This window comes from Diceros bicornis (genome assembly GCF_020826845.1).
Source record: "Diceros bicornis minor isolate mBicDic1 chromosome 13 unlocalized genomic scaffold, mDicBic1.mat.cur SUPER_13_unloc_1, whole genome shotgun sequence".
Taxonomy (NCBI): domain Eukaryota; kingdom Metazoa; phylum Chordata; class Mammalia; order Perissodactyla; family Rhinocerotidae; genus Diceros; species Diceros bicornis.
In genome coordinates, this window is record NW_026690866.1 from 18,567,720 (window position 1) to 18,639,808 (window position 72,089).

Below are 72,089 nucleotides of genomic sequence, written 5' to 3' on the forward strand. Positions count from 1 at the left end.
GCCCACGGCCCAGGCCCCTCCCTGGACTGCGACTGGAGCCGGGACAGCCCGCCGCTCACCGAGCCCCGCCTCTGAGGTCGAACGTCCACGGGAATTCCGTCCGCACAGAGAAGACGGAACACACCGCGCAGAACGCCCGCTCCATCCACGGCGCCACCCGCGCTTCCGGTTCCGGTCTCGGGCGGGCGTTCGTGGAGGACAAACGTTTGGGGGCTGCTGGTTGAGGCGGCGGGCGGGGCGAGGCCACGCACCTCAGTCTCGGGGGAGGTGTCTAGTTTCTAGAGTGAGTGAGAAGCTGGAAAGCGGGCTGGGTCAGCATTAGGGACAGGGACAAAATCTAGGGGCAGAGCAGTGTGCGGGAACCAGTTCTAGGGGCGGGCTGTGGGTGGGGAAAAGGCTGTGAGTGACAGCAGGCCGGGAAGGCAGTTCTATGGGCGGGAATAATGGTGCAGGCAGGGCAATAAGCCTGGACCAGGCTGTGGGCGGGGGCAGGCCCGAACGTTGTGGGCTGAGACCAGTTCCAGGGGCGGGAAGAGGCGGGGGTGTGGCTGGAATAATTAAGGCAGACTTCACAGGGGGAGGAAATCAGCTACAGGGGCGTGGCTGGAGGCGAGGCTTTCCGTGGACCCCTACACTGTACAGGTAGCTGGATGTTGAACAGCTGTTCTTCATTCCTTTCCCCACCTTGACACAGCCTCATAGAATGATGTGCCCATATTTAGAATTCTAAATTTTTTGTGCGTTTGCTGTTCTTAATTTCGTTAAAAAATTTGATCATATATTCACATTTCTCTACAACTTGCTGTCCCAAGCCGGTGGATAAGGATATAACGCTATTTTAATTTTAAAAATCTGGGGGGAGGGAGGCCTACGTCGTAGGTGCACGTATAAGAAAACTTCAAATATTCTCACTCTACCACTGTCTCCTGGTACTTTTGCACAGAGATAAACATCCTTTCCTCCTCTATCCTTCCAGACATACTGTGTATATGTGGGACTGTGTATATGTTCAAGCCCAAGAGGGATGTCCCCAAGCAAAACCTGAAGCCCATGAATTGTCTCATGCATCAGAAGTTAATGAGAAGAGATTTAATTTTCTGGTGGAAGGAGATGAACCAGTGATGAATCCATAGGAAGACAACAAAGAAACAAGAGAATTTTACCATTTAAAAAGTCAAAGGAAAATGAGAAAGAAAATGTATTCATACTATCTGACGTAGCACATTTCTGGATAAGATTCGTATGCTATAAAATGGTAAACACTGATGTCATAAAACAGTAGACATTGAATTTTGATTTATCTTAATTCATTAAATAGTTATATTGGGCAAGGGGAGTTATGTTTTTAACCTATGTAAGAACACTTTCTGCTGATTTTTTTCAGAGAAGAAATAAACTATAAATAGTCAAAAGCTGAAAAATGAAAAAGCTGTATGAGTAGCTAATTTAGAAATATAGATTTTCAACCAGAAAATTAAAGAAGTTGTTTTTGGAACCCGAGTCAAGAGTGGGGAAAGTAGCTTTTCATTATAAGCCTTGGAGTATTATTTGAGAGATGTGCGTATACATACACACACACGCACACACACGGAAGCCTCAATTTGTATTCCAAAGGGATCATCTAACTCTACAAAGAATTTGTAAAAAGGATTCACTTTACAAGAGTAGAACGTATTTTGAAAACTACAGACTTCAAGCATTAAAAAAGCTGTCACCATCCCTGTGGAAAAATGAATGGGGCATCACTTTCCAACCCACATGTTGATAAGCATTTTACATACATTACTCTTGAGTATTTTCACAGCAACCCATAAGGAAGATGGTATTATCTATCTCCATTTTGCAGATGAGGAAATTGGTGACAGCATATTGCTAAAATTTTCATATAAGTTCTCAATAGATATTGTTTTATGTTAAAATTGTTTATTGAATTTTCTTTTCATTAATAAAATGATATGTGTCACTCTTACAAATAAGCAAAGGCTGTGTAAAAACAATTTAGCAAAACTACAGTTTTCTTTTGATATAATTAAATATAACAATCATTTTATTATTTTTCTGCTGTCTGCCTCACATCTACGAAGATGCTTCCTATCCCAAAGGCTTACTAGAAAACTCTACTAAAAATCAAGAATCAGGGAAAACCCATATTATGCAAGGTTCCTGAATACATACAAAAAAAACATTATAACAATGTTTTGTACAAAAATCTTAGATCATTCATGAACTGATAACGACACAAATCATGATTAGGCAAGGTATTTCTGTAGAATGACAAATATTTAAACTTTAGACATTTAGAAAGGTAATTCATTACAGTAACTAATGTGTATAAGAATTTGTTCAAACTCACTAAGTGCCAGGAAATCATTTGACAAAATGCACTGCAATATTATTCACAATAACCAAGAGATGGAAACTGCCTAATTGTGCACCCATGGGTGAAAGGATGAAGAAAATCTGCGGCATCTATACAATGGAATATTATTCAGCCTTAAAAAGGAAGGAAATCCTGTATTCAGAATTGCTTGCCTGGATCATTTCAGTAGCCATGTGCTTTCTTCCTTAGTCCCTTCTGATACATTCACCAACCAGGAACCAAGGTGATCCTTTTACAATGTAAGCCCCACAACCTCTAATGGATCCCTAAAATAGATTTTGGAGGTAAACTGCCGGGTACTAGCTGTGTGATCTTGGTCAATTATATAACCTCTAATGTTCCTCAACCATACAATAGTGGTTAATAGTATTGTCTCCATGGCATTGTTGTGAGGATTAAATGAATGAATACATGTCAGATGCCTAGAAAGTGCCTGGCCCATGATAAGGCATCATGAAAAATTTCACTGTAATTATAACCAAATTAAATATTGTGATGGCCTATTAATTAAGTTGAACCATATGAAATTTCTAATATTCAACCATTTTGACCCATTATTATTGTTGAATAAATGATAAAAGTCTAGGCAGGTTTGTTAGAGTCAAAAAGGATTGGATAAGTGAAAATATTATTAGAAAAAATGAGCTGAAATAGATTGCTTTGCAATTTACAAAGCAGTTTCTCATACTTTGTTTCATTTAATCTCTATAGAATGCTTTTCAGGGTATTATTACCACTGTCTCTGAAGGAGTAACTGACTTTCCCCAAATCACACCACATTAAAAACACAATTAGAGTGGAAACATCATTTCAAGTATAAATCCCATATGATATGTTTTTTCCCCTTCATAATATCATTGGTCCTCTCAAGAAAGTGATGAAATAATGCTGATTCATAGGAACTTAGTCTTAAAGAGACATACTGTCAGATGATAAACACTATGTCTTTGAAACAGGGGTGTTGTGAGAAGAAACTTGGGACCCATGCTTTCTGGGTTTTCAAGTCCATGATTAGACTTCTGGTAAACAGTCAAAGAAGAGAAAGGGTGAATAATAGTCCAGAATGAAAAAAGTTTGATGTATATGTAACTTTATTGATCACCTCCAGATTCTCTTTTTGTTTATGGTCTGTGTCACTCTACTAGAATATAAATGCTCTTAGGGTAGATCACTGTTATCGTGCAGCAAGTGAAAGGCACTGAGTAAATATTTATTAAAAGAATGAAAGTGGCCTTGAATACATCTGCTCTTTACTCACCAGAGAACAGCCCCATAGCAGGCAAATGGCATCATTAACAAAATTTTAAAAATCATATCATTATTAGCTCATAACCATGGATACAAGGCTCCCTTTTATTTCATACTTTCTAAGTACTTAAGCATTCTGGTGTATTAGGGAGTGTTTCCACAGCCTTGCTGTAACATAAAGCAAGACTTTTTGGCCCATTGATTGCTGTTTCCAGCAGGACCCATCTCTATACTTACCTCTAAACAATTAACTATTGATTTGTTATCCCAATGAACAGCGATTTAGTATGGAACCTGTTTTATCAGTGTCATGCGAAAGTAGACATTTGATATGTCTTTAAGGGGTGATATGGATAATAATGTTGATGCAGAAGAAGACAACTAAAAGTTCTCTCTGGTCTTTGTCAAGTGCATCTTGGTGAAGGGTATCTTAGAGTCACTGGATTTCAGAACTCAAAAAGACTCGTCCAACTCTTCATGTTACAGGTGAAGAAAATGAGGTCTAAAGAGGTTGAGAGATTTGACCAAGACTAATTCCTGGGAATAGAGAAAGATCCTCTGATTCTCAGTTGGCCACATTGTCATCAGATCTCCAGTTCCAAACAGCCAAGAGAAGCAAGTCTGTTGATTTCCAGACAGAAATGATTCCCCTTCACGTTTTTACTTTTTCTCCCTTAGATGCCTGCTCTGCCCTAACACGGAATTTATCTGATGTTTACGCTAAACTTAAGAAGAGGAAAATGCTCCTGGCAAAACTTGTGAATCAGTGTGGCATTGGAGAGCACAGTCATGAGAAAATGAGAATCAAAAGAATAAGAGGTAAATAATATTAGAGAAGAATAGAAAATCTATTATTTTAGTGGGACATAACATAAAATTTAGAACTGGTAAATAAGTACAGTAATGTATAAGGAAGCTAGATTCCTATATGAAACATCGAAAATACTGTTACATGAGCAAGAATTAGTTTAAACATGTAAACAATTATTCCATTCCTAAGAGCAATGAATTATTTAAGGTAAGTAGTTAAAATAATTGGAACTACACATTAGTTATATGAAGAAGATTATAAAGAGATACAAAGTGTGTAAAAGCTCTGATTAAATGGAGAGATATACTATACATGTGATTGAAAACAGTGATTCAAAGATATCAATTTTCCAAACATTATTCAGATTCCATGTGCTTCAAATCATCTTTTAAAATGATGTAGTGTTTGTTTTATAGACTAAAAGATATCCATTTTTAAAATAAAACAATGGACCATCAACTAACATTATTCATAAGTAAATCATTCCAAATGGATTATAGGGCTAAAATTAAAAGTAAAAATCCCCCGTGTATAACAGTGGTGGATGACAATATAGAAGAATATCCATAATTTTAAAATTAGTGAAGATATTCTTAATATATATGCTTAAAGATGTCTGGTTGAAAAGTGGAAGGAGAAAAAGTAAAATGGAACGTGATATGGTCTCTGATTTTCTTTCAGAGACTTAATCTAGAGAAAAATATTCTAGTCTACGATATTGGATAAAGAAATAGAAATCTGTGATAATTACACAAATAATGAGAGAACATATATAAATGGTAGCATAATGTATCAGTTAGCTTCTGCTGTATAACAAACCAACATAAAATTTGGTGGCTTCAAATAAGAATAGTTTATTTTTTCTCAAGATTCTGTGGGCTAACTGGGCAGTTATTTTGATCTGGACCTATTGGTGGCTCAGCTGGGATTGGCTGGTCTAGGACGGCCTTACTAACATATCTGATTGTTGACTTGAAGTCACCTGGAGTAATGGAGATGTGCAGTCTATCTAGACTCATTCACATATTGATGGCCTCAGGCATCCCAAGGGCAGCCAGAGAAGGACAAGTACAAACAATGAGCAAGTGGTTTTCATGCCTTTGCTTATGTCATTTGTTAATGTCTCATTGGCCAAAGCAAGTTACAAGGCCAAGTCTACCCAGAGTCAACGTGGGATGCTACAACCAAACAGACAGTGGGAGAAGACTAATGTGTCGCCATTTTCGCAATCTTTCACACATAATTTTAGAGGAGAATTAGTATGAATGCTTTTGTATTTGTTCATTTGAATGCCCGAGGAAAATTGTACAAAGCCAAAACAAACGTAAAGCAAAAAATTAAGTGGAGATGTAAAGTAAGTTTAGTTGGTACTTAAAGTGGATCTGCAAAAATGTGGTAGTTTATTTTTCAAGTGTATGCAAGTTCTTGTGACCTATGAAAATAACTTACATTTCAATTATTTTCTCGCTGAATGTGTTTTATTAGTTAACACATTTGATGTGTTTCTCTCTGGCATTAGGAAAATAACGTAGCACTTGGGAGCAAAGTAACAGCCTAATAGCCCCACACTGGAGGCCAAGATGGAGCAGACATCCACGGCCACCATGACCTTGCCCTTGGCGCTGTGGTAGATGGGGAGGAAGGTGACCCAGACACTGCAGAACACCAGCATGCTGAACGTCAGGATCTTGGCTTCATTAAAGGTGTCAGGCAGGTTCCGGGCCAGGAAAGCCACAGTGAAGCTGCCCAGGGCCAAGGAGCCCAGGTATCCCAGGACACAGTAGAAAGCAGTGACCAAGCCCTTGTTGCACACGACGAAGATGTGGCGGTGTTCAGAGTGTGCATCTGTGTCAATGAAGGGAGGAGAGGTTCCCAGCCAGATTCCACAGAGACTCAGCTGGATAAAGGAGCAGATGGGAATGATGAAGTTAGGTTCCTCTGACATCAACCACTGCCTCATCCTTCTCCCTGGTGCAGTGACCTTGAAGGCCACAGCCACAGTCATAGTTTTGGCCAAGACAGTGGAAACAGCCACAGTAAATACAACTCCAAATGTGATTTGATGAAGACTGCAGGTGGCTGTCTTGGGACGACCAATGAAGATTAAGGAGCAGAGGAAGCAGAGGGTGAGGGAGATGAGCAGGATGTAGCTGAGAGTCCGATTATTGGCCTTGACTATGGGAGTGTCTTGGTGCTTCAGAAAGACTCCCAGCACCACAGCTGTGAGGACAGAAAAGTACAGAGCTGTGCAGGCCAGGGCCATCCCTAAGGGGTCCTCATAAGCCAGAAAGGTCACAACTTTTTTGAGGCAGCAATCACACCCTCTGTTGGCATACTGATGATCTGCACACTTCACACACTGATCCATGACTGGGGAGAGATGCAAAGTGTCCTCAGCCCAGGTTCAGTCATTCTATCTCATTCGCATGCCCCCAAAGAAGGCATTGGGTAAGTTTAGCCAATTGTCTTCCTTTGTTGCTCCAGGCACCAAATAACAGAATGCTCTGCAGAGAACCATTCCTAGTTAATACTGCCCATCTTCTTTCTGGTTAAGTAAACAAAGCTATTATCCTTCTCAGTATTTATCTTGCATATTCATGAAAACACTTTTTTCTCAGCAGAAAACCAAATGTCCTCCCTGTTGTTCTTAGCTATACCCCTGTAAGCTATGGCCTAGATTTACTCATTCAATGAGCAAGCAGTTATTGGAAAACCTCCATGAGCCAGATAATATGCTACATTCTACGGAAACAGAGATGACCAAGTCATAGACCTCACTCCATGGGAGTTTCAAAATGAGACCCTTTCTACCATCTAAAATGATCTCCAAAACATTTCATCTTGATTTCACTTCCACCACTTTTGTTAACATTTTAGTCACTTCTCTCCTATGTTATCATAAGATCCTTTTACTCTGGTTCACTGCCCTTGTCCAGCATCACAAGTGATACTTCTACATGTAAGTGGGATCATGTTTATCCTCCATTAAAAAATCCGACAAACTCTTGGGAAGACCAAAAAGACTGTATAACCTTGGTCTTGCCTACCTCTACTACCTCTGCTCTGATTTTTAAGATTCCCAAATCTTCACGTGGTTCTGAAAGTGTTCCGTGCCCACTCATCCCTGCAGGTATCAATACATGCTTTTTCCTTCTACAGGGGCATTGCTCCTTTCTCTTTAGGTCCCTTTAAATTCTCTCACTTATCACGTTTAGAACTACAATATGCCTGATAACGTTTTCTGTGGATGGTGTGAGTTAGGGTTGGCGAGTCATTGTCTTCTTCATGAAGACAGCCAATTTACCCAACATGGTTTATTGAAAAGTCTTTCATTTTCCCACTCCTCTTCAGTGTTTCCTTGTAAATCAGACGTCTATACGTGAGTCCCTATATGAGCAGATTGTATCTGAACTTGCCATTTGGTTCCGTTGATTTTCTTGTTTATCCTCTTGATGAACCTCCTCTATTGTGATGCTATAATACTTGATGTCAGGTAGAGTAAGTCCTCCCACTCTATTCATTGTATTCAAGATTTTCTTAGCTAAGTTTTTCCTTTATCATTTCCATAAGAATTGTATCAACTGTAATTTCCACAGAACGGGTCATCATTTTAGCTGCAATTTTGTGGAAGCTGTAGATTAATTTGGACAATTTTGATATCTGTAGAATTTTGAGTCTGTTCAGTCACAAGTTTGATTTATCCCTCCACTTCTTTCAGTCTTCCTCCATTTTTCTAAATGCTGTTCTATAAATTTATGGACAGCAATCTTTTGAAAGTCTCATTAAAGTTATTTCTAGGTACTTCATACTTTAAGATGTTGTAAATGTCATTTTTTAAAATTTAAATTTTGAATGCTTATGATGGGTAGATGGAAGCAAAACTTTCTATATTAACCTTGTATTGAGACACCAATAAATTCAGTTAATACCTTAATTTATATAGTTTTTACATTTATATCATAATATCATCTGAAGATAACATCAATTTTACTTCTTCCTTTGAAGTAAATTATTCCTTTATTTATTTTCCTGCCAATATTGTATCAGGCAAGACCTCCAGCCTAACAGCTTATAGAGGCAGTGATGTTGAACATTTTACTCTTATCCTTGCTTTCAACAGTGCACCATAAATTTCCATTCTGTGAATACTGTGTATGGGAATAAGAGAGTTTCCTTCTGTTCCTGATTTGGTGATTGTTGTTTCTGTTGTTGTTGTTTGTTTTAAAATATGAATTGGTGTTTAATTTTACTAGTTTTTCTTACAGTTATTGAGATTTTTATTTCTCTTTTTTTCAGAGATTAGTGTACTGAATTACATTGAATGAACCTAATTTGGTCATGATATGTCCTTCTTATAAAATATGGCTAGATTTGGAACCTTGATTTGATTTGATTTTTTTTTAGTATAAATGAATTTAATCCAAGAAAGAGAGTGGCCTTTAACTTCCTTTCCTGCAATGATTTTGTTAGATTTTGGTACCAATGTTAATCTCGTCTCTCAAAGTGATTCAAAAAGTTTTCTGTTTTTCCTATTCTCTGGAAGAGTTTGAGTAGATGTATATATTTTTTTCTTGAATATTTGGGCAGATTCATCAACTTTGTACCAAATAAATAGCTTACAATAAAAATTTGTAGAAATGTTTTAAAGGATGGTCTCAATTTCTGTAATAGGTATGGCAATATTCAGATTTTTCATTTTTTCTTTAGGCAGTTTGGTAACTTTTATTTGCCTAGAAATTTGTGAATTTCCTCTAAATTTTCATTGTATCAACATGATGTTATTTATGTTTTCTTCATGTTAAAAATTTTCCATATGATCTGCACAGATTACTCCCTTTTCAGCCTTGGTATTATTTTGTTGCAATTTTTCTCTTTTTTTGAACACTAGTAATAGGATTTTGTTGAGCATATTTGTCATTTATTAGAATCTAATTTAGTTTTATTTATCCTTTTGATGTTTGTCTTTTATTTTGTTAACATTTCCTCTAATATTTATCATTTTGTGTTTTCTCTTTTCCTTGTGTTTACTTTTCTGCTCTTTTTATAGTTTGTGATGAATGCTTAGAACTTAGAAATTCAACCTTTCTTTATTTAAATATACACAGTAATATATAAATATATATAATCTAGGATTATACATTTCTCTTTAAGGATAGATTTAATTCCACCCCATAAGATTTGATGAATAGTATTTTTAATTGGAAATACATTTATCCAAATTGACGATATGCTAGACTATATCATCAGTCTCAGTACATTTCAAATAAATTGAAATTATACAAAAGATGTTGTGAAATTAAGCTTCATATCAATCACAAAAATAAAATTAGATAATGCCACCATTGGGGGGATTCCAGCATTGCACCATTTAATATCATAAATCTGAGTAATTCCAAGATGTTAATTATTGTATGGAAAGTCTTCAGTGTTGGTTTTCTGTCCCTCTTTTACTTCATGACCCAACTCCCAAACCCACAGTGTCTGTGTTCTAGTCATGTTGAACCTTTTCTCAGCTCCCTAGAATATTAAATGCAGGGCTAATTTGCCAGTTTCTGCCATTTCTAAGAATTCTACCAAGAATTTAATCCGCCTTCATTTGTCTGATATAATACTAATGCTACTGCCTCTATGAATAAGTCCATGACACTTCCCTCCCCACAAACAGATATACTATCACTTATTTCATCCCATGGGTCTCTGCGTACCTATATTGCAGCCCTATGTCACCCCCTTGAATTCACATCACTGCATGTTGTCTCCCCTACTCACCTGTGAACTCGAGGAGATCAGAAACCAAGCTGTACCATAAGCTCATTGTACACCATGGAAATACTTACTTCTTAAATCAAACACAACCTTTCTGAGCTCCTGCTCTGTGCCAAGAACAGCACCAGACACTGGAAAAATAAGGATTTGTTCAACGTGATCTAAATGTAGCTTTAAAGAAGATGAAAAGTAAGGACTTACAATACCTTGTGTTAGATTCCATGAGAGAGATTTAAGTTAGTTACTGTGGAGTGGTAGTAAAGGGTTTCCTTGAGATCATAATGCCTGCAATGATGCTAAAATGAGATAAGCAAGCTAGTTCAAGGTAGAGAGAGAGAGTATCATTTTGGGAGGAAATATTATTGGCTATAAAAGTTAAATTACTAAATGGAGGAAAGCAACATTTTGACCCTGCAGTCCACATCAGAGCTTTTCTGTTTCTTTGGGAGAACGGTGCATAAAAAAGAGAGGTGGAGAGCCAGCCCTCATAGCCTAGTGGTGAAAGTTCAGTGCTCACCACTTCGGTGGCCCATGTTGGTTTCCTGGTCATGGAACCACACCATCTCTCTGTGAATTGCCATGCTGTGGTGGTGGCTCACATAGAAGAACTAGAATGATTTACAACTAGGATATATAGCTATGTACTACAGTTTTGAGGACAATAATAAAAGAGGAAGATTGGCAACAGATTTTAATTAGCTCAGGACAAATGTTTCCCTTCAAAAAAAAACAGAAGTGGAGAATGTCGCTGCAAGGCATATACTCACCCATCTCATTGGAAATCACATTCTCTGGGCTGAGAATGCAAGCAAAACAATAGACAGCATTGCTCTCTTGAGTGCTCTTCCTGAATCCCGGACTGCAACTCTCACTGCATGCAGAGTGTGGAGTTTGGAGAAAATCAGATAACACTTGGTAATAGCTGTGACTTTTACCTAATTTTCAAGTAACTAGAGTGTTTTAAAGTATTGGGCCTTAACAAACTTATTCTTGAAATACCTAAATCCAATTCATTGGTTGGACGCCATGCTTATTGTATGATATAAAACACTGGTACACCTCAGAAATACTGTGGGTTTGTTTCCAGAGCACTGCGATAAATCAAATATTGCAATAAAGTGAGTCACACCAATTTTTGATTTCCTAGTGCATAAAGAAGTTATGTTTACACTGTATTGTAGTGTACTAAGTGTGCAATAACATTATCTCTAGAAAACATGTACACAACTTAATTTTTTTAAAAAAAATTATTCCTGAATATTACTAACCACTTTCTGAACCTTCAGCAAATTGCAATCTTTTGCTTATGAAGGTCTTGCTTCCATCTTGGATTGTTGGTAAATGAAAAAATTACTTCAGTTGGAAGTGAATTGTTAAATTTCCATGTGTGGCCCTTTATGAAGATCTGATAGGACACAAAACCCCAACAAGATTTTGGTTATTCATGTGTGGAGTAAGGAATTGTGATTGGATTCAACACACCTCAGTAATTCCTGTGTCCCACTCAATCACCTCGTCAGATAAAGACAATTCTTGACCATGTGGAGCATGTTGGGAATATTCTCCTACTTTCACCTTAAGTCCAAGACCTTCGGGAAATTTCCAAAAGTTGAGAATAGTTTACTCTGAATCTGATTTTCCTTCATCAGCCAAATTCACTGAGTCACCAGCAGGATTGTTAAATTCTATGTTCCTCAGAAAGGGGTGCAGCTAAAAGAGACACATCATCCTGTGGTGAAGTGGGCCCGGGTGTTAAAGAGAAAAACCCTGAATTGGGGACAGCCTTTCATTGTCTGTAATCCTTGCTTCATAATGTACCTTTATTACAAGTATCCAATGAAATAAAGCAAATGAAATCATATGGAGAACTACAATATCATAATGTTTCTAAAATATCAGTTAGTTTCAAGAGAAAATGCCTAAAGACAAAAATATCAAGATGATCAGTGGTGATAGGATTCAGACAAATCTCGAGTACAAAGTCCAATCTAGCCACACTCATGCACTCTCTGAATTTTCCCAGACCATCAATCTGCAAAATAATGTTAGCAATACCTAAAGTTGTTGCAGAATTAAATGAGATCATTTATGTAAAGAATTCACTGTGATGTTCAGCACCAGATAGGCACATAAAGGACAAGTTCTCTTCTTCTTGTCATTGAGGAGCTTCATGGGAGAAGACAGGATATTCCCTATTGAAACGTTAGGCAGGCAGGATATTGGGATCCTTTGTAACACAAAGCATTGATATTGACTCATAGCTCAATTTCTCGTTGCCACTAGAACCTTCTTGTAGATGACTTACTACCCAGGACTAGATATACCTCTTAGAGAGTGAAACAAGTATAGAAACTCTTGTGCTTTTCTTGGAGAAAGAATCCTAACTTCTTGGATTGAGCACCTGTGGAACCATAAGAAAGTCACTTTTATGAGTGTACATTCTGTTAAGTCGAAGAGACTTTACCCGCCAGGGACAAAACACCAGACTTTCCCCACTTCGCATTGGCTGCATTTCTGCATGTTGAAGAAGCATCTTGTGAAGCTTCCAGGCCACAGCATACACAGCATTTTACATACTGTAACACCATTTAGTCATGTTTGTGTCAAAAATCTGCCAAGGCAGCCATCCTAAGGAGGCATTAGGTGGACAATTCTCCAGTGTTTTACAGTAAGACTCAGAAATCGTGCAAGGAATAAAGGGAAACCACAGCATAGTGAGGTAAATGTCTTCTGGATATTTGGAAGGGTTAACTGTCTGGATAAAATTTTCAAAGCCAGGGACCTCACTACGGTGGTGTGAAAAAATGAAAGTCCCATGCAAGGAGTCAAGGATGAAATCTCTCTCACTGTGGATAAAATCCCACTCTGATGTCGTGACCCAGACTTTCCACATCACTAAATACTCCCAAGTAGAAAAGCTCAAGCTTATCAGAGAGTTGGCATCACCATAAATGATAACCACATTCCCTTCTGTTTCCTATACTTGGAAATCGTATCGCCATGTCCTTGAGCAATATGACCTTTCAGTCACAGGAATCATTTCCACAAAGGCTGCACAGATTCCATTCCGGTCCATCTCTCCTCTGAAGTCTGAGAGAAACTCAACACCTTTCTTTTCTTCTGAGATGACCAGCCCCACCCAGATCCAACTGAAATGAAGCAGCAAAGAGTCCATGCCACTGGCTAGAGATGTGACCCTGGGGGCCATCTAATAGAGAGATGGAAACTGCTCATCATCATTCAGGGTAAGATCAAAAGGACCATAGGTAAGCTAAAAGGAAAAAACAATTGGAAGCAATATGAGGAAGGGGATTGGCAAAAATCACACTCTCAGTCCTGAAGGCTGTTCAGCAACACCTGGAGTGGTAGAAGGGGACGATTACTCATTTCATTTTCTAATCATTTTGCACTCCCTGAAAGCTTTCTATAAAATAAGATCAGTCAGAGTTCCAGGAAACTGCTTTGTCTCCTTCCCCTTCAACCTTCTCTCTACTCCAAAGAAAGGAAATGTCATACTCCATCGAGGTCCTGTAGACGGAGCCTTTGAGATCATATCCTTTGAGAGATGCACAAACCCAGTCTCCTCCTCTCTTCCTTTTTAAGCCCCTGAGAATGGCACCAAAGGAGACGTGGTTTCATCTCTCCCCATCCCACACAGTCTTACCTGTGGAAATTTGTACAGTTCCAGCAGTGTTCCAATCTGGCCAGAAATTGCCAGGTGGTTCCTGTAAGGATCGCTAGAGACTTACTCTCTCTCCTGCAGTCGTAATTAGGGTTGTCCTTGCCCAACCCTGAGAACCAAATCAGGGAACTCTCCAATGTCCTCTTTTCACTGGGCAGGGCATTATAGAGATCAAATCCCAGTGTTGATTTCCTCAATGGCAAAAATCAAGGACAGAACATACTGGTAGTTCTTGTACTGAAACCTGCATAGAGGGATAAGGATCCTTAGGGAAAATACTCAAAATGATTTCCTTCAAATGCAATACAAGGACTTTATTAAGATAAATTTGCTATTGACTCGAATGTCTGTGGCAACAGATGGCACTCCTGAAGCCTTAGAATTTATAACTAAAGAAAATAACATGACTCCAGCTGTGGAATGTCCTTACTGAATTACACACTCATGAATGAAACTGGTTAAATACACAGAAGAAAGTACAATGAATGGAAAAACAGATCACATTCAGAGTAGACTTGTAAATGGCTCTTTGGTTCAGGATCCAAAATGCTTGTGTATATGAGCACACCATTAAATCCTTCCTAGAAGAGCAACAATATTAGCATGAGATTGGAGAAACCCGTGGGGAGGAAGAGTAATTGCAACTGAAAGATACATGACAAGCATAGACGCATGACATGTGCACGATGAGAATGGTGCAACAGAAGGCTGTCAATCAAATTGCCTAACCTCTGTCCCCTCAAACCTGTGTGTCTCCCACCATCAAAACCAGGAAACTAAGGTGAACTTCAGAGATCCAATGAAGGAGGAATCATCAACAGGCAGGAACAATTGAAAGAATCAAGAAGGACTGAAAGGACTAGCGACAATTAGGAATCTAAGAGAGAGAGCATTGTAAAGTTTAAAAAGCTTCTCATCCATTTCTTATTTTAAAAATATAAAATTAAAAGTAATCATTAACATCTTTAACGGTATCTATTCCTGATAGCCCATATTGTCTTCATCTTTTCTACAGACGTTCTAAACACAAATAACACCTAAGCCAAAGAAATTTCTCTGCATTTCTATTTCCTGGGATTTGTAATAGCATCAAGAATAAAATAGAGCAGTCACTTCTACTTATTTCAAGTGTTCTGTTATTTAAGGATTGATTAGTACCCTAGTTCATGCTCACTGCTTGTTAATGCTCCCCGTGTCCCTGTGAAGAATAGGTGTTCTTCACTTTTTGGGTATAGGGTTCGATGTGTATCCATTAAATGCAACTTGCTAATTTGTTTTTCAAATACTCTATTATTAGATATATGATATTCTCTGTCTCAGAGGAAAGTTGAAATTCTTCACTATGATGATATATTATGTCTACCTCTCCTCTTCCTCTGTCTCCTTCTCCTGTACTTCCTCCTCCTCCTCCGACTTTTTCTTCTTATCTTCTCCTTCTTCTCCTCTTCCTTCTCCTCCTTCCTTTCCTAGTTGCGGCTATATTATCTTCACATGATATCGTGTGTAGTATAACGACTATATCTTCATGCTAAGTTGAATTTATATACCATTGGGGATTAACCACTTAATTCCTAATGATGCTTTTCTCCTCATCTGTTTTATCTCATATTATTATAGCTACCTTGGGTTGATTTTTGATTGATATTTTCCTAGCATATCTTTATATCTTCTATTCTGTTTTGAATTTCTAGTTTTCCATGTATTTTAGTTTTCACAAGTCTTGTAAACAAGATACAACTAAATTTATCATTGTCACATCAAATTTAACAATCTGTATTTAACTCGAGAATTTATTCCATTTACATTTGTTGTGATTATTTATGTCCTTCTTTTGCTCCCACTATCTATATGTTTTCCTTCTATATTTTCCACAAGTTTTATTATGTTATTTCCCTTTAAAATTTATTGATTTATACTTCTTTTCCATATTCTATTGTATCTCCTCTATTTGGGTGAGAGTTATATTCTCTACTTCTATTTTACCACCAGCCCACATTGCCTGAAGTGGATATAGTTTCTCATCTCCTGAGAAATTTATAGACCCTTTAACTTTCAGTTTTACCCTCATGGCTCACTTGTTTTTGTTGTACAGTACTTTATTTCTCCTTTTTCTTTATTCTCTCTCATCATCTCCATATCTAAATTATCTTTCATATTTTTTAGTTCCTTGTCTTTCTATGCTGCATTCTATTTCCTTCAGAATGCAAATTTGGTTTTCTATTCTCTCTTCTGTTGTAGAACCCATCTATGAAGTTTTAAAACTCAACACTTATGTATTTTTCATCTCTTAAAGTTCTATATGGTCCTCTGCCAAATATGTGATATCATTTCTAAAATCTCCTCTTTGATTTTGTCATTCCATTTTTTGTTGTTCCATTTTTTCTACACAGTTATTTTGTATCTTGAAGTTGTTAAGTCTAATAGTGAAGGGTTTAGTGTTTAAATCTATGGTTTTATTTTTAATTTTCTTATGTCTTATGACTCTTATCGACAATGGCATGTATTCCTTATTTGTTTGGAGAACTTTGATTATGAGCTCATATTTGTCTGATTTTAATGTGTACAGAATGTCAGGCTTTTGCTTAGATTCTTTCTTCCAGAGATGAATGTCACTGGTTTCTGCTCACAGTCATGTGAGATGACACCAAGCTAAATGCCACTTTTGTGTGACTCACAACTAATCTGTGAGGCCCAGATTCATTCCCTCAAGTCACTGGTGACTCAAAGACAAATCCTTTCATTAGAGGATCATGCTGTCCTTTGACCACTGGGTGAATCCAAATTTGTCTAGTGCTTACAATTTCCTTCTTCTGTCCTTTGAGTCTTGGCTTACATCATGTGAACTCAAGAATGCAATAACATTATATTTTATGGAAGATAGTATTATGTGGAGGGAAACCCCTTTGTGGTATCTAGTCCTCCATACTCCTAGTATTTCATTCTTTTGGATACTTCTTTGCATTTCTTTCTTTTAATAAAAATTCTTTCTTTAACTTGAAAAGAAAATAAATTGTAAAATCAAACGTGTGAGCTTGGGAGTATAGAAATAATTTACACGCTATTCAACAATATAAGTTTAAGATATAGAAAATTTTACAGTAATGTATGTATGGATTAGGTACATTTAACTGAAACTAAGAACCTCTATTTAGAACATATTTAATCAAATTTTAGGAGAAGAATCATTGAAATGCACACTCCAGGAACATTCTGTATCTGTGAGGTGCACACATACTACACATATACCTGATTGTCATGTGACAAGCCATGATATGACCAACTTTAGTTCAACTTAGTTCAGGTGTGATATGATCAATTAAACTTGAAGAAGGGAGAGTGTCCAGAATATCCAGAAGCCCCATGTGTTTCCAATGTTAGAGTATTAAATACTGAGATCAAGGAAGAATGGTGCAGGTGTTGTATAAGTAAATTGCAATGTCTAAAGAGCAGAGAACAGCATCCACATTAAACTTATTGCAGACTGTGTCACATTTCTGAAAATAAACCACTCCTTTCAGAAGAAAAATGAAGAACGTTTTTGTGTCAGTTGGGGCCTCCAAATGCTGAGGTGGAGTTAGGAGTACAAGAAGATTATTGTGGCATAACACCTGTGAAAAATCAAATGATTGGGTAGGGACAGCCTGCACACTCAGATACGGGTTTTACTGCCTCTGAAATGAAAAAATAAGGAATGTTAGGCAGAGGAGCTTTGAATCACAATGTGGAGATGCTAGTCTGCACCTGAGACCTACTGAATCAGAATGTTTGGGGTGGGGTTCAGCAAACCTTTTGTGTTTTAACAAGCTTTCCAGATAATTCAGATCCATAATCAAGTTTGAGGTTGACGGGGTTCAAAAAAAAAGCACCGTACCAAAGAAGTGAACACAGAAAAATTAAAACAATTGTCTCAGTACTTTGTGTTAATGCGATTTTTAAAAAATGCAAACCACAAACTACTTTAAAGAATGTGCATAAAATTTAAAACCATCTTGAACCAAGAGCTTAATCTATACTGGATTAGGAGAAAAGAGACACTGGATTTGGAGAAAAAGAAAAGAAGTAATATACTAATTAATTTTTCATCTAACATTGAGGAGGCAGTGAGGCAAGACTTCAGATTCTGGGTTCTTCTTATTTCTCAAATTAAAAATATTGTAAAATAGGGGCCACCCTGGTGGCATAGTGGTTAAGTTTGCACGCTCTGCTTTGGTGGTCTAAGGTTCATGGCTTCGGATCCCGGGTGCAGACCTCTGCACCGCTCATCAAGCCAGGCTGTGGTGGTGTCACATATAAAGTAGAGGAAGATGGTCATGGATGTTAGCCCAGGGCCAATTTTCCTCAACAGAAAAAAAAATTCTAAAATATAATGTGAAAAAGATGTATATATCCAACATCGTGGAGAAAAGTTTACTAAGGAAAATTACTTTAAATGGAGCAAAATAAGGAAAAAAGAAAAAAAAGCAAAGTACAAAATTTAAAAATAGAACCACAGAGATAATGCTACATAGAGCAGTTATACTATACTGAAATTACTTAAATCACTTTTTCAATATTGAATGTTACTCTACATTCCACGAAGACATAGGAAACTAACACTGAACGTAGATGCTGAAAGAAAGGGGATTGTCAGTGATATTCCATACACGTGCTCACAAAAGTAAAGCCACAACTAATATGCAACTTTTATATATGAATGTGTATAATGGTACACATATCTGAAGGCAAAATATTTATGGACTAAAAGGTGGTTAGCAGGCAAAATGTATATGTTCAATTATAGTATCATATATTTGAAAAAGGATTTTAAAAATATGAAATAAAGTGAACCTAACTACAACCAAAGTAAGAGTATTCAATTAACTTCTCAGTATTTGTCCAAAAAATGTCAATATAGGAATCATATATATTGTTAATCTTGATTTATCATTAAATATGTTTGGAGCATACACACACATGTGCCCACATATAAATATCAAACTTCCTACTCCAAAGCAAAGAAAGCATATTATTATAAAATTAGGTCCTATCCTTGTCCAGCAAGCAATTTCAACATAGCAATCAATTCCTGAAGCCGCCAGAAGTGAGATAGATGGCCAACCACAGAAATTCTGACTCAGTAGCTCATCAGAGGAACGGGCAGATTTGAAATCCAGTTCCTTAACCAACTTGCATGCAAAAATGTTCATTAACTGCCAACATATCTTAAACAAATCAGACAATTTATAAGCCAATAAACACTCTCATGAATAACTGTTTGGTCAAGCAGGAAATCAAATCAATGATTAGAAAGGAGTGGTGATGGTTTGTAATTGGTATTTGAGTGGTGAACACGATGTAATCTATGCAGAAATAGAAGCATAATGATATACACCCAAAATTTATACAATGTTGTAAACCAATGTTACTGCAATAAACAAAAATTAAAAATAAATAAATAAATAAATGAAGGATTAGCAAGGAGCCCTGGAGAGTGAGGAGAGAGAAAGGAAGAAGATAAGAAAGAGGTCTGCTCTGTGAGAAAATATCTGAGCAAGGTAGGGGGAGAGAGAGGGGGAGGAAAGGGGGAGAGAGAATCCCCTGACGCGCTTTCCCTGCAGGTTCTTAGGGCTGGCCAAATCCTTAACAAGACATGTTGGCTGGAGAAAATCAGACATATCTGAAGAACATGTGTCCATGGGAGAAACCCGGCAAACTGAGTCAATCCACACAATAGCAGAGATTCTCAACTTGCATCCTCTCCTGAGCTAATGACAAAGGTGGATGTCGTGGGTGGGCCTGTGGGATGGGAGAGGGGATGAAGATGATTATTATGCAGAGACAAAGATAAAGGTTTGTCCAACCCGTTTCCCCTGCACTGGGGTCAGGTCCGGAAGGGAAGGCATGGAGGTGACCAGGACCTGACATCTCTGTGGTGGGGCTGGCCCGAGGGCGGGCGTGGGGCTGATGGCTGGAAGAAGGATGGCTTGTGAGTTGGCACCAGCCAGCGGTGGAGCCAGAGACTCAGAGGTCAGGGATCGCTCTCTCTCTCCCTCTCTCTCTCTCTCTTTCCCACTCTCGGGAACCTGAGGAGAGTTAGGAGGCGCCACCTGCACACCTCGCCTACATCTCCCATGGGCCCTTCTTTGTCTGGTAGCTCGGGGAACCCTGCGGGCTTGGGTTCAACCCCCCACACCCCCGCACAAGCCAAGTGCTCATGATCGAATGCCAGGGCCTAGGGCTGGCCTCAGGGGTCCTCAGTGAAGGCCCCGCCCTCCCTCCAGGATCTGATCAGCTGGCGCCACCCAGCTGCAGCAGTTCCATCACTGCCCTACTTGACTTGGATTCAGCTGTTGTCTCCCTCCTCTCCCCCACTCCCACTCAGCTTGAAGGCGGCTTCTCTGCCTTGGAAGCATTGCTCTGGCCCTGATGGCCACAGGTATACTTGGCTTCAAGCTCAAGGCTCTGCCTGGGCCAGCTGCTACGTGCAGGGACTCATTTCTTCCTGGAAAGACAAAGCCATGGCCTCACCCCACGCCTGCACTTTGCGACTGCAGCCAGGCTAGGTGTAGGAAAGGCTCTGTGGAGTCAGAAGTGCCGAGACAGGCAGATGGCACCACAGGGCTTGGGGGCCAGGGCCTAACTGGACAAACCCTTCCGGCCACAGGTCCCAGCCTCCTCCCTGGAGTCAGGAAGGCCTGGTCTTCCTAGTGCCCAGGCCATGGCTCTGGGAAGAAATCTGCCATGGAGGACACGCAGGAGGCTCGCTGCCTGAGGTCGCAGGTGTCTCGCCAGGGCCACTTCAAGCCTGGCTTTCTCCAAAGGAGGCTGGCCAACCAGCCGAACCTGGCATCTGGGCCAGGCCCCTTCCAAGGGGACGAGTTCTGGATGATATAGACCTGGGGACGGCTGCCAAGTCTCCTGGGGCGTGTGCTGGGCCCCCGTCAGAGGAGGAAGCAGCCTGGGAAGCGGTGTGCCAGACTTGAGATCTGGAGGCCTCCCACCCCCAGGTCCCTGTCCTGCCCAGGCCTCCCCAGGGAGGACGATGGTCATGGCAGTAGCTAGCGGGGTGGGGCTGGTGCCAAGCCTGGCCTTGGATGCCCCGGGAGAGGGCACTGTGGGATGGGCTGCCTCTGGCCAGGTCTGAGGGACTGACCGAGCTCGGGGCTGTTGGGGGCAGACAGAGAATCACCCTCCGCACTTTCCCTTCAGCTTCTTATGGCTGGCCAAATACTTAACAAGACAGGTTGTCTGGAGAAAATCAGACCCAGCTGAAGAACATGTGTCCATGGGGGAAACCCAGGAAACTGAGTCTCCCCACACAATAGCAGAGATTCTCATCTTGCATCCTCTCCCGAGCTAATGACAAAGGTGGGTGTCATGGGTGGGCCTGCAGAATGGGAGAGGGGAGGAAGTCTATAGTCATGCAGAGGGACATGTAAACGCTTCTCTGAACCTTTCCCCAGCACTGGGGTCAGGTCCGGAAGGGATGGAACAGAGGTGACCAGGAACCGGCCTCTCTGTGGTGTGGCTGGCCCTGGGGTGGGCGTGGGGGTTGTGGGTGGAAGTGGGATGGCGTGTGAGTTGGCACCAGCCAGTGGTGGAGGCAGCAACTCAGAGGTCAAGGATCTCTCTCTCTCTCCTTCTCTCTTTCTCTGCCTTTCTCTATCTCTGTCTCTGTCTCTCTCTCTCTCTATCCCTCTCCCTTGGGGACCTGAGGCATGGACCACCTCTGACATCCTGCTCTGAGCCTCCCAGACCACCCCTCTACCAGCCTGGTGACGTCTCCCGGCCCCTCTGAACAGGGCCTGCTTCAGGCCGCTGCCCTGCAGATATGTCTCACTGTGGTCCTCGTGGGTGCCATCCAGAATGGTCTGTATTTTCTCAGTAGAGCCAGGGAGAGGGCCCTGGACAGGCTGTGGGGACCCCAAGTCCTCAGTTAGAAAGTGACTTGGCCAAGCCCTCAGGGGACCCAAGAGTGCCCCATCTTCTGCCTCAGAGATTGGGCACTGTTCTCCTTGACACCTCCTGGAACTTACAGTTTCTCCTCTCCTGGTTCTGTCCTCTTCTCTATCCTTGTCTCAGCTCACGCCCTCCAGCTGCATGTCCTGGGTGACAGAGATCTGGACACAGGCCGGGGCTGGGCTGGCATTCCCTGGGGAACACGTCCGGTGAAAGGGAGCTGTTAGTGTGCGTGCATGTGTGTGTGTGCATGTGCGCACATGTAAGTCACTTATAAGCATGCCTAAGCCAGCAGTGGCACACAACACACACACATGCTCATTCTGAGGGTGGGCCCAGTCCCCCTCACTATGCCCAGCGTTTCCGACCGCCTTGACTGTGTCTGCTAGTTTCAGACAAGTGCAGTCAACCTTCAAGAAGGAGAGAAAACTTGGGTCCCATAGCTGCTCTCGAGGGGACCAGGATGCAGACAGTTGGAGCAGAGGCTCTGCACGCATGTTCCAGGAGCGTCCGAGTGTGGCCAGTCTGGCTGCTCCCCACTCAAGAGCCACATGGCCGGACCAAGTTCTTGAGCGGCTCCAGTCACGGTGTCGCATCTGTATGGGGGGCAAGCACCCCCACGAAGCTCGTGTCCGGGCCCTGAGTCCCAGCTGTGGCGTGGCCAGCAGAGCCAGCAGCAACCCCCTCATCTCCTCCCACCGTGTCACCCTGTCAGCTCACCAGGACCATCAGACAACCCCATAGGGTCTACAGGGTCACAGTACTGTCAACCCTTTGTTGGAGACGGGGAAGCTGACCCTCTGAGGTCAGGGATGGCGGAGGTGGCTCTGCATCTAGGCTTCCCGTGGGCCCCATGTGTTCATCTCAAGCTGCACCCTGATGGCTGCCCCGCACCAAAAACGGAGAGGAATCCCCACTTCCAGGAGGTGGTCAGAAGGGGAGGTGGTGCAGGTGAAGCACGGCAGAAGCGTGCTCTCGATGCACGGTGGCTGCTGTTACAAGATTTACTGTCTTAACAACAGTGTGTCAGGGTTCTGGGGCCCTGCCACCCCATCCACAGGAACTGAGTGTGCAGGTGAGAGCTCCAGCCCTTAGACCATCACCTGAACACCGAGCCCCCCAAGACCATGAGCTGCACCCGCTTTCCTGTCCTGGTAATGTCTCTGGCTGGGCTCCCCGTCAATTCCCTGCTTACCCCTGCCCTCCCATGCTGGAACTCTCCACCTCCTCTCAGCTCCAAAACCAAGCCCACAGCCCTTCCCCTGGCACTCGGTGGGGAAATACTGCTGCCAGGATCCTTCTGGCTCGCGTCTGCCCCTCTCTGGAGACGCACTGGGCATGCCAAGGGCCGAGGCTGGATGGGAGCTTGTTAATGTTGAGTGAAATGCAGTCGGATCACAACGCTCCTGGCACAACACTCCTCGGTGCCCTAGCTCCTGCTGCCTGCAGAGTGAGGACCACCCTCCTTCCGTGGCACAAGGGGGCCCCCCAACTTCCCTCAGGTGTAACCTCCTCTGTCTTGACCCTCAGCCATCTCCCTCTCACCTGGCGTCTGTTAGCACGACTATCTCTGCTGAGCTGTGAGGCAGAGACCAGACTGCTCAGTGGTGTTTCCTTGGATCCTGGGCCCACTCTGACCAGTGGACATGGTGTCAGGCTGACACTGAATGACTGGCGGGTTGGTGGGGATGATGGGGGAGAAAAGGAGGTTGGCTTTATTTTTCCCTAATGACATAGAAAGAAGGAAGGGAGGTGGCTTCTGGGCAGGAGCAGACAGCTGTGCTGAGATGGGGACTCTAAAACAGAATAGGCTCCAGCGTCCTCTCCTCTTCCCTCCTGTGGTAGCCGGCCCCAACCCTCGTCTAGTGCACCCGTGGCTATTCAGTGCTTCCGTTCACTATGCTGCACTCATGTCCTCTGGAAGATGGTAATCTGTTCCTCAAGTCCCCTGCAGTGAAGCTATCTCGACCTTTGAAACAGATGAAACGTACGCTTTTTCCAACTGGGACGCAAAGGATGTGAGGTTCGTGCACAAGGCAGTTCTAAAAGTGGATGGGTAATTGCTGGTTCTGCTTCCTGTAATGATTTTGTAAGATCACGCCACACTGCCTCCCCCACAGAGAACAACTAGAAAATCTGTACATAATGCAACCAGGAGCCGCTTGACGGCATTGGGGAGTGAACAGCAGCAGACAGATTCCGGGGGAGTAGTTTGAAGTGAATTCCTGTGGCTTTCAGTCTGGGTCCATGTGCAGTCAGAGGAGGGCATGGGAGGCAGTGGCTCTGGGAAAACCACAGTCTTCACAGCCCAAGAACAAGAAAAATGAAACTGGGGGGCTGTGGTTGTTACCGAACCAAGTGGGCTTGTTACCAAACCAAGTGGGCTCACCTCCTGGTGAGTTAAATAAGACTATACCAGTGGAAGTTGTCTCACAAAGTAAACTGTATTTGCAGAAAATAGGAGGCCATGAAGAATCATTTCCAAAGTCATGGCGTCCCAGAACTAAGGGAAGCAGGAACTTTTATTTCAGTTGGGGAATAATATTCAAAAGGGAGAGGTGGGTATTCACTTAGACAGGCTCAGTTCGAGAACATGCTTCCACATAATGAGGCCTAAGCTCCTCCTGGAGAGATCTTTGCATTAAAAATAAAGCAAAGGTCATGGGCATAGCTCTTGTGGTGTGGCTTGGTCAGTTTCAGGATGGCTGGTGCTTACATCTCCTTAACCTACAAAAGGAAAAGAAACAGCTTGGAAAAACAGTTAATTGCTTCCAAACCCACCTTTGAGTTTCTCCAGCCACCTAGTCCTGGACATGGTCACTGAAGAGGGAGGGGGATTGCAGAAGAGGAAGAAATGTGCAAGGGAAACTTCAGACTCTGCCCCCACCTTTCTGATGGACTGAACCACACATGCGCAAGCCACCCGCTAACAACAGAAGATCTGAACTGAGGCTGGAGCTGCAGCTAGGAGCCAGTTTGGGGTTCAAGACCAGCTGAGATCACTACCTGCTGAACCAAGAGACACAGTCATTGGTGGAAAATAACAGAATCCAGAGTTTCCACCACACCACATTCATAATGTCCAGGACACAGTGCAAAATCACCCAACATCCAAAAATCAAGTAAATGGGACACATTATTAAGAGAAAAGAGCATCAACTGAGATAGATCCCAAGATGACCCAGGTGTTGGAACTGGCAGATAAGGATTTTTCTTCATGTGCCGTGAAGCTCGGTTATTAGGTGCATAAACAGTCTGTATTATGTCTTCTTGATAATGGACCCTTTTGGATTTCACAACGACCTCCTTTATTCCTGGTCATATTCATTGTGCTTGAAATCTGCTTTATCTAGGATTAGTATAGCTTCTCCAGCTTTCTTTCAACTAGTGTTAGCATGGCATGTTTTTTCAATCTCTTTATTTTAAATTTATTTGTGTTTTTATATTTAAAGTGGGTTTGGGGTACGCAGCATATAGTTGAGTTTGCTTTCTTATTCAATATGACAAATTATGCCTTTTAAATGGGGTTTTTAGACCACTGTCATCTAATGATACTGCTGATAATAGTTAGATTTGAATATATCCTGCGACTTGTTTCTTATTTGACCAATCTCTTTTTTGTTTCCTTTTTCCTCTTAGACTGCTATTTTTTTGGATAATTTAACTATTTTTTATGATTCCATTTAATCATTTTTTTTGGCTTATTCTGGATAAGTCTTTGCTGTGTGTGTGCGTGTGTGTGCATGCATTAGGGTTTACAGTACACATCTTTAACTTATCACATTTTATCTTCAAATAATATCAGACCACTTCATGACGCCTGAACAACATCACAACAGTGCTCTCCCACCCCCACTGCAGCCTCCGTGTCCATGTTGTCACACATTTTATTCGACGTGTTACATACCCCACAGAAAGTGCTCTCTATACCTTTCTTCACATAAGGTTTCCATATTGTGTCATTTTCCTTCAGCATCTCTCAGCGCTGATCCGCTGGTGACCGTGAATTATCTCAGCTCTTGTGTGCCTGAGAAAGTTGATATTTTATCTTATTTGTACCCTTTGCTACCAGGCATAGAATCATAAATTAGCAGCTTTTTCTCTCAATACTCTGAAGACCTTGCTCCAGTCTGCTCTGGCCTCAGTTCCAGTAAGAGATCTGCCTTCATCCTAACCTTTGTTCCTCTGCACTCAGCAGGACTTTTTATCTCCTGTCTGATTTCATGATTATCTTGTTATCACCCTATTTAAGCAATTTAATTATGATGTGCCGTCTTCATACTTCTTAGACTTGGGGTCCATTAAGTGTCTTGGATATGTGGGTTTATAGTATTTTTTTTAATATAATATGGAAAATTTTCAGTCATTATTTCCTCAAATGTTTTTTTCTGTTTTCTTCTCTTTCTCTTCCTAATTACACATATTTTAGGTCATTTGAAGTTGTCCTGCAGTTAACTTTCTGCTCATTTTCTTTGGTCTATTTTCTCTCTGTATTTTATTTTGAATGGTTTCTATTATATGTCTTCAAGTTCATTAATCTTTTGACTAATTTGCTCTTAATCTCATCTAGTAAGTTTTTCATTACAGATGTTTAGTTACAGACATTTCATCTCTAAATGTTTTTGGGTCATTTTCATATCTTCCATATTTCTACTTAACATCATCAGCCTTTTCTTTTTTTTACTGAAGTATTGACATACAATATTATGATAGTTTCAGGTGCACAACATAGTGATTTGACATTTATATACATTGTAAAGTGATCACCATGATAAATCTAGTTCCATCTGTCATCATACAAAGTTATGACAATATTGTTGACTATGTTCCCCATGATGTAATTCCATCCCCATGCCTTATTCATTTTATGACTGGAAGTGTGTACCTCTTATCCCCTCACCTATTTCACCCACTCCCGACCCCCTACATTGTCAGTCTTCTCTCTAACTTCTTGAACATGTGGAATATGATAACAGTAATAACATCTCATCTTTGTCTATGAATTACATCATCTGTGCTATTTGTGGTCAGTATCAATTGACTGACTTGTCCCCTCATTACATGATGTGTTTTCCTGCTTTTTTGCGTACCAGGTAATTTTTGGTTGGCTGGTAGACATTATGTATTTTTCCTTGTTGGAAACTGGATAGTTTGAACGCCTAAAAATATTCTTGAGCTGTTTCCTGGGACAAAGTTGTGTTAATTTGAAACAATTTGAAACATTCAGGCTGATTCTAAGCTTTGTTAGGTGGGATCTGAGTAAAATTTAGTCCAAGGCTGACTGTGTTCCACCACTGAGGACACTCTGAATACTGGACACAATCTCCAGTGAGTTATGGGGCTTTCCTAAGCTATGTGTGGACTGGTTGAACCCAAACCATTCCTGTCTGTGTGAGCTCCAAGAATTATTTCCTTTAATTTTTTGGTGTTTGATTCTGTAGTGTTGGGTAGTTTCCTCACATGGGTGCACTGGTCAGTACTCAGTGGAAGATGCAGTGGGCCCACTGAGAATCTGTGATGTTCTCTCTTGCTGCAGTTCTCTCTTCTTGGGTGGTCTTCTGTATGTGCTCTAGTCACCTCAGCCTCCCAGGACACCCAGTGCCATCTCTTCAACTCAGAGAGAGCTCAGGGGTCCACCTGGGTTCTCCTTCTCTGTGGTGGAGCCTGGAATTCTCTCTCCAGGCAGCAGGGCCATCTCAGGGCCTACCTTGTCGGTTCCAGGTCTCTCAGGGATCACTGAACTCTGCTGCCTGAGACCCACTGTGTGAAAACTACTGTTTCATATATGTTCCCCAAGATTTTCAGTTGTTGTGGGAATAAAGGTAAATTTGTTCCCTGTTATTTCACCTTGGCCGAAAGCATAAGTATTAAACAAAGATTTTAAAGTGATTGTCAAAACTATCCTCCGTGAAGGTAAACAAATATGCTTGCAACAAATGAAAGAGTAGGAAATCTCAGCAGAAAAATTTAAAAAAGAAAATTTTAGAATTGGAAAATACAATATTAGAAATAACAAATTATTTACATGGAATTTAAGTAGCGCAATAGAAATTAACATGGAAAACAGAATGAAAAAAGGGTGGAAAAATAACAGAGCCTCAGTCATTCTTAGGTAAGATCAAACTTTAATATACATGTGGTCGGCTTCAAAGAAGGAATGGAGAGAGAGAATGTGCAGACAAAAATACTTGAAGAAATAGTGGCTGGAATTATCCAAGTGATGGAAGATAGACATTTGCAAATATGATGCTCAACTAACACCAAGCAGAATGAAAACAGTCCCACATAGAGACACATCAGATCTAGCAGCTGGATACCAAGGCTGAAAAGTAAATGTTGGAAGCAGCAGAGAAAAATGACACTTCACACAGAGTGGAGTAATGATTTGATTAATAGGTGACTTCTCATCAGAAACTATGGGGACCAGAAGAGAATGAGAAAAGAGATTTAAAGTGTTGAGAGAGAGAAAAAAAGACCTGTCAATCCAGAATCTTATATCCAGCAAAGATATCCTTCGAAAATCACTGTTGAAAGACAACATTTTCAGATTTAGAAAAACTAAAAGAAATTATTACCAGCAAATCTCTACAATAGAAGATGCTAAAGGAAATTCTTTAGGAGAAGGGAAATTATACCAGAAAAGGAATCTCAGATCCTCAGAATGGAATAAGTAGCTTCAGAAATGGTAAATATCTAGGTAAATGTCAAAGGCTACTCATTTTTTCTGCTTTCTCCTTCTAACTTTTGTATAATACACACAACTTAAAGTAAAAACTGTAATATTATGGGGAGGGTAGAAGGATGAATAGGTGAGCATAGAGGGATTTTAGGGCAGTGAAACTATTCTGTATGACACAATAATGGTGGATAAATGTCATTAGACATCTGTCCAAACCCACAGAATGCACAACAGCGAGAGTGAACCTGGTGTAAACTGTGGACTTTGGGTGATGATGACATGTCAGTGCAGGTTGGTCATCTGTAACAAGTACACCATCTGATGGGCAATGTTGATAGTGGGGGGGCTGTGCATATGTGAGCAGGGCATATATGTACCAAACGCTCAATTTTGTTGTGAAACAAAAACTGCTCTAAAAAAATAAAGTCTTTAAAAAATGATAATATTTTCATCTGAGGTTCATAAGATATGTAGATGCAGTACATACAGTTACTACAGCATAAAGGATGGGCGGGGTGGCCCAATATGGCTGCAATATTTCCATATTTTACCTGAAGTACTAAAATGTTCATTGTAAGTGGAACAGGAAAAGTTAGAGATGGAGATTGTGAACTCTGGATAAATAACTGAAAAAAAAATAACCAATAGGACAAAATTAAAACAATGTAATCCACCACATGACCAGATCAAAGAAGAAAATCATGTGACATGCAGAAAATACATTTGAAGAAATTCTACATCCATTTATAAAAGTCCAGGAAAGTAGAAGTAGAGGGAACTTCTCTAACTTGATACAAGGCATCCATGAGAACCTACAGTTATCACAGACATTAAGACTAAAGGCTTCCCCTGTAAGTCAGGATCAAGGCAGAGACATCCACTCTCATTGTCTCCAGTCAACACCACACTGGATTCTTAGTTGGTGTGAAATAGCAAGAAAATCAAATAAAGGGCATACAGATTGGAAAGGAAGAAGTAAAACTTTCTTTTTTCACAGATGACATGACTGTCTGCGTAAAAAATCCTTAAGAATATAACAAAAAAAAGGCTACTGGAATTCATAAATGAGTGTAACAAGGTCATAGGATACAAAGTCAACATACGAACATCATTTGTATTTCTATACAGTGGCAATAAATGATTGGAAATTGACATGTTTTTTCTTTTGCTTGAGGAAGATGGTCCCTGAGCTCACACCTGTGCCAATCTTCTTCTACTTTGTATGGGATGCTGTCACAGCATGGCTCGATGAGCAGTGTGTGGATCCATGCCCAGGATCCGAACCCGAGGACACAGGGCCGTGGAAGTGAAGTATGCGAACTTAACAACTGTGCCACCAGGCCGGTCCCCAGAAATTGACATTTTTAAAGTGCAACTTACAATAGCAACAAAAATCATAACATATTTAGGAATAAATCCTATAATATGCCTGTAGAATCTCTATGCTGAAAACTACAAAACACTGATGGAAGAAGTAAAAGAAAACTTCAATAAGCAGGGAAATGATCTTAGTCTATTCGGGCTGCTATAACAAAAGCCACAGACTGGATAGCTTATAAACAACAGACATTTATTTCCCACAGTTCTGGAGGCTGAGAGTCCAAGATCAAGGCGCCAGCATGGTCACATTCTGGTGACATCCCTCTTCCTAGTTCATAGCCGGTGCCTTCTTGCTGTGTCCTCACACGGTGGAGGGGACAAGGGCTCTCTCTGGAGCCTCTTTTGTTATAAAGGCACTAATCTTGTTCATGAGGGCTCGACCCACATGACACAAGCACCTCCCAGAGGCCCCACCTTCTAACACTCTCAACCTTGGGGGTTAGGATTTCAACATGTGACTTTTGGGAGGACATAAGCATTCAGACACCAGCAGAAATATACTGTGTTTGTGGATTGGAAGACTCGGTATTTTAAATATTAATTCTCCTTAAGTTGATCTATACCAATTACAATTCCAGCGTATTTTTGGTAGAAACTATGAAGTTGATTCTACAATTTATTTGAGTAGGCAAAGTAATTAGAATAGCCAAAACAATTTTGAAAAAGAAGAACAAAGTTGGAGGCCTTAAACTACCTGCTTTCCAGGCATATTATAACATTACGATAATCAATAGTGTGCTGGTGAACGAATAAACACACAGATCAGTGGAACAGAAGAGAGAATCCAGAAACAGAACCACACGTGTATGAGCAATTGATATTTGACAAAGTTGCAAAAATAACTTAATGGAGAAGGAATGGTATTTTCAAAAAGTGGCACTGGAAAAATTGAATATTCACACGCAAAAATATCCACCATAATATATAACTCAAAACAAAACAAAACCCCAAAATCCTTGGACCCATGTCTCACACCACATACAAAAATTAACTCAAAGTGAATCATAGCAGTAAGTGTAAAATCTAAAACTATAAATCTTCTAGGAGAAAATATTCATGACCTTGGATTAGGCAAAGATTTCTCAGGTGTGAAACCAAAAGCACACCCATAACAAATTTTGTTTAGTTAAACTTTATCAAAACTAAGAACTTCTTCTCTTCAAAAGACACTGTTGAGAGAAGGAAAACAAGTCAAAAGCTGGGAGAAACCATTTCTGAAACACATATCTGTGAAGGCTTTTTATTCAGTATATATGAAGAACTCTTAAATCTGAATAACAAAACAAACAACCTCGTAAAAAATTGGCAAAAGATTTGAAGAGGCACTTCAGCAAAAATGATACACAAATGGAATGAAAGTACAGGAAAAAATGCTCAACATCATCAGTCAACAAAGTTGGAGGCATCACACTTCCTGACTTCAAAATATACTACAAAGCTATGGGGGCCGCCCCGGTAGCATAGTGGTTAAGTTCGCCTGTTCCACTTCGGAGGCCCAGGGTACACAGGTTCAGATCCTGGGTGCAGACCTACACACTGCTCATCAAGCCATGCTGTGGTGGTGCCCCACATACCAAAAAGAGAGGAATATGGGAATAGATGTTAGCTTAGGGCTAATCTTCCTCACCAATATATATATATATATATATATATATATATATATATATATATATATATATGGTGAAAGGATAGTCTCTTCAACAAATAGCTTTTAGGTCAATCTGTCTTAATTATTCCATTAACTGTTTTAGACTAGCAATTTCAATAATTGATTTAGCATAATACTTGGCAGTGTAATTGCTTTTTGGATTCTGTTCATTGTGATGTCAGAGTCAGATCCTGGGCTCCCTCCCTGTGCCCGAGTTGTATGTGTGTGTGTGTGTGTGTGTGTGTGCATGTACCACCATGTGGGGGGTGCTTCCTCTGATTATTAATGAATGCATTTTCAGGAGGCTTATAGATATCAGGGAGCACTGCCTTTATTTTTAAAAAATTGTTAAATAAAATTTTAATGTTAGAATAGTTTTAGATTTACAGAAAATTGTGATGATAATACAGAGTTCCCAAGTACTTCACACACAATTTTCCCTGTGATTAGCACCTTACATTAGTATGGTCCCTTTGTCACCATTAAAAATCAGTAGAAAAGATCAATGAAGCAATGAGCTGGTTCTTTGAGAAGATAAACAAAATTGACAAACCTTTAGCCAGACTTACTAAGGAAAAAGGAGACAAGGCTCAAATAAACAAAATTAGAAATGAAAGAGGAGAAATTACAATGGACACCACAAAAATACAAAGGATTATAAGAATACTATGAAAAACCATATGCCAACAATTTGGACATCTAGAACAAATAGATAAACTCTTAGACTCATACAACCTTCCAAAACTGAATCAAGAAACAATAGAGAATCTGAACAGACCAATCACATGTGAAGGCTAAATTTCATTGGGGCAACAAAAACCCCAAATAGCTAAAGCAATACTGAGAAAAAAGAACAAAGCAGGAAGCATCACAATCCCTAACTTCAAAATATACAGCAAAGGTATAATAATCAAAACAGCATGATACTGGTACAAAAACAGACGTACAGATCAATGGAACAAAATTCAATGTCCAGAAAAAAAAAACACACATATATGGACAGCTAATCATCAACAAAGGAGCTAAGAACATAGAATGGAGAAAGGAAAGTCTCTGCAACAAATGGTGCTGGGAAAATTGGACAGCCACATGCCAAAGAATGAAAGTAGACCATTATCTTTTGCCATACACAAAAATTAACTCAAAATGGATCAAACACTTAAAAGAAAGACCTGAAACTATAAAAACTCCTAGAAGAAAATATAGGCAGAACACTCTTTGAGATCGGTTTTGGAGGGATCTTTTCAAATTCCATGCCTACTCAGACAAGGGAAACAAAAGTAAAAATAAACAAGTGGGATTTCATCAGACTAAAGGGCTTCTGCAAGGCAAAGGAAATGAGGATCAAAATGAAAAGACAACTGAGTGATGTCAGCATCATGGTGGAGTGAGCTTCCCCCACTGAACTCTCCCCCTCTAAGACACAACAAAAAGGGCATTCATATTCCAACAGAAGCTATTCACACAACACAGGCGACATCTGAGGCACTCAGGCAGCCATACACCCGAGGATGGAGGTGCTGGAATCCCCAGAGGAATTGGAAGGAGGTTAGAGGAGTTCCTTTCCTTCCCCAAGGACTGCGTCACAGAGACTGAGACCACGCAGTTCTCAGAGGAGGGGGAGGGGCAGCTCACCACGTGAAAACCTGGAGCTCTCCAAGACCCCGCACGGCCTGAGGGGGTCCCCCTATGGAGGGAGCTGAATTGTTGCGAGGGTAGTTTCAACCAGCTAGCCCCTCAGGAGAGCAGAGAGTGACAGCGAGGTGAGAAACCTCTGAGACAGTGGAGGAGAAAGTAAGCGCCCCTCCCCCACCCGGCCCACCCGACTGACGCATCTGGAAACCTTAAACATCAGAGCCGACAATATAGAGGAAAGAATTAACAATATTGAGGACAGCAATGCAGAAATGCTCCAGATGGAGTAGGAAAGAGAACTAAGACTAAAAAGAAATGAAGAATCTCTCCGAGAAATATCCAACTCTAGGAAATCCAACATAAGGATTATAGGTATTCCAAGGGAGAAGAGAGGGAAAAAGGAGCAGAGAACTTGTTCAAAGAAATAATATCTGAGAACTTCCCAAACCTGGGGAAGGAGCTGGAAATACCAGTGAATGAAATCAATAGATCTCCTAAATATATCAACACAAAAATACCCTCTCCAAGGCATATAGTAGTAAAGGTGGCAAAAGTCAATGACAAAGAAAAAGTATTAAGGGCAGCCTGACCAAAAAAAAAATAAATAAAAAAATAACATAAAAAGGATTTCCTATCAGGAGCTCAGCTGATTTCTTGACAGAAACTTTACAGGCTAGGAGAGAGTGGAACGATATATTCAAAATTCTTAAGGACAAAAACTTTCAGCCAAGAATACTCTATCCATCAAAAATATCCTTCAGATATGATGGAGAAATAATAACTATCCCAGATAAACAAAGGCTAAGGGAGTTCATTGCCACAAGACCCCCACTACAAGAAGTGTTCAAGAAGGCCTGCATACCTGAGGAAAAAAAGAGAAAGGGGATTCAAAGTTTTGAACAAGGAGGAAAATAGGTCAACAAAACCAGAAAAATTGCAGTCCTCTATCAAAATAGATTAGCAAACACTTCAATATAAAACCAAAGATCAGGGGCTGGCCCAGTGGCGCAAGTGGTTAAATGCACGTGCTCCACTGCAGTGACTCGGGGCTTGCCAGTTCGGATCCCGGGCACACACCCACGCACCGCTTGTCAGGCCATGTGGCCTGTGGCAGGCGTCCCATGTAAAGTGGAGGAAGATGGGCATGGATGTTAGCCCAGGGCCAGTCTTCCTCAACAAAAAAAAAAAAAAGAGGAAGATTGGCAGATGCTAGCTCAGGGCCTATCTTCCTCACACACACACAAAAACGATCAAGGGAAGGTAAGCACCAAGCATAAATATAACCTCATCATGTTAAACACAAACTCACAACACAAGAAGGAATAAGATATGACAGCAATAACTTAGAAGGGGAAGAGGAAAGGGATCGAATCAACTTAGTCTAAGGAAATAAGAGTCTATCAAAAAATGGACTCTCACATACAAGATATTTTTTATACGAACCTCATGGTAACCACTGATCAAATAATCAGAACAGAATCACACATGATAAAGCAAGAGAAAACTAAGGGAACTCCCATACAGAACTACCAAACTAAATTGGTAGTCTGAAACACATGGGACAAGAAAGAAAAGAAATGCAAAAGAACCAGAAAAAGAGAGATAAAATAACAACAAGCCCCCATATATCAATAAGTACCCTAAATGTAAATGGACTGAACTCTCCAATCAAAAGACACAAAGTGGTGGGATGGATTAAAAAACAAGACCCAATAATATGCTGCTTCCAGGAAACACATCTGAGCTCTAAAGACAAACACAGGCTCAGAGTGAAAGGATGGAAGACAATACTCCAAGCTAATGGCAAACAAAAGAAAGCAGGTGTTGCCATACTCATATCAGACGGAGTTGACTTCATGATAAAACAGGTAATGAGAGACAAAGAGGGGCAATATATAACGATAAAAGGACACTCCACCAAGAAGATGTATCACTTTTAAATATATATGCACCCAATACAGGAACACCAAGGTCCATAAAGCAACTATTGACAAACCTAAAAGGAGATATTAACAACAACACAATAGTAGCAGGTGATCATAACACCCCACTCTCATCAATGGACAGATAACCCAGACAGAAAATAAATAAGGAAATAATGGACCTAAACAAAATCTAAATGAGATGGGCTTAATAGACATATACAGAGCACTCCATCCAAACACAGCAGATTACACATTCTTCTCAAGCGTGCATGGAACATTCACAAGAATAGACTATATGTTGGGAAACAAGGCATGCTTATACAAATTTAAGAAGATTGAAATCATAACAAGCATCTTTTTAGACCATAATGCCATAAAGTTAGAAATCAACTACAAGGAAAAAACTGGGAAAGTGACAAAGCTGTAGAGACTCAACAACATGCTACTAAACCACCAATGGATCATTGATGAAATTAAAGGAGAAATCAAAGCATAGCTGGAGATAAATGAAAATGGAAATACACCGTACCAACTCATATGGGATGCAGCAAAAGCAGTCCTGAGAGGGAAACTCAAAGCAATACAGGCCCACCTTAACAAACAAGGAAAAGCCCAAATAAGCAACCCCAAACTATTCCTAACAGAATTAGAAAAATAAGAAGAAACAAAGCCTAAAGTCAGCAGAAGGAAGGAAATAATAAATATCAGAACATAAATAAATGAAAATGAAATTTAAAAAACAGTAGAAAGGATCAATGAAACAAAGAGATGGTTCTATGAGAAGATAAACAAAATTGACAAACCCTTATCCAGACTCACCAAGAAATAAAGAGAGAAGGCTCAAATAAATAAAATTAGAAATGAAAAAGGAGAAATTACAACAGATACCACAGAAATACAAAAGATTATAACAGAATACTATGAAAAACTATATGCCAACAAATTGGACAATCTAGAAGAAATGGATAAATTCCTAGACTCATATGACCTTCCAAAACTGAATCAAGAAGAAATAGAGAACCTGAATAGACAAATCACAAGTAAAGAGATTGAAACAGTAATCAAAAACCTCCCACAAAATAAAAATCTAGGACCAGATGGCTTCTCTAGATAATTTTACCAAACATTCAAGGAAGACATGATACTTATCCTTCTGAAACTATTCCAAAAAATAGAGGAAGATGGAATACTTCCCAACACATTCTACGAGGCCAACATCATCCTGATACCAAAGCCAGGCAAGGACAATACAAAGAAGGAAAATTACAGGCCAACATCACTGATGAACACAGATGCAAAAATCCTCAACAAAACATTGGCAAACCGAATCCAGCAATACATTAAAAAGATCATACACCATGATCAAGTGGGATTTATACCAGGGACACAGGAATGGTTCAACATCCACAAATCAATGTGATACACCACATTAACAAAACGAGGAATAAAAACTATATGATCATCTCAATAGATACAGAGAAGGCTTTTGACAAGATCCAACATGCACTTATCATAAAAACTCTCAACAAAATGGGTATAGAAGGAAAGCACCTTAACATAATAAAGCCCATATATGACAAACCCACAGCCAACATCATACTCAATGGGGAAAAACTGAAACCCATCCTTCTGAAAACAGGGACAAGGTAAGGGTGCCCACTCTTACCACTCTTATTCAACACAGTTCTGGAGGTTCTGTCCAGAGCAATTAGGCAAGAAAAAGGAATAAAAGGAATCCAAATAGGCAATGAAGAAGTGAAACTCTCACTGTTTGCAGATGACGCGATCTTATATATAGAAAACCCTAAAGAATCCATTGGAAAACTATTAGAAATAATCAACAACTACAGCCAAGTGGCAGGGTATAAAATCAACTTACAGAACGCGGTTGCATTTCTATATACCAACAATGAACTAACAGAAAGAGAACTCAAGAAGACAATCCCATTTACAATTGCAACAAAAAGAATAAAATATCTACGAGTAAATTTAACCAAGGAAGTGAAAGACCTATACAAGGAAAACTATAAGACTTTACTGAGTGAAATCAATGATGACATAAAGAAATGGAAAAAGATTCCATGCACTTGGATTGGAAGAATAAACATTGTTAAAATGTCCATACTACCTAACGTCATCTACAGATTCAATGCAATCCCAATCAGAAACCCAAGGACATTCTTCACAGAAATAGAACAAAGAATACTAGCATTCATATGGGGCAACAAAAGACCCCGTATAGCTAAAGCGATCCTGAAAAAGAAGAACAAGGCTGGAGGCATCACAATCCCTGACTTCAAAACATACTACAAAGTGATAGTAATTAAAACAGCATGGTACTGGTACAAAAACAGACACACAGATCAATGGAACAGAATTGAAAGTCCCAAAATAAAACCTCATATATACAGGCAGCTAACCTTTGACAAAGGAGCTAAGGACATACAGTGGAGAAAGGAAATTCTCTTCAATAAATGGTGCTGGGAAAACTGGACAGCCACATGCAAAAGAATGAAAGTAGACTATATTCTTTTGCCATACACAAATTAACTCAAAATGGATCAAAGACCTGAAGGTGAGACCTGAAAATATAAAACTCCTGGAGGAAAATATAGGTAGCACACTACTTGTCATCAGCCATAAAGGGATCTTTTTGAATTTCATGTCTACTCAGACAAGAGAAACAAAAGAAAAAATAAAAAAGTGGGACTTCATCAGATTAAAGAGCTTCTACAAGGCAAATGAAACCAGGATCAAAATGAATAGGGAAACCACCAGCTGGGAAAAAATACTTGCAAACCATAAATCTGACAAGGGATTAATCTCCATAATATATAAGGAACTCACACAACTGAATAACAAAAAAACAAACAACCCAATCAAAAAATGGGCACAGGAAATGGACAGACACTTCACCAAAGAAGATATACAGATGACCAACAGGCACATGAAAGGATGCTCAACATCACTAATCATCATTGAAATGCAAATTAAAACCACACCAAGGTATCATTTTATACCCGTTAGAACGGCTATAATCACCATGACAAAAAGCAACAAATGTTGGAGGGGGTGTGGAGAGATGGGAACCCTAATCCACTGCTGGTGGGAATGCAAACTGGTGCAGCCTCTATGGAAAACAGTATGGAGATTCCTCAAAAAATTATAAACAGGGCTGGCCCCGTGGTGTAGCAGTTAAGTGCACTCACTCTGCCTCTGGCTGCCCAGGTCTGGATCCCGGGCGTGCACTGACACACTGTTTGTCAGGCCATGTTGTGGCGGTGTCCCACATAAAGTGGAGGAAGATAGGCATGGATGTTAGCTCAAGGCTGATCTTCCTCACACACACAAAAAATTAAAAATAGGAATACCTTATGATCCAGCTATCCCACTACTGAGTATCTACCCAACAAACCTCAAATCAACAATCCAAAGAGGCTTATGCACCCCTATGTTCACCACAGCATTATACACTATAGCTAAGAAGTGGAAGCAACACAAGTGTCCCTCGACAGATGACTAGATAAAGAAGATGTGGTATATATATACAATGGAATACTACTCAGCCATAAAAAAGACAAAATCGTCCCATTTGCAACAACATGGATGGGTCTGGAGGGTATTATGTTAAGTGAAATAAGCCAGACAGAGAAAAACAAGCACTGTATGACTTCACTCATATGTGGAATATCAACTAATACATGGACAGAGAGAACAGTTTGGTGGTTACCAGGGGGAAGGGAGTTGGGGGGTGGACACAAGGGGTGAAGGGGCACATTTATATGGTGACCGACAAATAATAATGTACAACTGGAATCTCACAATGTTATAAACCATTATGACCTCAATAAAATTTTTTTTAAAATGATAGAGTAACTAATCAATATATTATTGCAAAAGACTGTCATAAAAAAGGCCTTTATCTGGAGATTCAAAGCATTATAAAAAGAAATAAATTACAATGGAACAACTTTTAGAGTTTATATTTATAGAAAACAATTTTAGGACAAAAGTTAAAAAATTCAGCAAAATAATAGTAAATTATATAACAGCAAATTATATGCTACCATATTATAGGAATCATGTAAATTGCATAGCAGTAATTCTTAAATTTCGATGTTATCGGATGCCTTACCAAAAGTATTATGTTATTGGAAGTGATCTTTAGATTAATACTTTACATACATTACTTTCCTCTAAAAGATATTAAAATTTGGAGGTACTTCATGAGGTAACATTTTAAAGAACTGCTTATCTTTCCAGATACACCTCACTACTTACGAGATCCGGTACCATATTGGTGTTATTTACTTAGTTGGAATTCCAAAGCGTCTGGATATGAGTGTGCACTAGTTTTGGTAAGATGGCACCCCTACAACATCTCCTGGCTCTGGAGTGTTCTGGGTAAGGGACAGGTGCCTTAAGTCCCCATGCTGACCAGAGGCAGCTACGGCAGCGTGGCGATGGCAGGGGTGGCGGCAGTCGTGGTGGGGGTGTGTTACATGAATGAGAGAGGGAGATGCAGAAAACTCCAGGGGTCTGAAGTCTGTCAGGGGAATTGGTTGTTCAAATATCAAGAGGTCCAAAGAAATCAGTTAGATAAACCAGAAAGAAAAGACAGTCTAGAAGTAGAAAGTGGGAAGAATGAGGAATTGGCCCGTTAGTATCTTCCTTGTTCTGTTGCTTAGAAGCTGAGCACTGAATCTGGGATCTTTTGTCAACCCAAGTGGCTGCAGGCAAGGAAGGCTGGGAGGCCTTGCCACAGATCGCCCCTGATTCTCCTGGGGCAAAGTGGAGCCAGGAGCCAGTTTGCAGGTTCCCTTCACAGGTGAACTCCTGTGGGGACCAGTCAGCACCGCTGAGGCTGTTCTGAGAAGTGTTCATGCTGTCACACAGGCTGCCCTTGCACTATGGGGCTGGGGCAAAGTGCAAATAGAGACCACGTACCATATAGCTAAATGTTCCAATATATATACATATAAATCAAGCAACAAATGGTTGAATAACATATGTCACTCCTTTTTCTCTGGATAAACTAACCCTTCACACTGACCAGGAAGGCCAGATGCAAATGTAATTCTTAGGCTCCTTGGAGTCTTGCACCAGACATGGTGAGAGGAGGGGAGCCGACCCAGCTAGCTCTTTGCCCCTTCTCTTCTCACTCTCAACTCTTTCTGACACTGTGAAGGCCCCACCTCTGCGTTTGAATCTGTCCACATTCCTCAAAACTGCCATCTCCTGGGCCCACGCAAGCCTAGAGAAACGCACTCCTTAGTGGCAAGATGCCACGCCTCATGATGGCAGACCCGGGGAAGAGAGGCCCTCACAGGCCTACTCTGGGAACGGGGCTGAGGCTGTTTGGGCGTGGAATTCTGGACTTCTTGGTAGCTGGGGCGTGGATTAGAAGAGGAGTAAAGCAAATTGACTCATGGGCCAAATATGCACCCTCCACCTGTTTTTATAAATAAAATTTTATTTGAATATATCCATGCTCATTCATTTACACATTATCTACGGCAGCTTTCTTGCTACAGTAGCAGAGCTGAGTAGTTGTGACAGAGATCATATAGCCTGCAAAGCCTAAAATATTTACTCTCTGGACCAAGTGGGAGTGGGCAGGCTCCAATGGGCTTGCCTCCTTGGCTCCAGGCTTGAGAGATGTGGCTAGAGGAAGGCCAGAGTGGAGTTTCCTAAAGGGTGGAGACCTCAACCTGAATCTGACCTTGAGGAAACATCAGACAAATCCAAACTGAAGGAAATTCTGCTAAAACAATAGGCCTGTGCTCTTCAAAATGCCCATGTCATGAAAGACAAAAAATGGTTAAGGAACTATTCTCGATTAAGGAAGAGTAATGGGACATGACAACTAAAAACAGTGAGATGACTACAAGACTGGATCTGGGAGCAGGGAAAAAATATGCTATAAAAAAACAATATTGGGATAACTGGAAAAATTTTCACAGGTCTGTTAATTAGGTAATAGCACTGTATTCATTTTAATTCCCAATTTGAGAATTATGCTGTGATAATGTAATTAGATGTCTTGTTTTTTAGGAAATACACAATAAAATAATAAGGATAAAGGGATATGATGGCTGCAACTTACTCTCAAATAATGATAATAAAAATGCATACATGTAGAGAGAGAAAATAAAAATAAAGCAAATGTGGAAAAATGTTAACAGTGAATCTCTGTGAAGTCTTTCTAGGAGGTCTTTGTATTCTTGCAACTTTTCTATAAGTTCGAAATTATTTCCAAATAAAAAGTGGAAAAATAAAATATAGGGACAAGGTATTCAGTCTCTCCTCCTCACCCACTGCACCCCTCCTCCCACCATTGTGCTCACTATCATTCAACAAACTATAACAAATAACAAATGAAAAGGACATGAGTATAGTTATGGAAAGGAAAAAGAAAAAATAAGTCATTTTTGGCAGTGGATGTAATGACCTCTGCAAGGCCCACAGCAGTCTCCTTAGGCTTTGCTGACTCACAAGACGACCCAGGTCTCCTTGGCGCAGCTAGAAGGCTACAGGGCAGGAGCCGCAGCAATCACAGAGCAGCCTCAGGTGTTCTTTGCAGCGAGGTCCTTGCTGCACTTCATTCAGCAGATGTAAGGCGTCGAGATACACACTGGGGCCTTTACGAGAGCTGCTTTGATATAAAGCCCCATGCCTCACAGAGAGGATCTCACAGTTCCACAGGCATAGCTTCCAGGGTCTCTGCACGGGTTGTGCTCAGTTACAAGAGTTTCACACACAGGAAGCTCAAAACAATCGTTTCCCCATCGGGTAGTTAGAGGTTCGCCAGTCCAGATGCAATTTACTAATGATCATTTTTACTGTAAGCAATGTTGCCTGGCTAAATAGTTGACACATACTTTCAGGGAGATAACCTAAGGTTAGATTCTCATGCGGAAGTGTTTGTTAACCCTTTGCCCATAGTCCACCTCCACGACTTTGGCTGACATTTTCAACATAGAAAAGGACAAGTTAGCACATTTTGTGATCACGAGGATTTGTATTAACCACTGGGGTAAGGATGTCCCCTCCATGTCCTGTGCAACTGGAATAGTCTTTGGCCATCTGTCTTTATAATGCCTAAAATACCCCCTTTATTCTGGGAATTCTAGGCATTTTATATCAAATGATATTACACCATAGTTTTCAGCAAATCAAATATACTACAATGAAATTTATTTAACCTTTTTAGAAAAAGTGTAGTTTTTCCCTATACATTAAATGCAAATCAAGAGTTTTATCCAGTCTAATAGTACAGCTTAGGCTTTTACAATAACCAATGATTGCTTTAAAAATCTGCGTCGCTTTTGAAAATGTTTACATTCCCATAAATTTTCACTCGATGGCAGCAGAGGACACTGCTCAGGCTCCAGTGCAGCCTTAAATTGACTCAAGCATTCTTGGTCCAAAGCTGTTGTCAGACTCCAGGATGCTGTTTAGGTGGCCTGGGTTTACCCTTTGCCACACATGGAGAGCTTTCTTTAACCTTGTAATGGTGACCCCAAACCATATTAAACTGCTGTCATTGTAGCTCTGCCTGGACCTGCTGGCCACCGCACAGCCCTTTGTCTGCTTGGGTGCTCTCAAACCTCACTCCATGTAGATTCAAGTTTGAGTGGAATTGCAGTCAACTTGGCAGTTCCGCCTGCTTTATCAGGTGGCGGCCCATCACAAGCATGGGATCTTCAGGTTCATTCTTTTGTCTTCGCAGCCCCCCTCCAACCCTCCCAGCGAGACATTAACCTATCCCGGTAGCTCAGCTGAAGTGGGTTTCGGCCCAGGTCCCCTTCATAAACAGTGAGCAGTGTCTCCTCTTGGTATGAATCTGGTTTTACTCCAGCCCGCTCGCTTCTGCCCTAATCTCTTGTCATATGCCGCACAGTTTTCAACTTCAGAGAACAGGCAGATGGACTCTCCCTCTCAGACATTTAATGCCTTGTCATCTTTCCTTCCCACCCCTCTATCTCACAGTCCATTGGTCAAACTGCATCGAGGGTCCGAAAGTCTAGCCCACTGCTCCACCACTCTGCAATGCCCAGGGGGTGGGTCTTCTTAGATTCAACTAATTCAGATTCACAAGACCACTGTGGGCCACATACCATCCTGGCCTATTCAAGGCCATAGGGCAGGAACCACACATGCTAGCAAGGCAGTGTAGATATTCCTAGCAGTGGGAATCTTTACTGCAGTCCATTCAGCAGACGGCTTAGGTGCAGGAAGACAAGAGCTACACCAGGCAGTCACTCTGATTTAAAAACCTCATGCCCCCGACCCCCGCGAAAATATCTTTGGTGACAAGTCCATAGGCATCGTTTCCAGGGTCCCCACAAGGGACTTGCAGGTTAGAAAAGGAACCTAAGGCCATGGTGACTCCCAGTCCAGACAAAAGTTACAAACCAGGAGTCATTTTTATTATAAGCAAAGTTGCCTAGTCACATAGTCTACACATACCATCATTCTGTTTTCAGGAAAACATAGTTAGGAAACTAATCAGAAGTCAGATTCTCATATAAAAGAGAAAAGATTTTAATACATTACTCACAACCTAGAAATTAAAAGAATCGAATGGAAAACTCCTAAAATGAATGAAGGAGTTCAGCAAGGTGGCCAGATAGGGAGAATAAGAGCCTTTTTATATACCAGCAATGATTAGAGAAGTAATGGGACAAATATTTTTCCTATAATAGGAACAGAAACCATAATGACTTAATATACATCATATACCAAAACATGTTCTAGCCCTACATAAAGAATAATTTAAAACTTGATTGAAAATTCCTGAATAAACGAACCATGTTGATTGGATGGAAAGAGTCAATACTGGAGAGATGTAAGTGCTCTTCAAATAAACTACAAATATCGCATAATCCCAATAAAAATCCCAGTAGAATTTTTCTAAGGAATTTGAAAAACTGATCCTAAAGTTTACCTTGGAAGCATACAGGTGCAAGAAAATTTTGGAAGAAAAGACTTGAACTTATTTTGTAGATATCAAACCTACTAGAAAGTTATAGTGATCAAAAGTGCAGCTTTGGCTCAGAAATATGTGTACGTATCAGCAGAGCTGAATAATTATGTTCAGAAAAAAACACTTCAGTTTTCTTTTATGTTGACATAACATCTATACATAAAACACATAAATCTTAGGTGCAGAGCAGTGAATTTTTACATGTGTATACATCTGCTTAGCCACCACACAGATCAAGGTATAGATCATTTCTGGTACCCCAATAGGTTTGCTTGTGCTCTCTCCCAGTCATTATCATTCCCCCCATCAAAAGTAACCATGGGTTGGTTTTGCCTGTTTATGAACTTTATACAAATAGAATCATACAGATGTAACCTTTTGTGGTTGGCTTATTTTGATCAACATTGTATTTGTGATATTCATCCAAGTGTGTGCATGTAGCAGTAGTTGTTCTTTTTCCTTGTTGTAGTATTCCATTCCATACAATAGTATTCTATTATATGAATATAACATAATATAGTTACCCATTCTAATGCTGATGGACATTGGAGTTGTTTCCAGTTTTTGATCATTATGAATAAAACTGCTATGAACATTCTCATTCATGTCTTTTGGTGGACATAAGCACTCATTTACGTTGGCTATATACCAAGAAATGGCACTGCTAGGTCGTAAGATGAACATGTAAGTATAGCTGTAGCAAATACAGTGGGGGTTGAGAGTCTTGGTTTGTAGTGCTATCTCAATTGTGGTTTTACTTTGCATGTCCTTGATGACTAATGATACTGAATGACTTCTCATCATGCCTTGCCCTTTGGCTATCCTCTTTTGTAAAGGTCACTGAAAGCCTTCTGCCCCTCCTCTCCTCTAAAAAATTGATGCAGATGTTTTCTTATCAATTTATAGGAGTCCTTTGTCAGACACATTTCGCAAATATCTTCTCTTGGCCTGTCATTTACCTTTTACTTTCTTAACGGTGTCTTGATGAATACAAGTTCTACTAATTTAATTAATGTATAAGTTAATCCTATTTAATTTATAAATTAAATTGAATTAATTTGTTAACCTTTTATAGCCACTGTTATTTGTGTCTCATTTAAGAAATCTTTGCCTGCCCTTACAATTAACATTGTCTTATGTTTTCTTTAATAGTATTATTGTCTCATTTTCCACATTCAGGTCCATGAAGGTTCTGAAATTAATTGTTGTGTATTGTGTGAGACAGGGGTCAAGGTTCATGCTTTTTCGTATGACTATCCAATTGACCCAGCCTCATTTATTGGAAAGACCATCCATTCCCCCACTGAATTGTACTGGAGGTTCTAGCTAGTACAATTAAGGTAAGAAAAAGAAATAAACTGTCCAGATCGAAAAGGAAGAAGAAAATGGTCTTTATTCACTGATGACATGATTGTCTACGAACAAAATCCTATAGATTGTATAAAAAGCTACTCAAACTAATGAGCGAGTTTAGCAAGTTTTCAGGATGTAAGATCAATATACAAAAATCAATTGTATTTCTATATATTAGCAATAAACCATTAAAAATTTATGAGTAATACTATTTGCAATAGCATAAAAAGTATGAAATAATTAGAGTTAAATCTGACAAAAGATGTGCAAGGCCTGTACACTGAAACTGAAAACTACAAAACACTTCTGAGAGAAATTACATAATACATAAGTAAATGCAGATACTTACCATTTTCACAGATCAGAAGACTCAATATTTTTAAGGTGTCAATTTTCCCTAGGTTTATCTATAGATTCATTGCAATCTCAATCAAAATCTGTGCAATTTTTTTTGTTAAAATTGGCAAACTGATTCTAAAGTTCATTTTGAAATGCAAAGGGTATAGGATAGCCAAGCCAACTTTGAGAAAAAAGAACAAAATTGAAAGATTTAAATGACCTGATTTCAAGACTTATTATAAAGCTATAGTAATCAAGACCATGTGATATCAATGCTAATACAGATAAATAAATCAATGAACAGAATAGAGATTCCATAAATAAACTCACATTTATATGATCAATTGATTTTCAAAAACGTGGCAAAGGCAATTTGGTAGAGAAAAACTAGTCTTTTCAACAAATGGTTGAAACAACTGTGTATCTACATGCAAAGAAATTAACTTCTACCCATATCTCACACTATATATGAAAATTAATACAGCATAGATTGCAGACATAAATTTAAAATTTAGAACTATAAAACTTCTTGAGAAAAAGTGGACAGAATCTTTGGGGCCTTGGGTTAGGAAAAATTTTCTTAGATATGGAACCAACAGCACAACCTATAAATAAAAATTAATAAATTAAACTTTATCAAAATTTAAAAGGTTTGCTTTTGAAGTATTTAAAAAGTCTGCTTCTGAAACAACTTTTAAGCCACAGACTGGAAGAAAATATTGAGTCACATAACTGGAAAGACATATCCTGATAATGTAAAGAACTTTCAAAACTGAATAGTAAGTAAATGAAGAACCATGTTGACAGCTTTGTTTGTAAAAAAAAAAAAAAAACCAGAAAGTGGAAACAACCTAAAAGTCCAACAATGAGTGAATGGATAAACAAACTGTGGTATATCCATGTAATGGACTACTACTCAGTGATAAAAAGGAAATGAACTATTGATTCACTCAGCAACACTGCTGAATCTCAAAATAATTAAGCCCGACTCTCCTCCTCCTAAAAAAGCACACAGTAAACATTCATAATACAATTCTATAAAATGCAAACTAATCTATAGTGACGGAAAGAAGATCTATGGTTATCTGAGGAGTGGTCATGGCAGTCTGCGACTGGGAGGAGGAATTGCAAATAGGCAGAAGGAAACTTTTGGGGGTGGTGGCTACGTTCACTCTTGATTGTGGTGACGGTTTCAGGGGCATATACATACATACATAAAAATCAAATTGTACACTTTAAATATGTACAGGCTTTTTGTAATTCACCTCAATAAAGCCACTTAAGACAAAAAGTATGGAGGAACACAGAGGCCACAAAGGGTGTTTTAAATGGCCCAGGTTTTGCCATGAGACAAAGCTGGACTGACAAGTCACTTAGACTCCTCTGTAGAGGTAATACCGCCCTCGCAGGGCTTAAGGAACAGCGAAAACTCAGGTCAAGCCCACGGCACTTGGCTAGGCACTCAACTTGGGCGCGCCACGCGAGGTGGAAGGGCGGCGGCAGGCAGCCTGCAATCAACTTCAAGCTGGAGCGCATTTTGGGTCTGTGACTTGAAGCAAGTTATTTCACTTCTTGGTTTCACTGTCTCAGCTGCAGAGGTGATTAAACCACAGGATACACCTAACCAGCCAGGAGCCAAGGACACAGGCGAGGAGGCGTCAGGGCGTTCTCAGAAGGAGCAGGTGGAGGTAGGCTGACCCCGTGGGGGAGACTCCGGCTGGTTGCTGGCACCCGACGCAGGCGGGCGGAGGGGCGGCATGAGTGACCAGAGTTGGGCGCCGTGATGGCTGGAAAGCTCAGAGGATCGGAACAGGAGGGGCAGCAAACACCAGGTAGACCCACATCAGCACCGACCACCACGGGGGCACCACCTCCTACCCTGCCCCGCGCCCTTGGGCGCAGGCACAGTGAGGTGGGCGGGGGAAGAGCCCAGGCCCCTAGCCATGCCCCTTCTTAAGCCACGCCCCTCTCCCCGCCTCCTGGTCGGGGCCGCCCGGGGGAGGCGAAGCAGCCGGGCTGTGAGCTGCTGTGCAGCGGCAGGTGAGTGCAGCGAGGCGGTCGCAGGGGCCCCAAGTTATTTGCACCTGCTTGTTTGCAGGAAGGGAAAGCGGGGCGTTGCTGGTGCTGAGTGGGACGGGGTCCGCTCACTTAGGACCGAGCCCCCAAGTCCAGTCGGGAGTGGGACAACGACGCAGGAGGTGCTTCCTGCATCCTTGCGCCGCCGTCACGGGCACTTGCAAAACCAATGCAGCCCCTGGGTGGTTTGCTTCTTCCCGGGTGGAGAGTTTTCCGTTTAAATACTGTTGTTGCTTCCCGAGCTTGTGAAAGATTACCTATTTTAAAGTTAAAACAAAGTCCCCAGTCCCATCTAGAAATGACTTCTTAAGGGCACCTTCATTAGATTGCCACAGTAAAGGTATGTTCTTGTATTTTTTCTTGAAGCAAAACAAAATAAAATACATTCTTATCAAAGTATTGTTCTACTACTCAGTTTCATTTCTGAAGACCCCTGTAAAATGTAATATATGAATGCCAATATAGTGTGTGAGCACATGAGGGAACAGGCACAGAGAAGCAAAGTCACCTCCCAAAGATTTCACACCTATTACGGGCAGAGTCAAGGTCGGAAACTCACCATTCCAGCTTCAGAACTCTGCGCTTCTTGCCTGTTCAATATTGCCTCCAGGCTAGGTTCTTGTCAACCTGTGGTTAGACATTTATTTACTTCAATTGCTTTTTTTTTTCATAAAGAATAAAATGGCTGGATCCTGGATACTAATTTGCCTCACTAATAGATGAGGCAAAAGTCACCCAGGGTCACCTGATGTGTTCCATTCATACCTGAATTTAAAAGACATATGTTAGCAAGTTATTTTACTTGCGATCACGTTATGAAAAACTTACTTACTATTGAAAACACTCATCTATCTCATTTTTGTCTTAAGGTAGTCAAATCTGTGTGTGAGAATACTTGCAGTTTTATAGTAGCTTTTGTCCATTCCTTAGAGTTACAGTGGCTCCCTTAAAGAGGAGACCCGTCTTCACTGCGAGCTGGCCCACAGTCCTCTCCAGGGCTGTACGGTGGCTGCCAGCCAGCTAAGTAGACTCATAAGTGGCTGTGACTGTCAGACTCTCTTGATGCTCGGCAGGCTGCTGAGTTTTATTTCCCCACCATAGCAATATCGAACACTATAGGAACAAGAATAAAAGCTCTCCATAGATGACACACCAAAACACAAACTTTGCTTACAAAATAGTACTACAGCTTTTCTTCTGTGTAGGCAAAGCCTTTTAGGTGGACTTGAGAGATTCTCTCTGTGTTTAATTTCAGTGGGGTGTGTTTCATATGTTGTCAGGAACAGATGCACAGTTTTATGGATGAGTTGTCTCTTTCCCTCCTGTCTAGCGGTTTTATGATTTGATAGTTGCCATCACGTGTTGTCCTCCACCTCCAGCCCAGAACCAGATCTTATGATATTTTGATGCTCTGTTCTGTGATCATATTTGGGAATCTCAGACCCAGTTGAGTTCAGATTCTGTGTTCTTCGCCTCCCCAAGCCCACGGTTTCCTGTGAGGTCAGGGCACCTAGCCCCAGTTGGCAGCTGTCTTTTTCAGCTTCTTTTTAAGAAGAAGGGCCTCGAGCCTCAAGTTTGGCTTGAGACTATTGTCTTGCAGAGAGCAAGACTCCTTTACCCCATAGGAATTGAGTTATGGCTGCCAGTGCTGGGGTCCATGCCTAGGTCCCAGTAGGCGTGGGGCTGTCCTCCTGCCACCACTGCGTACATGTGTACCTTGTGCACTGAGACAATTTTTTAATTCTTGAGCCCAACTGTGGCTTATTGGCTTTTCTCTTTTTATATTTTATCATTCATTGTCAGCTCCCAGAGGACAGGAACTGTTAGTTTTGTTCGTCAGTGTAACTCTAGCATGCAGAGTGGAACCTGACACATAGTAGATATCCAGTAAATATTCATTGGATAAATAAATATTCCTTGCAGTTTTGTAGGACAGGAATTCAGACAGAAGACAGTGAGGAAGATTCATTTATGCTCCGTGATGTCTGAGACCTCAGCTGGGGCAGGCTTGGCATCTCTCTCTATCGTGTGGTCTCAGGACCTCCCTACGTGTGTCTCCAGCACGGCGGCCTTAGGACAGTTGGAATTTTTACATGGCGGCTGAGGGCTCCAAGAGCAACTGTTTCAAGACACAAGAAATGGAAGCTGCTTGTCTCTTAAGGGCTGGGCCTGGAAGCTGGCACAGCATCACGCTTGAAGTATTCTGTTGGTCAAAGCAGTTATAGAACCTGCCCAAATTTAAAGGGAGGTGACATAGACCCCACCTCTAATGGGAGGAGTGTCAATTTATGGCCATCTTTAATCTGCCACCTTGAATATTAGAAAAACATCTGTGTTAGAAGACATCTCAGAGGTAATGTCTTCTCACCTGCCATGCTCTGGACATTTATTTTATAAATAGCAGCCCCAAGAAAGGCAGTTCAATTTTTGCTGAGACATTTTCAATGACATGAAAGTAAGCCTTTGCTAGGATGTTAGACCAGCCTCTGACGTTAACTTTGAGATAAAGTGAGTCATAAAAATGGAGAGTTGATTTGATCACTGGGAGTCCTCATTTTTAAGCTAATCTTTTTGAAATTTGTAATACAAAACTCCAAGTAAAGCAACAGTTATAGTGCTACCCAGGGAAAATGGGAATCTCTGGGATACTGAAATCTGAACCATGCAGGATGTTAATGTGTCAGGCGTAAGTCCTCTAAGTTGCATTTAAAGTGGAGAAAACCGGTTGAGAGGCAACGGCCGTAATTAAAGAGGGGTGCTACAGTCCTGACGTTAGAACAAGGCAGCCAGTCAGCTCGATGGATGCTGTTGAGGCTAAATGGGAAGGACTTTTGTGTCACATCTGGTGTGGCTTATGAGGGGTGGGGAGAACTGGTGCCTCCAGGGTTTGAGTCTTGGTGGCTGGAGTTGGACTCCTTTCACTGAGGCATTAAAGGAGGAGGATGAGCATTTGTCACTGAACTGAGATGATTATGAAATCCAGGCTATATGCTTGAACCTGACACATAAATACATAGTTCATCAGACAGAATATGAGACTGCCAGGTCTCTACTTGGGGACCAGACTACTTCGGACATGAAATCTGTTGTGCATGCTCACAGACTAGACTAGGTAGCTGTTGCCGTGTTGTTCTGCCAGGAGTTTAGATAGTCTTTCACAGGTAGTGTAAATCTATTGAAGAATTTTTAGTGAGAGAATGACATAATAAATTAGGAATTTTAGGAAGATCACTTTATTGGCATTGTAGGGAGTCAATTAGGAAAGGGTAAGTCCAGCTATAAGTCTATTTCCTTAGTCCAGGGGTGTGAACTAAGCCCAGGTCTTTAGTAATGGAAATGAGGTGACAGATTTGAGAGTTCTCTAGGAGAAGGATTCCAAAGGGTTTGGCGATAGAGGGAGAGACAGTGGCAGGAAGAGAGAGAGAGAAGTCTAGGATGAATTGGGCTTGAAGAATACTAAATAGGTGGTGATGTGTTAACTAAGATAAATGGTAAGAGGAAGAGGTTTGGAAGGAAAAATGATGAGTTTTATTCCTTATCCTAATCAGAGTATCATTTGCATATAGTGAAATGCATGGATCTTAAGTGTACAATTCAATCAATTTTGGCAAATGCATATACCCTTAAAACTCACAGTCCTATCAAAATATAGAGCATGTCCATCAGCCCCAGAGAGTTTCCCTGTACCCCTTCCCAGTCAGTTCCCCCTCCAAAAGCAACCATTACTCTGATTTCTATCCCTATAGATTACTTTTGTCTGTTAGAATTTCTGAATGGAAGTATGTAGTAATGGTAGCGTGTACTAGTCTGTGTCGGGCTTTCCTCATTCAGCGTAATACTGCTGAGATTAATCTATACTGTTGTGTGTATTAATAATTCAATCCATTTCATTGCAAAGTAGTTTTCTGTTATATGACCATACCACAGTTTATCTCTTCTATTGATGGACGCCTGAGCTGTTTTCAATTTTGGCACTATTGTGAATGAAACTCCTACAAGCATTCTTGTACAAGGCTTTTTGTGAACGTAAATTTCTGTTGCTCTTGGATGTATACCTAGGGGTGGAATTGCTGGGTTTCAGTTAAGAAACTGCCTAACAGTTTTTTAAAGTGATTGTACCATTTTACACACCAAAATATGAGAGTTCCAGTTGTTTCTCATCTTCACCAACACTTGGTGTTGTCTGTCTTTTTCATTTTAACCATCCTAATGGGTGTGTGGAAGTATCTCATGGGGTTAATTTGCATTTTACTGATGACTTATGATGTTGAGAACTTTTTCATGTGTTCACTGGACATTTCTTCTTTGTTCACTGTTTACTCAAGTTTTTTGTCCTTTTAAAAAAGTTGGATTGTCTGTTTATTATTGAGTTGTAGAAGTTCTTTATATGTTCTTGACACAAGTCTTTTGTCAGATACATGTGTTGAGAATATTTTCCCCAATCTGTAGCTTGCCTATTGATTTTCTTGATGAATAAGTGTTGAATCCTGGATCCTAGGAAAGAGCTTGCAAATGGATCAACTCTCCCTTATTCAACTTATGTTCCAGTCCTCTTGATCAAGCACCCTAGACTCCAGTCTCACACACACTCTCCTGACTTATACTGGTCCATGCTGGGTAGGTTTTGTAGCTCCTTGGGGCACAGTCCCTTTGCTCCCTTGTGAGCCTCAATGTGTCAGCAGCTGGCTTATGTTGTGACTTAATCCTAATTTTGAGATTAATTCACAGTTGTAGGGATTAAAGTCCTGGTGGCCAGGAAGGTCAGATTCTGAATATCCACACCCCACTGAGCTGGAGGTGGGTGGGTGAACATTGTCTTGTGGGGAAGCAGCCTCTGTATCATCTCCAAGCAAGTGGGAGACAGGAGGTTAGTGAATAATGGAAAGGAGTGGGCTACCTCCAGAGGCTCAGAGGGTTCAGGGGAATCTGGGGATTCAGGATCTTCAGGGACATCAATCTAGATAACTCCATCCATCTTTTTCCCAACCGGGCCCTGAACTTGGTACAGCAGACCTATATTTGTTGGGAATTTATCCATCTTTGGAGTTTGGCTGTTCTGACCATTAAGTCTTGGGCCTGGTCCCCAGTTTCTATGCCTTCCCACAGAGGAGATGAGAGCCTGTTTGTATACTGCCAAAGTGGCTATGGTGGTTTTAAGATATGTCCACAAGTTCTTTGATATTCTTCCCTTCAAAAGGTGGAGGCTAATTCCCCTCTCCTTGAGTGTGGGCAAAACTTGACTACTCACTCCTAACAAATAGAAGAAAGTGAAAGTGATGTTGTACATTTCAGAAACTGGGTCAGAAAAGGCACTGAGGTGTCTTCCTTGCTCTCTCTTGGATTTCTTGCTCAGGAGGAAGTCAGCTGACATGTCATGAGGAAACTCAGGCAACAGATGGAGAAATCCTTGAGGTGAAGAACGGAGGCCTCGTGCCAGCAGCCACATGAGTGATTTTAGAAGCAGATCCTTCAGCCTCAATCAAGTCTTCAGATGACTGTAGCCTCAGCTGATATCTTTTATTGTTGTTGTTGTGTGTGTTGATTGTGAAGTGTTGGTTAGAAGTGAGCTCGTTTTACTAATAGAGGCAATTCTCACTTTAAAGAACATTTTTTTGATGCACAGATAAAAGGAGGGCATGTTGGGAGAATAAAAAAATAGTAGATTAAAGATAAACTTTGAAATACTGGACACCAGAGATGTTCTAGAATGATAAACTCAAAGATGATGGTACATTGTACAATAAGACAAGGGTTAGCAAACCATGGCCTTTGTGTTGACAACCTGTTTTTGTTTTAAATAAACTCTAGATGTTACAATATTATTACGGTGGTAGAGTTTTTATTTTATAACTTTTTGAGATATATGTCACATACCATATGATTCACCCACTTAAAGTACACACTGCAGTAGTTTTTAGTATATTTACAGTTTTACAACCATCACTACAGTCTAATTTTAGAACATTTTCAACACCGCAAAATGAAACCCCGAGCACATTAGCATCTCTCCCCATTCCTGCTCCATCACTTGACCCGGCCCCAAGCAACCACTGTTCCGTCTCTAAGGATTTACTATTCTAGACATCTGCTCATTGAGTTCTGCAGATCTTCCAAGTGTTGACACGTTTCATTATACGAAAACAAAACAAAACAAAATACCATACAGTGCTTAACACTACCCCCGACCTATCAGAAAAGTCTTACATAGTGGAAAGCTGTCAAGCTCTTTGTATCAAGTGTAAGTTTTCCATAATTTTGGCTGAGAGCTTGAATTTTGTCATTGTCAACAAATACCGTCAGTTGTTTTCCTTGAAGTGATAGGCTCTTGGAGGTAATTTTTGAGAAAATGTGTGCCAAATACCCAAAACTGAATAACCCCAGTTTGTCAGTCGTTCTTCTAAGTAAAAATGACGTTCTATCAAGAGTGGCTAGGTCAGCTCAGATTGTCAGACAAGTGCTTCTCCTCAAGACAGCCATTGTCCTTCAGTGCGTAACAGAAGTGCTTCCCGCATACTTCCCATTTCATCACATACTACGTATTATATCAAAATATTAAAAAGAGGTATATTCAAGGTCAAGATTTAATAAAGTCAATAACATATGGGCCGGCCCCGTGGCATAGCGGTTAAGTGTGCGTGCTCCGCTGCTGGCGGCCCGGGTTCTCATCCTGGGTGCGTACTGAGGCACCGCTTCTCCAGCCATGCTGAGGCCGTGTCCCACATACAGCAACTAGAAGGATGTGCAACTATGACATACAACTATCTATTGGGGCTTTGGGGGAAAAATAAATAAATAAATAAAATTAAAATATAATAATATTTACTGCTCCATCAAGAACGTTCTTTACGGGCCAGCCCCGGGCGCAAGCAATTAAGTGCCTGCGCTCCGCTGCGGCGGCACGGGGTTTGCCAATTTGGATCCTGGCACTCACCGATGCACTGCTTGTCGAGCCATGCTGTGGCAGCATCCCATATAAAGTAGAGGAAGATGGGCACGGATGTTAGCCCAGGGCTGATCTTCCTCACAAAAAAAGAAGAATGTTCTTTAGTAAAACTGGCTTTTTTTTTTTCCCAGCGTGAGGTCATGCCTGTGAATACTATGATGACTCTAATATATTTTGGTGCCACCACCTTGATTTGTGCTGAGGCATCATCTCTCTTCAGTCATATCTGCTCCCCTCCACCTGGGGGCACATGACATCTGTCCCAGCTTCCAGTGGGACAGCTAAGTTTTGCCTGTTTCTGAACTTCATATAAATGGAATCATAGAGAATATATTTTTCGTGCCCGGCTTCTTTCACACAGCATTATGTTTGTGAGATTCATACGTGTGTATGGCTACAGTTTATTCTCATTGCTATTTATATTTTCCTTGTAGAAATATTTGTCCCTTCTGTTGTAGATAGATATTTGGGTTATGGCCATGTTTTTGTTTTTGACTCGTGTGAGTAGTGCTGCTCTGAGTACTGTACCTGTCTTTGATGAGCATATGTGCATGTTTCTCTTGGTATTTACCTAGGAGTAGAATTGCTAGGTTCTAAAGTATGTGTATTTCAGCTTAGCAACTGCTGCTGGTTGGTTTTCTATGATGTTATGTTTTTGAAATCATGAAATTAGATTGGACAAACAACTGTGAGTTATATATAACAAAATAAAAGATGGGAAAATGTGTACTAGATTGGAGAGGCTGTTTGAGGCCACACGCTTCGGAGCCTGAATGCCATGTGAAGGCAGAGTGGGCCGGGTGGTACAGTGAAGATGGGGCTAGGTTGAATCCACTCCTTACATTCTGTGTTACCTTGGCCAAGTTACTTAACCTTCTTCAACATTAGTTTCCTCATCAGTAAAACGGGGATAGTCCCCACCTAAAAGTGTTGTTTAGATGATGAAATAAATAATGTATGAAAACTGCTTAGAAGAGGGCCTGGTACCTAAGACATCCCCCAAAGTATTAGTTTCTTTCCTCCCAAAGGATTTTATTTGGAAATATTAGGAGATATTGATAATATTTGAGCACAAGATACATCATGAACTGTTATATCCCTTAAAGTGTTTAATAAGCTAAAGGTAAGTCTGAGACTGAAGTGTTGGAGTTGCAATCCGCTAGTTTTCTGCTGGCGGGTATATTTTATGCCTGGCACAGAATGGGAGTGAGTGCATTTTGAGCTTCATTCTCAAGATATTGTTCTACGGAATGCACAGACCTGCCCATAGATCTACAGGGCTTTGAAGAGTAGAAATAACTTATTGTCATCACATAGCAAAAGCATTTCAGCATTCTTCTTTCTGTAGCATCTGCCCCAGAGGATGAAGCCCTAAAAGAGAGACCAAGATGCAAATAATTGGTCTTTGTCTCAGCTGTAAAGAGATGACCATTGCTGTCATAGCCAAAGAAAGGCAAGGCCAAAGGAGCTGAAGTCCCAAAGTCTTAGGACCTAATAGCATGAGCAGTGACGTCAGATATAAGGAGAAGGTAAGGAACAGCATCAGATGAACCTGACTGGAACAAAGGGAGGTGGCCTGGAGATGCTGGTGTTTTGTCTGGATGTAGGGGAGGAGGGAGCAGAGTGGAGGGCACCTCCTGCTTTCCCAGTGGACACAGGCTGAGTAAAGACTTGTCTTCTTCAGTCTCATCATAAATGTGTCAGCCTGTGATTTAGTTATCTGTTGTCTCTTCCAATTAAACAAGATACGTGCAGCCATGACCATCCTGGAGATGCTCATCCAGAAACTGTTGTTGGAGGATAACTGTTCACAAAGCTTATGTACAAAAAACATGAGAGCTCCCTATAGGGAGGCTGAGTGGATTAGTGGCATCTTCCTCTCATCCTTCAGTCGCACACCATGCCAGAATAATCTTTCTAAAGTACCACATTGATCATGGGAAGCCCTACATCGAATGCTTAAGTGGCTCTCATTGCCTATAAAATCAGTCAGACTTCTCACCCTGGCATTCATGGTCCTTGCTGAGCTGACCTCATTCTGTTGTGAGCCTTCTTTCTGATGACTCAGTAAAACATAATTTCTTCTTTAGGAAAACTAGTTTACTTGAGATTTTATGACTTTTTAATTCTTTGTGCTTTTATAAATCCTACTCATTCTTCAGGGGCCAATTCAAATTTATTTTCTGTCTTCCCTGAAGTTTTTTCTTTCAAGCCCAGCTGCCAGTATTTTCCTTCCTGTGAATTTCTGTAGCAAATAATTTGTTCATATTTAATTTGGCAACTAATCTTGTTCCATCTTGTGATGATATTTTATGGTGGACTGTTGTTTACACCTTTTTCTCTTTGCTTACATTTTCATTGTTTTATTTTTTCTCCAACGAATTCATGAGCTCCTTAAGCCAGAGTCCCTGTTATCAAGTTACTTTTTAAAAGAATGAGGTTATTTTTCATGTCTCACTATATCAAGCTAGTGATTTACAAGTAATAGGCCCTTAATGAGAGTTTCTGTGTTTGTGTGTGATTATATGTGTCTTTTGAGAGTAAAAATGAAGATAAATAAAACTATATGCCAGAAAACATCAAGGATATCTTACAAAACCAAAGATTTTCATAAGAAAAACAGAACTGAATTTTCCTGGAGCCAGACATGATGAGATGTTGCACAGAACTGAGGATGCCACGTCTACTGTGCAGAGACTGGATTGTTGGAGGCAGGTGTGGAAGCAGAGAGATGAGTGAAGAGGCTGTTTCACTCATCCAGGGGAGAGAGAATTGTAGCATATGCCACTGTGTTAGCAGCGGAACTGCAGAGAAGTTGATAGACTTGATGTGTAATTTTTGACAATACAATTGATAGAACTTGTTGATAGATTAAATGTTTGGGGAGAGCTAAAATCAAGGAGATGAGAGAAAAATCAGGGATGACTTTTGGAGGTGGTCAACGTTGTAGAAAGAAAAGTAGGAAAGTGTCGGGTCATGAAAGTTGAATATAGCTGGGAAATCAGCTAAGATGAAGAAAAGAGCATCTATTGGATTTAGCAACGTGAAGCCTAGTGGCGATCTTAGCAGAACATTTTGGGTGTGTTGTAGGAACAGAATACACATCACTGTGTGTTGAATAGTGAATGAAGACTGGGAGGGGAAGAAGTGGAAACATGGTGATGAGAGTCTTTGGAGAAGCTTGTCAGTGAAAGAGAGCAGAGAGAGAGCCATCACTGAAGGAGGCCAGAAGGTCAAGGAAGCAGGAGATAAGACAGGCTTACTAAGCAAGTCGGTATTCTGTGTCAAGGACCCTTTGTGGGCAGTGTCAGAAGAAACATGTGGACTGATGATGAGTAACGATGGTTTCTCCACCTTTGTCCTCAATGCAGATACATACCATGGCTCCACAGAAGCCCCCAGCTGAGGACACGGTCCCAGGGCCAGGGTGGACTCAGCTTCTGAATTGAAGGAGATTATTTCTGACACCTAGAGAATGGGGGAGCCTAACAGACTTTAAGGTCCCAAAGAAAAAAGGCAATGGCATGGTTTGCCACCTGAGCGTGTGCACTGAAATTTGAAACCATTACACTTCTGTGGTGTTCCCAGTGGTATTCTTCTGTTATTTCTGCTGCCTGGACTCCTCTCCAACTTACATCGCCCCTTCTGCACTTTCTGTCATTCAAGAGTCAGCTCAGTGGCCCCAACTTCTGGGGTGAGAGTACCCCTCCATGCTCCGATGGCACCTGGGTGCCCACTTCCATCCGACTTACTGTGTTGGGTTGGGATGGCACCCACCTGTCTCCCAGTGTGCATTCTCTTTCTCTCTATGCCCCATCATGAGCCTGAAACCTGGAAGCAGAGCAGCTGAAACACAGTTGACATCTGGCAGTTAGGAATGAGCCCAAACTCCCGAGTCATATTTGAGCGCCACCATTTCTTGACTGTGTGGCCTCAGGCACATTATTTAACTTCTTTGTGTTTTGTTCTTTATCTGTAAAATGGGGGATACTAAAAGCACTTACCTCATAACACTGTTGTGAGGATTAAATGAAATAATACCTATAAAGCAGAACCAGGCATATAGTAAGCGCTCAATAAATGTTGCTATCATTATTAAGACATGGTAGATATTGATACATTTTTTATTGAAAGAATAAGTGAGTGAAAGGAAGAATAAAATCTGATGTAAAAGGAACCAGAACATGTGTCAGCCTGTTTTTCAATGCCTCTTCTGTCAGGCCGACTTGAGTACATCTCTGGTGAATTGCATAAGTTCTCTGAGCCAATGTTCAGGCCATGTACAAGGAGGAGTGAGGACAGACAAGCAGTGGTTTCCTGGGGGTGCCTGGAAACTGACAGAGCCGTCTGGCCAGTCTGATCAATGAGGATCAAAGGAAAGCTGCCTCTCCATGGGAAGGACAGTATTACTCTTGACCTCTCCCTGCTCTCTCACTCCTGGTACCTCCCAAATTAAGTATCTATGTACAAGACCTTGTCTCCAGCTCTGCCTTTATTGATAAAGTTGAGACACAGATTGATAAAGGAGAAGTATGTGAATGTGATTGTGTGAATCAGCGTTCTCCAGAGAAACAGAACCACTAGGAGACATAGGAGTGCCATGACCTTCCGTCTGCAAGCTGGAGACTCAGGAAGGCTGGAGGTGTAGTTCCAGTCTGAATCCAAAGGCCTGAGAATCAGGAACAACAATGGTATAAGTTCCAGTTCAAGGGCGGTAGAAGACTGATGTCCCAGCTCAAACCTTCAGACAGAGAGAGAGAGAGAGACAGAGAATTCAACTTTCCTCGGCATTTTTGTTCTATTCAGGACCTCAGTAGTTTGGATGAGGCCCACACACAACAGGGAGGGCAATCTGCTTCACTTAGCCCACCAATTCAACTGCTAATCCCTTCCAGAAACACTTTTACAGACACCCTCAGAAATAACGTTTAGCCAGCGATCTGGGCACCTCATGGCCTGGTCAAGTTGACCTATTTAACAGCCTAACTAATGATCACAATTATTAATATAGTTATGGGATATTTACGTATTTATGAAATGTGTATACCACTTTCAACTGTTCTTTGATAAGCAGGACTGTCTTCTGATATGAGTTTATGGCCTTTCTTATTTCTTGGTTTTAAATAGCTGTTCTTTTACAAACTGGCAGTGATGATAGATAGTAGTCTCTTAAAAAATCTTGACTTGTCAGAATTAAAAAATCCATAACCCTACTTGAGTCTCTTGTATTTCTAAAACATATAACTTTGAAGGGATATCCAAAAGACAGAACTCTTTGTTTGAGATTTGGGGGCCAAAGGGTATGGTGATGAACCCTGCAACGGGAAGCAGAGCCACGAGGTGGTGATGCTGGCCCGTCAATTTTGTTGCTCTTGTTCGTGGAGAAACAGGCTAAAACAGCCTCAAAGCTGGTTTTGGCCAATGAAGAGATAGATTAGGGTGACAACTGGGCTTTTCCGTTTTATTTTCAAGACCTGCTTGGTTTTGTATCTTGGCTGTATCCTGGTAAATACTTGCACATTTGTCCCAAGGTTTACATGGCAAAGATGGACTTACAGCAAAATATCAGCTCCCCTAATGTGTGAAAAATGTCTGCTCATGTTAGCCAAGCTCAGTTGTCCCCCACCTATGCTGACATTTTCCTGTGGACGTTCTGATTTCTTAGTTACTTTGGGGTAGCTGAAATTCTCTAGTAGGAAAGAATGAACTTAATTAGTCTTATGTATTTTAATTTCTCATTATACAAATAATATATGAAACAGTACCTTTGTAAAACATTAATTAATTAAAAGTTATATATGGATCAAGCTAAAGGCTCCTTTAACCACAGCCCCACATATATCTGTTGCTGTAGAAAAAATATTCTTTTCTTTTTGCTTTGTGTGTTTAAAGAAAATGGTATAAGATGCACCTCATTCTGCAGCCTCCTCTTTTCACCCAAAACTATATGGGAGATACTTCTGTAACAATTTGCTTGGATCTACTCCATTCTTTGTCACTCTGACACGTTACTATGAATAAACTACGTCTTGTGGAACCATTCTTCTTTTGGTGCACGTTTGGGTTGTCCCCATTTTTTGCTATTACAATATTATGAAGAGTATTCTTATACATGTTTCTTTTTGCATCTGTGTGAAGGTATCTCCTGGGCAGATACTAATAAACAGAACTGCTGAGTCATAGAAAATGCTCATTTGAAAAATTCAACAGGTATTTTCAATTTGTTCTCCAAAAGTTGTGCTTCAGTACTGTATGAGTGGATTCATTTTTCCCTGTAACCAACACCTGAAACAAACTTTGTAAATGTTTGTCAATCTGATATCGAAGGCGTGTCTCTTTGTTGATTTATTTCGTATTTCTGTCATCTCTGGGAAGGTTGAACACTTCTTGATTACTGGCATTTCATATTTCCTCCACTGAGAATTGTTTGGCTGTTCGTATCCTTTGCCACACTTCCACTGGATGGTTTGTCTCTCATCAGTTTACAGGAGTTCTTCATATAGTCTGCAGAGAAAGCCTTGATTACATGTTGGAGTGTTTTCTTCTTTTTTTTACTTAATTTACGGTGACTTTGGTCTTACAAAGTTGTATTTTGCTGTAGTTAGTTTTATGAATCCTATCAATTAGAGTTCTGCTTTCTGAGTCTCGTTTAGTAAGACTGTCTATTATCCAAGATATAAAAATGTTCTATAATCTTTTTAAAACAATCTAATACTTTTAATATTCATTACACTTTTATTGTTTATTATATTCAGATTTGGAGTTGATTTTTAAGGAGTGGTATGAGAACAAATAGAATATTTATTAATAATTTGTCAAATGAATATCTGATTGTCCCAAAATAATTTACTGGCTATTACCAGACTTTATTAACATACATAGTGAATAGTTATGTCAAGTGTTGGTAGATCAAGTAAATCACAGACTGACAAATGACTGTAGGATTTAGCAATGTGATGGTCACTTGTGACTTTGGAATAAAGAGTTGTAGTGGAGTGGTGGGGGTTCATTGGAATGGGTTCAAGAGAGAATGAGAGAAATCAGAGATGGTGAGTACACACAGCCATTCCTGAGGTCAATCAGTTGTTCTTTTAAACCAATCAGAAGATGTTTTTTGACATTTTTAACAAATGGCTCAAAACAATGAAACTCTTCATGTAGATTTTAAAGCAGATTAGAAAGCTTTCCATGTTTAAGTTCTGAAGTATGAGTTTCATACACTCATTGTTTTTGGCAACAGAACAGAGTCAATCCTCCTTATTCAGTAATTTGATATTCGTGAATTCACCTAGTCACTAAAATTTACAGGTGAATCCAAACCCAACACACACTGTGTTTTCCCTGGTAATTCCTGGACGGGTGCAGAGTGGCAGAAAGTTGGAGTTGCCTGAGGCGCACATTCACAGCTGAGGTAGAACAAGGTGACACTCTTGTTTCAGCTCTCAGGTCAACAAGTGTCCTTTTCCTGGTCTATTAAATGGTACGTTTTTCACCTTTTTTGCCTCTTGCTGCTGTTTTTCCTCTTTGTAATGATCCACAAACATAATGCTGAAGTGTTGTGTGGCGTTCCTAAGCACAAGAAGCCTGTGGTGGGCCATATGTAGAAAACACTTGTGTTAGATGAGCTTCCTTCAGGCATGGGTTATGGATAGTGATATTGGCTGGGAGTTCAAATAATGTGTCTACAGTCTGTACTAAATAAGGTCTTTTCAAAAGAGACAAACATAAAACAAGGCTATGCATTGATAGGTTCCCAAACATGTCACAACCAAAGGCTGCAGAAACCTAACCTTGTCCTTCCCCTAGGAGCACTGGTTCAGTCTGGCTCATGCAGTGTTTGCTAAAAATTGATAGAATGTAACTCTTCCAAATAGGGAGGATCAATGGTAACATGATGAAGATATTTTCAAACCTCTCTTTTAAAAATGATGTCTAAAAAGCAGGTACTTTCTCAACTAATGGTTGACTTGTCATCTTTACTTTGAAAGGACAGTGTTTTTAACAGCATCTGCTCAGAAACATATCTTTGATAGACACATAAAAAATCTCAGCAAATTGGGGACAACTGTCTTTTAGCAAAAGAAAATGTGTATGGAATACATATATTAACTTCAAGACAGTAGTTACCTTTGGGGAGGAAAGAGAGAGGAAGAAGAACGGTGCCTTCCACTGTGTATGTAATATTTCTTAAAAAACGACATCAATAAGGTGTGCTCTGTTAAATCTGAGCAAAGAATAAATGGTTTTTATTATGCCATTCTCCTTCTAAGTATACTTAAAATAAATATGTAACTAGAACTGAGATGAAATAACACTAATGTAATATATGTTATTTGCTGGAGTGCTTCCACCATCTGATGGACAGCTCGTGATTGGTTGGTGATGTCACTGACCCCATCCAAAGGTCACGACATGCTGTTTACCAGCTGTGGAGCTAGAAAAGGCTTGGTCACCAGCAGCAGAGCCAGAGTTACCTCGACCTACAAAGTTAGAGCCACATAGCACCAGATCCTGCTCCAGCTGTGGACTAGTGACAGCTCTGGCACCAGCTCTAGAGCTCAGTTGCGGCCAGCTCCAGAACTAGAGCTCCCTCCAGCTCCCACAATTGACCAGCTCCAGAGCAGCCGCCATTTCCATCACTGGCTCCTGCACCAAGTCTGTCAACAATGCAGAGCTAGAGTCGGTCTCAGCACTGAAGCCAATTCTAGAGGCAGGTCTATCACCATCGCCTGAGACAGACCCTGCTCCAGCCCCAGAACAGGTCCAGCTCCTGGGCCAGTTGCACAGACAGAGCTGGTGGGATCTCCAACATCAGCCACAGCAGTGGCTCCAGCGCTAGAGCAGCTGCAGCACTGCACTCATCGCCAGCAACTAAGGCCCGCCCGGCTTCAGCTCCACCCCAGGGCTGTCCTTCACCTTGCCTGTGAGGGGAGGATGTCTTTTCACTTTTCTATGTTTTATGATTTCTTATGTTTTATGTGTTCCAATTCAGATTCAATAAAGTTTAGTGTTTTCATCACTTAAAGTTGTACAATTCAGGGCCGGCCATTAACTACATCCTCTATGCTGTGTACCGTCACCGTTATCTAGTTCCAGATCATTGCATCATCCCACCAGAACCCCTGTACCCATGAAGCAGCCATGCCTCCATATCCACTCCGCCACCACCTGACAAGCACTGATCTGCTTCCTGTCTCTGTGCATTTCCCTGTCACTGGTGTGGCTGTCCTGAGAACAGCCAACCCTCCTTGGCCCCTCCCCCCCATGCTGAAGACCCCTGAGGATGCCAATGTGTTCAGTGCCATGAACCCAATGCCTAGTATGACTTTGACCTGAAGAAGCCCACCGTCACCAAGGGGGTGAGGTCAGGCATGGAGCCAGTTCAACCCTGCTTCACATGAAGAAGAGGGACTCGATATTGCCAAGGGCACCTTCCCCTCAGTCCCTAGTGCTGTTCAGCCACAGGGCGACCCTCCCCAGGGTCTGGCTAGCTGGGGAGACAAGCACGTACAGACTAGAGTGACAAAAACCAGGTGGCCATCTTTTCTGTCCAACCCGCTGGCCCAGGCTAACCAGGAGCAGTTTCACCCTGAATCTCTCCTGCTGCAGGCCTGATACCTGACAGTCAGCAGGCTGTCCTGGCCTCCCGTGGATGACTGGCAGCCTTAGGTGCCTTCTGCCCTCTAGGGTCCAAAGGACTAGCTGACATTTGCCAAGGAGTGCTGCCCACGGGCATGAAGCCCTGCCTACCACTGAGGCACTGCCCTCTGTGCACCTCCGTCACACCTTCCCAGGTGTGGGTCACTTGCATCTGTGACTTTAGGTGTCCCAGAGTCCCCACTCCCCGGGGGCGTGACCTCTGCAAATGCAGCCCTTCCATCCAGCCTCCAAGCCTCCAGGCCCCAAGACAGGCTTCAGGACCAGGGGCAGCTCCCACTCCAAGTGCTGGGACACCTCAGGTGGGGCCAGGACATCAGTGGCAGGGACATTGTCCAATGCTTAGAGAGCACTTGGCTGGTACCTCCAGCTCCAAGGTGGAGGAGAGCAACATGAGTTTTGACCCAGAGTCCCCTGATGGCAAAGAAAAGAAGGTGGCTGCCCTACCCATAATCCCTGACAGCCCATTCCCAGTCCCTTCTTGTCCGGGACCAGTGTTCCTCATCGACACCTACAAAGGGGCCAAGAAGCCCAGGAGCTGGATGCCGGCCTAGGGTGTCCTGCCGGGTCCAGAGACTCTGCTGATCATGCCAACGCCCACAGTTATGGAAATCAACCGCCCCCTGGTCCCTGATGGTCTCTGGTTTCATCTTGGCCTCCAGCAACACCTCTTCCTCCTCAGCCTCCACCACACCCATGGCAGCTTTGGTCACACACAAGCGTTGTGTCTCAGGCTCTTCAACCATAGCTCCTCGCTGGCTCTCTGCATCTAGCCAGTGGGTGATGCTGCATCATCCCTGTCCACCTGGAATAAACAACAGCAACATGGACAGGAGCGTCTTGGTTAACCCACTGGTGGGACGTGCCTTTGGTCCCATCACTCAGAGCTCTCTGAGCACAGATCTGTCCTGAATGGCTACTTTGACAAGAAGCCCTCTTTGGGCCCTCCAGGCAGCATCCCCAGCCCGGGCAGGAGGTAGGCGACTGCCACAGTGCCCACTGTACATGGGAGGAAATGGAGGCAGCCTTCTCGTCCTGTTGGTTCTTGGGGATCTGGTCTTGAGTGGAGGTGGATAAGGTGCCCACACCAAGCTCCCTCCAAATCTAGGTTCTAACCGCCTGAGGCTCTGATGAGACTGCTCATTTAAGTCCACCCAACCTGTAGTGAGGCCCGACTCCTTGCCTGAGTCACGGCCCTGTGTGATCTGGTCCAGACACTGTCCCCAAAGTGCACCCCTCACCGCACCCCAGCCTCCCTAGAGCCTTCCTCCCCAAAGACCCTGCCAAGGCCCTGCACCCTTCAGAGCTCCTAGCCTGCAGTGCCCCTCCCCCGAGCCCCCATCCAGGATGGACTCACCTCTGTGCTGGGCTCACAGGCCACCTCCTTAGGCTCCTGTGCTAGCAGAGCCTTTAGGGTCAGATTGACCTGGGGTCAAACCCACAGCTAAGTCACCTCACAGCCCTGTGACAGGCAAGTTCATGTGGTGTCTTCTCAGAACCTCAGTTTCCTCCATGAAAAATGGGGTCAGTGACTCTGACCTCAGGAGGGTGTGTTGGGATTCAAGCAGGGAGAAGAAGGTGCCCAAAGTGCTTGGACACAGGAGGTCGCCTGGCTGGGGGAGCCTCACCGCAGGACAAAGCCTCGATGGTCAATGCTGGGCTCAATGGTGGTGAAAAGCAAGGATTTCTAGTCCCCTGTTCACGTCTGGACTTGGTCACTGAGAGCAGAGTGACCTTGAAAGCTGGGACCACTGGTCATCAGTAAAATGGGGTGCAATCACTCAGCACCCAGGGGGCTCCCTAATGACAGTAACTTGCTCCAATACTTGCCCAGCTGGGCTGCATTCAGCTCCTCCTACACCCGCCAGGGCTGAAGGCAGGGACTGGCTGGACCTCATGTGGCCAGGAAGGGGTGTAGAGGAGGAGGGAAAAGGGCGTCCTGGCCTTCTCCCTGTCCGGGCCTGCGTCCACCACTGTCTTCATGTCCGCAAGACCAGCCATGCATGGAGCTGGACCCTGGGATGCAGTCTGTGGACCAAGACAGTGAGGTAGGTGTATATTCAGTGACTTTCACGTCCCCAATGTCCAACCTACTCAATTGTGCACTCTGGGGCCCACCTGGCTTGTGTGGCATGTTCCCGGGACGTAGGGGATGTGAGGGTCACCGAGCAGTTGGCTGGGGAGGGGACAGACGAAAGCAGCCATGTCAGGGCACCGTTGTGTTACACGTGTGTGCTGCGGGCTGTGTCACCCAAAAGTGCTGTCTGCAGGGCCCCTCTGTGTGCCTGACCGTGGACAGGAGGCCTGGTTGCCCCACAGGAGAGAGGCCTGTGAGACCGTGAGGGTATCCCTGCCACACTCATGTGGGCAGAGATCCCGGGCCATGTTCATGCTCATTGGGGCTGATGTTGCTCCATGTCCAACCCTCATAGGACAGTTGGGAAACTGAGACCAGGAGGAGCAGGGACAGGCCCTGGGCCCACGAGGTGGGCAGAGTCCAGAGGAGAAGAGAGCATTCCAATCTCTTAGGCCAGCCTCAACACTTCCAAGGGGTTTGCTTTGGGAATGAGAGCTCCTAAGTTCCTGGGGGACCCCTTCCAACGTCTCCCATGTAGGGCCCTTTCCTCTATGCATCCCCACGTGGACGCACACAAACACACAAGCATACACACACACTCTGACTGCCCAGCCTTGTGTCAGACGGGAAATGCACATTGGGGAGCTGACAAGAGGAAGGAAGAAAGAGGTTGGAGGGAGCTCTGCCATGGGGCAGGGGCATCCGGTCCTCTAACCACATGCCCAGGCCCATAGCATGAACGGGAGAGATGCCAGACTGGTGGGCAGGGTGTCGCCAAGGTGCACAGGGGGATGCAGGGGTTAGGGCCATCCCTAGAGCAGCCTGCAGAGAACCAGGTCTGGCGTCCTGTGTCCACCATTCTGGGCACCGGGAACTAGGATGTGACCCACTAGGGGGGAGGGGCTACAGGAGAGAAGGCCTGATCTTCGGCCTCTGTAAATTGGGGTGCATAGATGGGGTGACTCTAAGGGTCCCACAGGCTTGTAGAAGAGTCTATTGACCTTCGTTCTCCATCCATGACCCACTGTTCTCTGAGTCATTGTAAAATGCATTCCATTCCCTCGAGGTCTTGCTGAGCAGAGGGTAGCCTGAGAGCTTGGGGCCTAGGGACCCAGGTATTGCAGAACATGGCAGAGCACTGAACAACTTGTCTAGGGACCAGGGACAAGGCCATCCTTGTTGGAGCCTCGGGGTCCTCCTTTGGAAGTGAGGTGGAGTCATTACCCTGGCTAGGGTGAGGAGGCCTTGTGAGTCAACGGGACACGCCAGGGCCAGTGTAAGGAAAGCGGGGAGCAAGAGAGGCTTCTGAGGTCCCTCACGTGCCCCCTGGAGTCCACAGTTCCTGCTCCTTTGCACCCTCGGCACTGGTGGAACCACTGCCTTGAGGACCCCAAACAAAGAAAGGTGTGTGTTTTGCTTTCTGCTTTCCTGCCTGGAGCTGCAAGGCTAGGGCTGACCACCAGAGGTGTCCTGTGTCCACTCGTGCTCAATGGAGCAAGTGGAGCAGGGAAGGGACGCCCAGGCCTCATTCTGGGTGTTCCCCTGTCCAAAGCAACCTTTGATTACTCGGACCCACGTCCACAATGGGAGCTGCTCAGAGGCGGGAGGGTTCTGAGATCCTCTCATGATTCTTTCAGCTACTGTGGCCCCAGCACTCACCCTGAGCAGGGCCCATGTTAGTCCTGAGGGCAGTGCTGAAAGCACCCACATGGTCCCTGTCCTCCAGGAGCTCACAGCCTGCAGGTGGAAGGGACAAAATCATGAACAAATCCATGTGAAAAAGAAGAGCAGGTGCTACAGGGCAATGAAGCAGGGTACTGGAGGAGGGAGGGCCTGGAGCCCCAAGCTGGGTGTAAAGGGCCTCCCTGGGCACATTTGTGCCCTGAGCAGAAGGACAAGAGGAACCAGCCCTGCATTGTCTGCAAACAGCGTGCTGGGGGGAAGCTCAAAGGCACAGAGACTTGGAGTCAGAAGAGAATTTGACGAGAGAGGAGGTGAGAAAAAAGCCAGTGCGGCTAGAGTTAGCTGGGGAGGAGAGAAGTGAGGGAGAGAGGATGGCAGGGCCAGACCCAGGCCTGGAAGGAGGTACTAGCTGTCTATGCTGGGTGACAGCATTAGCCTCACTTAGCACTTACAAGTCCTATCATTGAGCATCTGAGAGTGTCTCTACCAGGGTCCAGGCTTAGGTCAGCTGGGAGGCTCCCCATCAAGGTCTAGCAGGAGGCTGGGGCTGTGTTCTCAACTGAAGCTCGATAGAGGCAGGAGCCATCTCGGAGATCATTCAGAAGTATCGGAGCAGTGGTAGGATTCAGTTTGGATGGGGGGTTTCAGGCCTTTTCTGTCTGTGGGCCGGGACCCTCTGCCAGGTCTTTGCACTTGGGGGTGTCATAGGGATGGCAGCTCATAATATCTAATCTGGCTTCTCCTGAATAGTGGATCAGAGAGACAGAAAGAGAGTGAGAAAGAGACAGAGACACACAGAGATAGAAAGATGGGGAGGAGAGACAAAGAGAGGAGACAGACAGAGACAGTGAGACAGAGAGGAAAGACAAAGAGAGAGACAGAGAGACAGGGAGGGACCAAGAGAGATACAGACAGCCAGAGACACAGAGACAGAGAGAGACAAAGACAGGGAGAGAGATAGAGACAGAGAGATAGAATGAACACAGGAAAGACAGAAGCAGGCAGAAGTCACAGACTTTTCATTAAACCGACCAATGACATCCCATCACTCGGCCCTATTCTGTTGGTTAGAAGCCAGCCACAATATCCATTCTCCTCAAGGAGAGGAGATTACATAGGATGTGAGCCTAGGAAGTGGGAACGCTGGGAGCCATTGTGGGGGCTGCCCACCACATCGGCTGAGATGACCGCCACTCAGGCACTTGGAACTGAGTCTAAACATAACAGGAGGCCTTGGAGGGTTGCAAGCCAGAAGGAGATGATGTCTGAACGTCATTCATTTCGACCCTCCCTAGGGACACTGGGAAACAGGCAAGAGGGGAAGTGCCTTTCCCAGACGATCAGCAGACCCAAACCTCTTTGCGTTGTATTCTCTGCCACAGCCAGCCTTTTCTGTCATCCTTGCACTGCAAAGTCTGTACAGGAGCTACGTGTGGGAGCAGCCCACGGTTTCACAGGCTCTGAAGGGATCTCTAGGTCTATACACCTGATGACATCCCTAGGAAGTAGATGCTAAAATGACCCCCACTACACAGACAGGGACACGGGGGAGGCCCTGAGAGGCGCAGGGTTGTCCAGGGTGACATCACTGGCAAGAAGCAGGAGCAAGACTGAATTCAACTCTGTGTCCTCAAAGCTGGGGCCCAGGTTGCGTCCAGACCTCCCCAGAGGCTGTGGGGTGGACTGTGTTGGTGTGACTGTGTCTGGACAGGGTGTGGAGATGGAGAGTGAGCAGTCAGCAGCCCGGGGGGCCCTTAGGAAGGTCTTGTGTGAGGAGTAAGCTTAGGTAAGGGGATCTCAGGAAGTGACCACACAGAGCCCAACAGAACTTGGAACCCTGGTAACTAGGCAACGACATCCTAAACACAGCCCCCAAGTGAGCTCACTTGTCTAGCACTTGTCTAGAAGGAGCAACATGTTTAGTTGCTGCTTCCAATGCCCAGGGGCCGGAGCCCCAGGAAAGCCCCCAAACACCGATGCAGATGCTGGTGCCCCTCTCACGGCCGACGGCTGTGGCCATTTACCCGGAAGGATGGAAAGGTAACATCGAGAGGCCCAGGGAAGGCCATTCCAAACCAGGCTACCACTGTGGTCCCATCAGGGCAGCCCTACATCCCCTCCCCATGTGTGCCTGGAAGGGCGGGTTCATGTGGGTAGACCACCGTGAGCAGGAGCAGTCGGTGAAGTGTTAGAAGCCTGGGGGGGGTTCGGTCTGGTTCAAAGCCAAGGTCAAGGCTGGCTGGGTGGGACATGGAGTGCTGGGGTGGCACCCTTCTGCCTGAGGTTTATCACAAGCCCCTGAGGTGTATGTCTCTCCTCAGGGGTGGAATACTGTGCAGACACAGGTGTGTTCCTGATCTGGGAGAATTAGGTCCAGAGGGCAAAAGCAGCAGCAAGGACAGCTGGGCAGGGCTCTGATGCCTCTGGGACGGAGCCAGTCACTGTCTTTGCAGCGCTCCGGACAGGAGATCAGCGTGGAGCTGGTGGAAGTGGATATTCCATTCATCTCCCCGATGGAGGCGCCGGTGTCCCACAGGACTGGATCAGCAGCTACAGGGAGAGGGTCTACAGTGGCAGTGATAAAACCCTCAGAGCCACCAGAGGACCCAGTTTCAATCCCGGGAGAACAATCCTATCTACCATGTCCTGCAGCAGACCAGGAGGCAGCTGAGGGCCGAGCCTCCAAGCAGGGTGCGCCATCCCCTGCACAGGCTTCTGTAGGATACTAGGAGGCAGAAGAGGCCCAAACCTCTGTGCAAGGAGAGCCATCCCCTGCACAGCCTCCTGCAGGAGACGAGGAGGCAGCTGAGATCCCTGCCTCCATGCAGGGAGCGCCATAACCTGCACAGGCTCTTGCAGGAGACAGGGAGGCAGTTGAGGCACCAGCATCCGTGCAGGCAGAGCCATTCCCTGCATCGGCTCATGCAGGAGAACAGGAGGCAGCTGAGGCCCCAGCCTCTGTGCAGGGAGAGCCATCCCCTGCACAGGCTCCTGCAGGAGATAGGGAGGCAGCTGAGGCCAAATTCTGCAGCCTGGGAGAACTGGCTCGTAAACCTCCCTCATTAGCACCTCCAATCCCACCTGTTCCACCTGCTCCGTTACCACACATTTCCTTCCCCACACTGCTTCTTGTATTTGTTTCTTTCTTGGTTCCTTTCATTGCTTTGTTTTTATTGTTTATAACTTGAATATTTAAAATAAATTTAACTTTCATCTTTTAACAATTTATTGTTTTTAATTTATATTGTACACTTCATGAGCATCAAGTACATTCACAATGCTGTGCATCCATCACCGTTGTCTGGGTTCAGAATATTTCATTCTCCAAAAGGAATCCATGTTCTAAAAGCAGTCACTCCCGATTTCTCGCTCAGTCCCTGGCAACCCCTAATCAGTTTTCTGTCACTGTTTCTTTTTTTTTTTTCAATCTGTTCTGGATGTTTCCTATAAGTGAAATCATGCCGTAGATGAACATTGTGTCTGCCCACTCATTTTCACACGGCCTGATAGCTTTTCATTTTCTGTTTTTATTTGAAATATAATTTCTCTAAATTGATAGGAAAATCCCAGATGGAGTCTAGACTTGATGTATCAAAGAAAGCCCTTTTGGTAAATATGTGCATAATCTTGGGGTACAGACTGTTGTTCTAAGTGGGACACCAGAGCCAGAAGCCACACATGAAATGCGTTGCTCTTCGTGTGGCCAAAGCAAAAACAAGAAAAGGGTTGAAAGCTGGAAAGACAAACCATAAACCGGAATGTATCCTCATAACACAAGGCCAGGGAAAGGTTACGCCTACTTGTGGTCCAAAAAAATTCTTGAAAGTCAGAGTTTTAAAAAGAGATTAATAGCAAACACATTCTACACCAACGAGAGGTG